The sequence below is a fragment of the Microtus oregoni genome, unplaced genomic scaffold (assembly GCF_018167655.1).
Source record: "Microtus oregoni isolate MIOR12 unplaced genomic scaffold, Mior012 000013F_ref0000133, whole genome shotgun sequence".
In the NCBI taxonomy this organism is placed as follows: Eukaryota; Metazoa; Chordata; class Mammalia; order Rodentia; family Cricetidae; genus Microtus; species Microtus oregoni.
The window spans coordinates 14,358,823-14,430,269 of NW_024543072.1; the positions used below are offsets into that span (position 1 = coordinate 14,358,823).

Consider the following 71,447-nt stretch of genomic DNA (forward strand, 5'->3'; position numbering starts at 1 on the left):
AGTAGAAAAACAGCCCAGCCTCTTCCAGGGCAGAGAGGACGGCGTTGGTGAGAGAAAAGAACGGGCAATGAAAAGCAGTACCGCCTTGGCAGTTCAAACAGGTCCCTTTGCTTTGAGTTAGACCAAAAGAGCGAGAGTATAGGGGATTCTATCGGAACGGAGTTGGAACGCAGAAAATCCCACGAGTGTTCCTGACTTGGACCCTCCTTCTCCACTAACATTCGAGTGTGAGCAGAGATATCCCCCGTACCCTTCTCCGTGGTGGGTCATTCGTCAGGTGGGATGAGGAGTAAGGCAAAGCTTGAGTGATGGCTTGAAACGAGGTTGCTTTCAAAGCTGCCCGCGGGATGCTGTCTGTGTCGGTCGAGAAAGGAGACCCTCTGCAAGCTCCCTGGAGCTCTCAGCATATCCAACACCCACCCACCCCTATCCCCCACCCCTCCACCCCAAGCAGGGCACCTATATCCCTTGGACCAGGCCCCCCTGATCAACTCTCGGCAAGGATGAGCACCAGGGAGGTGCTGAATCAGGACACCTGAGAAGTGCAGCAAGTTCTGGGTAAGTCTGACCAAAGGGCTTCATCTGAACTCTGCTGGGCCTTTGGCTGAGAGTGGGCACAGCGCATCCCAATGATACTTCTGAATCTTAGCTTTTCGAGATGCTTGGGAAAAGTCAGGTCCTACACGGAGTATGCAAGACGGGCGGGCTTGCTGGTGATTGCTCAGACTTAAAGGTTCCTGAAGCAGGTGTCATGCTGGTGTGCCGAGAAGACCTGATTCTCCCCGCATCTTGTCCACCATCTCCTCCCTAAGAGGCTCCTTCTGGCCTCTGCCTTCTCTGTTGTCACAGTTCATTCTATCAAACAACTTGCACTGGAGAGGAACAAAGAAGACGTGTAGGCCACATGCCTGCTGTGTGTGTGTGTGTGTGTGTGTGTGTGTGTGTATGTACATACTCTCAACTTTGTGTCTCATTTAGCCTGCACAGTGTTCCTGGTGTGATTGCTCATGCTTTACAGAGTAAAGTTTTAAAACCAAGAAAAAACTTACGTAAGCTCTCTTAGTATGGGCTTCTGTTGCTGTGAAGAGGCACCATGAACACAGCAACTCTTTTTTTTTTTTTACAAAAAAAGCAGAATTTATTATCACTGGTTGACAGAAACATGGATTTGCTGTTATATAAAGTTGCTCTATAACTGTGGCTATTTAACTTATTTATTAAATGAGAGGCAGATATTTTATAAAATATAATAACATGTGGCATGTTTTTCATGTATTACATTGCCATACAATGATTTTTATAAAGGAAAACATTTCAGTGGGGCTGGCTCACAGTTCAGAGAGTTAATCCATTGTCATCGTGGCATGAAGCATGGTGGCATGCAGACAGACATGGTGCTAGAGAAGGAGTCAAGAGTTCCTCATCTTGATTGGCAGGCAGCAGGAAGAGCAAGTGACGCTTGGCCTGACTTGAGCTTCTGAAACCTCAAAGCCCACCTCCAGTGACACACAGATCACATCTACTCCAACAAGGCCATACCTCCTACTAATGCCACTCTCTAGGAGCCTCTAGGGGCCATTGTCATTCAAACCACTGCATAGACTCACCTATCCAAAGAGGGGCAGAGGTTGGAGTCATATCTGGTTAGTGTTGGCTGTCAAGTTGAAACTCTCTACGATTTAGGTACATAGTCACAAAACTATTGAAACTTTAAACTTCGGGCCCTTTGATCACTCACCTGTTCTTCCAGAACTGTAATTTCATACTTACCGTATAGTCCTTTTCTTAAAGAGGCTTCCCTGTCCACAAATGTATAAGATCTGCGGGGGGAGGGGGTGCTGCCATTCATCTGCATTCACCCATGCCTTGGATTTCCAGGAATGGAAGACTTAATACTAAAATCAGGGAAGTCTCAGGTAGTGGGGAAGGGAGTACTTGAGAAGACTAGATGTGGCCCTGTCCTCAAAACACACAAATGCAGCAGCTCTCCCTAGTGGCTCTGGTTATGTCCCATAATCCTGGCCTTACAGTGTAGAGAGTCTACATGCTGCCTGGAGGCTGGTTTGGTGCCTCTGGGAAGGAAATCGCCTGTGTGGAACTCAGGAATTGATTGTTACATATACAGCTTCACATATACCACTTCGCCCAGCCCCCCAAATGCCCATAACCCCTACAGGGTGTCTCATGAGCCCCAAGACTCCTGGCACGCCCTTCTGCCCATTACCCCTGTGGGGTGACTCATGAGCTCCTAGCCTCCTTGTATATGCCCTTCCAAACTGGGCCATCTTTAATTCGGGTTCTCACAGCTCTTCTTCTGATGCATTTGCAGCAGCTGGCCCAGTTGTTGATAAGCAATACTTAGAATGTCAGCTCCCAACCTGGAATGAATGTGTGTTTCAGGTCACCCTGTCAACACGTCAACACAAGTTTCTACCTTTACCTTCATCTGATCTACTAAAGCAATGGTTCTCAAGCTTCCTAATGCTGGAGCCCTTTAATATGGTTCTTCACGCTGTGGTGATCACCCCGCCGCCATAACATTATTTTCATTTCCACTTCATAACTGTAATTTTTCTACTGCTGGGAATCATAAATATTTGAAGGCATAGATGTTTGCCAAAGGGGTCACAACCCACAGGTTGTAGTAGAGTGTGCAAAGACACAGTCTCTTTCCCTCATACATGTTCACACAGCTATCTCTAATCATATGAGTTCTATCCTATTTTAAGACCCATTTGTACACACTAAATCTGCATGTGAATTGCCTCATCTACATATGATCTTATCTATTTAATATGCATGCCCTCCCCCCCTGTGAACATACCAAAGGGAGATGGGCCAGGTTCCCCAGTCTCCCGCTAGTGCTGAGGAAGCAGCAGGTGCTCACTATGCTGCCAAGGCTTCTGGTTCTGATGACCACTGGCATGCAGAGAATCTGGAAGATGTGATGGTAATTTACAGTGTTTTACAAATGAGGTACTCGGGCTCTGAGAAGCCACCTGACCTCATCTAATAACACATAAATGTATGTGTGACAGAACCATTGCTGGATCCCCAAATCCGTCTCAGACATTCATGCTCTATCAACTGCACCAAGTATCCCAGCCCTTCAGGGACCATGGACTCCTTTAGTTGCCATGGAAATCATACACTTTCTCTAATAACCTTACTCTATCCTCTAAGCATGTCTAGATTCTTCAAGAAGCTAAGAAAGGCATCAATATGTGACTTGTAGAGTTACTGAAGCACGAATAATAAAAACCCGTATATTGGGATTCAAACTGAAGATCAGAAAAGCAAAGCAACCAACCACTTGAAAGTTCTTACCTCTACGAAATCTTCAGATTGAAATGAGAGCGAGTTCCTGTCTCATTCCACCTTATATTTTTTTTTTCTAGTGTTGGTATTAAAGGTGTGTGCCACCACTGCCCGGCTCTATGGCTAACTAGTGTGGCTGCCGGGATTAAATGTGTGTAACACCACTGCCTGGTAGTATAAATGACTAGTGAGGCTAGCTTTGTACTCTGATCTTTGAGCAAGATTTATTTGTTAGATCATAAGCAAAACATCACTATATCTTATTATTTTACAGTCACTTCTATATACTTGGTTTCCTGTCTGCTCTTTGTGAACAAAACTCTTCACTACTGGGAATGTTTAAAAGTCCATGGTGCTGATGCTGGAAGCCAGTGGAAGAGGAAGGAGATGCTTGGTCTGTGAGAATCAGTATCCACCTTCCGGGTTGATGGGCCTTGGTGAGGTCTGACAGTAAGCAAATTCCAGGTAGAAACTAGAGTAGACTCAGGATATCTTTTATTCCCTAGGCAAAGGATATACGGGAGGCAGAGGTGTGGGTGCCTTGGGGAGGAGCAGGTACTTGGTAGTTCCCTTTTGATTCCTATGACCTTGGCTGCTAAGCAGCACTGTAGTCCCTACTGTCCCCCTCCCCACAAAACTGCTCATTTCTCCAAGGACCAGCTGAGTCCTTCTGTAACTTATTCATGCTAACTGTCTTGTCCCCCTCCCCTCAGGGATACTGAGGCTTCTGTCGAGTGCTTTCCTCGTGTCCATTGTGAGAATGGGATGGGCTTGTCCTTGAACTCTTATCTTTCTTTCTCCTAGTAGAGCCAAGTAGGCGGATAAAGTCCTATGTGGGTTTCATTGTTTCTTTCAAGGGAGAATGGAGGGAATATAGGATGAGAAACAGAAGCTAACAGCCCTCCCATTGCCAAGAAGGTAGAGATTTCAGTCACGAGGAGCTCCTGAGAGGGTATGAAAGCACCGTGAATGGACTCTTAACTTGTCACCTCACGTTCTTCCTCTCAGATGTCAGAGGGCCTTGCTCTTTGAGTCTTGGGACCCAGTACCGCATCTGTTCTCCCTAGGAATAGGTAAGTGGAGCGGGGCAGGAGGGAAGGAGGAAGGGGACAGCTATGAAAGGGAGGTGGAAAGCTGGCCCATGACAAGACACAGGCTCTGTCCCCAGAGAAGCTCTGCCTATCAGACTCACACCTGATGGGCCTGGTGTTTTCACACAGGCCTGGCAGGAATACAGGAAAGGGGGTTTGTCACCTTACTGGGAGAATCCGCTTAGAAGGAGCTTTACTGAGACAAGCCTCTTAGACCTGAGCCACCTGTCTCCTTTGAGCTCTTTGCTCACTGTGGAGATAAACACTGCTCCAGGATGGGGCATTTGCTAGGTCTTTCTAAGCCTAGCACTTTGCAGGGACTCTACCCCTGGCTGCTTGCTCCTCTCATGTCTATTTTACAGAAAATTGGACTGTCAAGCCTACAGAGAAACCTGGCCAAAGACTGGGCTCTGTGTTTGAGCTACTGTCTCTTTCTTACTGTAAGACTGGTCTGTGATGGAGTAGCCACCAAGCTATTCCAGACACTTTCCTCTTAGCACAATGTTGTAGTTCAGGCCACATTACTTTTCCAGACAAGGATGCTCCACGCATAGTATGTATGCCAATTTATTATTTTTGATGCTCTCCTGATGATGAACATCAGGAAGTTACAGGAGTTGGTTCGGAGACCATTGGTTAAAGGCTAGGAATTTGGGACTGTCTGTGTGTGCCTGAGACGCTGTAATCCTGGCTGATCACATAGAGGTCTTGCTATTCTGTACTCTGGCCACCTTTGAAATCTCTAGAGTTGTAGCTCCCACAGGAGGAATCTTTGACTTTCACTTTGCAGGAGCCACGAAGACATGTGGGCTGAGCCTAGATCATGGTGACTCTGAAGGTTGGTGGTACCATTGGAACCAGAATGTAGAGAATTCTGGAATGTTCCTGGGTCTCTGAAGTGAAGTCTCCCAGTGTTACAATTCACTGGTGCCATGAAAATTGGCAGGGGACAAATCAAGTCTTCTGGTGTCTCCACAGCTGGGCATGAAGGTCATCAGGGGGCAGCTATGCTTCAGGTGCTCTATACCTGTGGGAGAGCACCGGGTACCACCCAGGACTTGGATGGTGGCTTGCTTTTGCAGAGTCTGCAGATCCTGGTGTAGTTTCCTGGTGATGAGAGACAGCCGACAAGAAGAAGGGGCATGGGAAGGCAAAGTGAAGTGGATAGGATAGGGTGAAGAGAAGAAGTCGTAGTTAAGGCGCATTCTTACACAAAAGAGTTTAAAGAAATCAAATAAGTGGATTTTACTGCCCTCTCTGGAATCTACAGAGCCCTTTCTAGCATTAATTAAAATAACATTGAACAAAAGTTATTTGAGTGAGAACTAAAAGGGTTATCAAGTAATGGCAGTGAGATTATTTTTCTTTGTGTTTCAGGTTTATTCCTATCTGCATTGTAGTACGAAGGTTAATGGCATGGACATTGAGGCTGAACTGCTTGGATTCAAAGCCTGAAATATTAACTAGCCTTCAGCTGACTAGACCTTCCACAAGTTTTCTGAAACTTCTTTGCTGTTTGGCCCCTCATTCATAAAAATATGAACCCTTAACAGTAGCGAATTATCAGGAGTCTTGCAAGAATCAGAAGTGTTAGTGGATGTAAATATTAGTGAAATCAAACTTTAAGTACCCTATTCATCCTCAACCTCATGCAATAAGCACAAATAAGATCCCAGGAGGCTATCACAAATATGCAAGTGAGCAAATGAATAAACAAATGAATATGATTGGCTATGATGAAAGACACACTCATCTGACATGCAAACTCACTGAAAACTATACTTACTGTTTTGGTTTCCCACGGTGAGGACAACTTCTTGCGTAGTCAAGGCTAATGAATAGAATTACAAGGATCAGGAAACTGTTTCCTCTAATTGGATCTCTTGGCAGTAGAATTGCCTGTTTTAGCCACCATCTCCTTCCTAGGGTTTATTGTTCTGGGTTTATTTATTGCATGTCCACCCTGATATTGCTATCTTAAGATCCTCAAGTGATCCCTCTTCCCCAGTGGATGACCTTTATCACCGCAGTTAAATCCCCTTTTTAAAGACAGAGACAGTTGCATGGCAGGCGGGGGTAGTGTGTGTGTGTGTGTGTGTGTGTGTGTGTGTATGTGTGTGTGTGTGTGTGTGTGAGAGAGAGAGAGAGAGAGAGAGAGAGAGAGAGAAAGAGAGAGAGAGAGAGAGGTCTTTAGAATCCTACCCCAAGTCTGCTCCTGTGGGTTAACTCATTTTGTTGAGCTTTGAAACAGGTAGTGTAGCACAAATCCTCAGGACCTGGGCTTGTCTTGGGTCCATATGGCCTCCCAGAAGCTGCCTCTGGTCACCTTGTGGCACGTAGAAGGCAGGTGGCCTAACAAAGGCTCTTAGATCCTAACTTTGATTTGGTGGGGTCTGAGAAGCTAAGCATCTGACTCCGGCCATTGTTTGAGCCCCTCAGCAGCCCACTGTATCGGTGTACTGATGGGCCATTCGAAAGTGCTGCCTGGACAGTGTTCCTATGTAGGCTGCTCTACAGTTTGCAAAACTGCTTTAGGGAAACTCTGTCTCATCTCCTTCTAGTAAGCTGGTAAATGCAGTCACATCTGCCAGACTGCCATTCATTTATCCTGCTAACTTTCAAAGCTGTTTGTGTTACTTCCACCCAGAATCCAAGCCTTGCACATCAGGGCTCAGGGCAAAGCAGAGCTCAGGTTTTTGGATGAGCAGTAGCCACTCTGAGTGCCTCTATTGTCTCAGCTGATGCAAATTTCCTTTCTCATAGAGAGTGGAAAGTTCTCTCAAGTCTATGAACCAGGCAGAGGAGACTAATCAACAGCAACACGGAACACCCTGAAATCCTGCTGTTGATTGCCCAACACCCTGACTCATCTCATTCTTTCTCTCTGGATCTTAGGGTCTGTTCTGGGAGATGCTGGGTGGAAGCAGCAAGCCTGGGCAACGTTCTCTGGGTTAGGTATTGGGTAATCAGCAGCAGTGAAGAGACAGGAGAAAAAAGAGAAGCTGGAGGGAGGAGAGGTATACACACACACACGGACATAGATGCATACACAAATACTACATACACAGCACCTATGTGTCATGCAACTTTATACACAAATATATACAACACTCATGGGCTCTGGGGTGGGTGCATCTACTCTGGAAGCCCAGCCTCTTCCATTGTGACAGCATGACACGTTTACAGGGTGTCATGGGCTTGCCCTGATGCTGTCTGCTCTATGGATACAACCCTACCAATTTCTCAACACCAGGCTGGATTCTGCAGCCAGTGTGGTGTGTGTAGGTTTGTGTGTGTAGTGTGTAATTACGTGGTGTGCATGTGTTTGAATGCATGTACTTGCATCTGTGTAGTTGTAGGTATGTGGGTATGTAGAATGCGTGTGACCCCCTTCTTCTCCCCAGTTTCTCTTTGCTCTTCTGCCTCTGTGTATCTGTACAGGGAGGGGCTAGAGGGGACGACAGGTTCTAGCAAGCCACCCTCAGTGGGGAGGTGGCACCTCTCTCCCCTCCATTTGCACCTTATTTCACAAACTCCCATGGGAAGCAGAGCTGCTGGCAACCAGTGCTCACCCTCCACCTTGCCTAGGCGGGTGCCTCACACTTAGTTATTCACGAGGAATGTGTGAGAGAAGTGGTTATTTTTACCCAGCCCTGACTGGGTGTGATGGCAGTGTGGAGGAGGGGCTCTCAGACTCTCACGGGTATGGAGGTTGGAACTATCCTGTCTTCCTTATTCTGTCTCCCTCTTTGTTCACATGAAGTCAGGAAGTCCCTGGAAGACACAGTCCTTGGAAGACAGGACTCTGAGTCTAGGTCATGGCCTTCAGGTGCTACTGCCTGCAGTAGCCTTGGACTCCCAAGAACTAGCACTTGTGGAGAGCTGAGACACGGGCCCTCCATTAAAGTTAGGCCATGTCTGATCTGGAGTTCTGAAGCCTTCCCACAGGCCTCTGCCTGCTCTCAGCTCTAAGACTCTCTGTACAAAAGTCACAAAGTTCCAGCCATGCTAACTACCCATCCTGGGCCAGCAACTCAAGAGTTTCAGCCTGCAGCTGGCCTAGAGTCACAGTACTGGGATTTGCGAGCTTAGAGGTCTGGACCTGGGCCTATCTTCATCACTACCCATTGTTATCTTTTTCGGGTCTGGGAGAGGGCAGTTTGGCTCTTCCAGGCCTCATACTGATCATGGCCATGCTGGTGTCAAACTGAGCCTCAGTGTGCCTGTCTACATCTCTGGGTGCTGTTTTTCTCCTGCCAAACTGGAGTTTTTTGCACCCCATATACTTCACACACTGACTGGAGACCCTCACGCAGGTCTACTGGAGGGCTATGGTTTGCAGATGGTCTGGGCACCCCCCCCCCCCGCGCCCATTCTGTAGTTTCCCCTGTCTCTGCTCTTTTTGCTTGCCGCTTCCTCTGTACCCTGTTCCTATTTTCTACCATCTGCTTTCAGGTTCCCAATCTTCCCCCCGAGGCCTCCCACCCAGGGATGGGTGCTTCCCCACCTCTCCTCTCTCCTTCTCTTTTTCTTCCAAATGGGGATTGAACTCAGGACCCTGAACTTTCTAGGCAAGCATTCCTCCACTGACTGAGCCATATCCCCGAGCTCTCGAGCCTTAAATTCATTGTGCAGCTGCTCTCAGGATTCATCATCATCTTTTGTTAGCTTCTCTAAATTCTGAGATTATTTGCTACCATGCCGGGTCCCTATACCATTCTTAAGAGTTTTTTCTTGACAGAAAGTGTTCAGTTGTAAATGGCCTAGTTGTTGCCTCTTCAGAAGACTCTAAACTCTGCATGACCGAGAATGAATGTAATTCCTCTGCGCTAGAATTTGACACAAGGCACTGGCTGGGGCTGATCACAGATCTGGCCTGTCCCATGACCACCCTAGAAATCTTCCCACTCCCAGCCCACACAGGATGACGTTACTTACCTTTCCGGTTTAGCTGTTTGGATCTAGGAAAAGGGTAGCAGCAGAGCCTGGATTTTGAGAACTTGGGGGGATGCCTCCTCCCTGAGAAGTAAAAGAATACAGATCTTCTAATTAGCAGGCCAGGACCACCGTCATTCCGATCTGTACGGGGATGACTTGAGAGGGCTTCCACTCACAAGATCCAGAGTTCAAGAACACTTGCTAAAAGCTGGGCAATGGTGGCTCACTCCCTTAGTCCCAGCACTGGGGAGGCAGAGATAGGCAGATTTCTGAGTTCGAGGCCATGCTGGTCTACAGAGTGAAAATAGTCAGGGCTTCCCAGAGAAACCCTGTGTTGAAAAATAAACTAACAAAGCAAAACAAACAAACAAGGACATTATTAAAAACAAGCAACCACTGTCCAAAACAAACAAAAACAGGATGAGGTCAGTTAGGTGAGGGAAGAAAGTAGTTGGAGGTTAAGGATGAGAAAAAGGCTCCAATACTCAGCTTTTAGAAGGAAGAAAACAGTAAGGTGATAGGAAGGGGACTTGGGTTTTAAGAGCTCTTACTACTCTTCTACAGGACCCAAATTTGGTTCCAAAAACTCATTTGAGTGACTTGCAACCACCTTTAACTCCAACAGCAGGGACTCCAGCACCCTCTGCTGGCCTGGAGGGCACCTGCACACGTGTGGCACATCCACACATAGGCATTTAAATCAAATACACCCTAAAGGCAGAGATAGAGATATTCATCTCTACAGGAACAGAAAGATCATGTATGTTTCCTGCATCGGAACACACAGCTACATCCCAAACTCATATCCCCCTATAATGCATAACCTCATTCCATCTGTCCATGGAGCTTTCCTTGCATATGGATTTGAGATACTCATTTACTTTGTCCCCAACACAACACAAGTGGCAACAGAGGTCGCCTGACTCCACAGTCAAGACTCAGGTAAGTGAACAGCTCTTTGAGAAGACTTCTGTTTGTTGGTAAGCACCCAGCTTCATATAGGTGTCAGGTAGTAATGCAAATTCAGCTCCTCTGCGTGTTTTCCTCAAGCAAAGGAACTATTTTCTTATTACTTTCAGAAGGGACAACTGGCTGTGGTGGCCTCTATCGACATACCAAACACATACCAGCCTCCAGGCTCTCTCAGTGTGTAACAACTACCGTGGTTCTTCTTGCCCTGCCCCCACCCTAAACAGGCTTCCCTCCCCCAGCTTCTCCATTTCACATAACCCTGCCAATTCAGCCAGACACTCTGTCTCTCCTTTGTCCTCTCTCTTGGCTTCCTTTGTCTTCCTCTCTCCCTCTCCCTTCTCTCCTCTTATGACCAGGTCAATTCTGCTGGCCGTATTCAGTTTGCTACTTCCTCTTTCTACTCTGGACTCTCCTAGATGCCTCTGGCTGCACTTACAATAAAAACTTTCCTTTCTACCATACCTTGGACCAGTTGTGTCCTCAGTTTATATGTGTTGTGTCAAAACTCCTTAATTTATACATCTCATGCCCAAACCCTTAGTTTACACAGTAGACAGACCCTCAGCATGCTTGGGAGTGTAGGATTGCACTTAGAAGCTATAAAGCCTGAAGTCCTCAAGCTACCTGTTGGCCACTGTGGTAAAGAAAATATCTGTGGAGTTCTTTCCAGGGTTCAGGACTGTCTGCTGGGACCTGATCCCCATTAGTTCCTGTTTGCAACCTTCCCAGACCATGGGATCACTACTCAGGGACTAGAGCCCAGAGGGCAGCCTTACCTTCTGAGGAGAGAATGCAGAACCAGAGAAGCAGCACGCAGAGCAGACTGGAAAGGGCTAGAAGTCTCATGGTGAAATAGCTGGAGTCTCACAGCTAGGGAGGGAGCAGCGCCACAGAAGGCCTCCTTTTGGCTGCAGAAGACATTTATAGAGTGACAGAGAGAGGCGTTCCCCCATAGGCAAGGCTTCCCTGCCCTAGAGGTCTCCTAAGTACAGTCAGCCCCTCCCAATAGGACAATAAACCAGCCCTTCAAGAAGCCAGAGAATTAGGTGACTAGTTGCAGGGACATGTCAATGTGTAGCCCTGAGGGCTGTAGTGATCTCAGTGGTTAGAGAAGGAAAAGCCACTGTCCAGGGTTGAACGTTAACTTTTAGAGTCAGCAATAACTCCATCAAATGAAGATCTTCCTGCTTTCTTGCAAATATGGCTGGGAAAGGGGCCATAAAACCACAGGCAAAGCCTTAGGGAGAGCCAAACAGTCTGGGTTTGAATCCTTTCTCTTCCACTTATCAGCAGTGTTATCTTGAACTTGCTGTCATTAAATGTCGCTGAGTCTGCTGTCCATATGCGTTGGATACAGAGATGCATGAGAAAATGCTCCAGAAGTCATCTGTACCAAGCTGGGCACTTGTGCCATTGTTAGATTGTGTGGTGGTCACAGCTAGCCCATGGTAGGCAACTGGCAAGGTTCGTAGATAAAAAGAGTGTTACACATTTGCCTGAGCAAGGCATTGGCATGGGGAGAATTTGATTGGAGGAATTAGGAAACGTGTCGCAGATACAGGATGCTAGGTCACCCATCCCTTAGACACAGGCCCTTTGCTGAGATGTGCTCTCAACCACTGTGCCTGGCCCTGGAGATGGCTGTGCAAAGAGGTGACTGTCACCCTACATCGTATCATGCCAAATGCCTATGAAAGACGTTGTCTAGTCATTTGCGGGAGGAAGAGGAGAAAGTCGTGCAGAGATGGAGTAGATAGGGTGGGGTAGAGCAGTGGCTGGTATGGCAGATCAGGTTGTGGTGAATGTCCTCGACCACAGGGGAGTTATATGGCATGGTGTCTTTTGGTTGGGTAGACAGATGACTTGACACCTAGGGCTCCTTTTTCTATTAGGAATGGTGTGTGGTCTCGAAGACACATGCCCAAGCCTAGGGAGTGAATGAAGTGCAGCTTCCCGTAGGGCAGGGCAAGCACAGGGCACCTTCAGCAATATTGTATGGGCACTTCAACAAGTGCCAGGCTCTGGTCTTGAGGGTAAGAGAAATCAGGAGATCTCCAGGCTATGAGAGATAGTTGGTGGGCAATTCCCATACACTCTGCTGGGTCTTTACCCAACTCTGGACAAACCCTGAACTCCTGAATCAGTTCCTGCTCCTCCTTCCAGACCCGGCTCAGGAATCTTCTCTCCCAGGCTTTCCCAGCGGCTCTGGTGATGATGGTGGCTGGTGTTGACTGCTAGCTCTCAGACTGAGGTCTGAGAGACAGACAGACGGCCTGAACCCACGGAGCCAAGGGAGAGCAGAGTAGACACTGCAGCTTTGTGGCATCTTTTGTGACTTGTGGGCATCTCTGAGCAGCTGAGGGTGGCAGAGAGCTCCGCCATGCCTTGGTTGCATTGAGAGTTGAAAGCACCTGGCCACCTGACCCTAGGTCAGGCTTTCATTCCAGCTGTGGTTGGATGATTAAGGCTTTGGCATGAAGAGGTTAAGTACAAGAGGAGAACTAACTACATTGCACACCCTCAGATCAACGAGACAGAGCACTGAGAAGCATGCCACGTCCTTCCAGCCAAGAGAGTACTAGGAACATATATGGGAGGGGCTCACCACATGGGTGGGCACAGGACAGCGGGTGACTCTGGCTTAAGAAGTGTGAAGTGTTGGAAGGTGGGCTAGCCTGTAGGAACTCCCTTCTGGAAACTATCAAGGTTTCTGGGAGCCTTAATGTGTCTGTCCCGCCTGTGTGAACACACATGAAACTTGAGATTGCCCTTATGGTGGGGTGACAGCTCTCATTTGTCTTGATAGGACATACTGCTAGTAATGAAGGAGTAGATAGCTCGTTCCTAACCTAGCAGGTCCCATAGGAGGGTGTCACATTCTATCTAGCTCCCCAGGATCCTGGTAGACAAGTCAGACATCGCCTGTTGATGGTGCCTGTCCCGTGGTACATTTAACCCTGGGGCTCTGTTTGTTGTGGGGATAGAGAAGCAGTTTAGGCTCGTGCTCAGAATGGTTTGATGAGAAAACAACATTCAGGGGACATTTGGACCAGTAGCCCATGCTTTTTTTAGGTGTGAAAGAACTTTCCTGTTAGCTCACCCACAGAAACTAGTTCAGGTTCCTGGTCTGTAGGACTGTACGTCATATTAGACCCGTCCTTACCTTTCTTCCAGCAAAGCTGCTCTTTCCTCTTAGTTATCACTTCTAGAAAATACTCACCCTTTTTCTAACAGTGGCTGCCCACCTCTTTCCTGGGCACCAGCTCTGGAGATGTTCCTGAACACAGACTGCGTAGTGATTAGGGGAGGGCTTCCTGGGTCTTCTGACCTATTAGGCCAGTCTCCCATCATCCTCCTGGGACTTCTCAGCACTCTACTATGAAACCAGAAACAGACTTTTGGTTCTTAGCATTGCCTGTTCCTAATGACAGGACAAAGTCACACGGGCAGTGTTCAGTTAAGGGAATTGCCTATCTTGGGAGCTTTGCGTGACCCCCCATACAACACACAATTCTCACATCTGCAGGTTTTCCTAGGGTCACAAGTTTCAGGGGAAGAATTGAGTCCTGTGTTGGGATTCTGCCTCCTTTTCAAATGCTCACAAAACCACATTGAGGCAAATTAAAATAGTACAGGGTATATAACATACACTCCAAGCTCAGCCCAAGGGACAACCATGCTTCCCAGATTTTCACTTTAAACATTTCAGAGATATAAAGGAAGAAACACCTCTGGCCTTTCAGACTGTTCAGAATCGCATGTCGAGCCAGGAGAGGCGAAAATGAACAGCATCTTAATGTTAATCTCAGGCGTATGCAATTTTAGTATGGAAGAAAAGAAATGCCCAGATTTGGATGATTTCCAACGACGACTTTGAAAACTTGGCAACCATCCTGAGAAGGCACATCTCTGAAGGCACACCTAAAACAAGGGGGATTTTATAAGGAAGACAAACATTTCAAATCATATTTGTCGTTTCTAAGAGCAGAGAGGACAAAGCCACCGGCAGGCTCCCCGCCCAGCTTGCTCACTCTTTGGCCTGAGTTCCATACCTCAGGCAGCACCTACCTCTTCTTTAGAGACCTCGTGGTTGACCAGAAATGACTCTCCCTCTTTGTGTGCTTGGCAAACCGCAGAGCAGCCACTAATGGAGGGTGACAAGAGGTTCCAGGCCCCAGCCTTTCCTCAGGGCTGCATGGGATTCACCCTCTGCTTGATCCTGGGGGATTGTAAAGTTTCACTTGGCCTTGCAGTGATGAGGGTCTCTCACTTGCAGCTAGGTTTGGCAGGTTCCCATGAGCTGTTGTTCTCCCGCAGAGTTCTAGTGTGCCTGCGCAGTGGGGAGGGAGCCCAGCAAGTTGGCATTGTTTACAGCTACCCTGAACTCTGTTTCCTCATAGGCCTTCATTCTATGCACTTGTTCTTGCCTGCTTGCGGACATTATGTTGCTAATAACAAGGCTATTGGATGTGGTGAGGTTGGGGTGCGGTCGTGGAGGTTCTCCCTCAGTTCCTACCCTTAACAAGGGCGTGGCTGGCCTCTGTTCTCACTGCTGTGGTGAAGCTTCAGATCATCTCTTGGTCCCCAGTTAGTTCTCCCACAGCCTCGATTCTGGGGCTACCCTGAGTTTCCATGGAGGCAGCAGCTGCTCAGGGGGTTTACTTCAATGACAGGTTAAGTTTCCTGAATGTTGTGTTCTCTACTAGCCCACAGGGGCTTTCAGGAAGACTTTCTTCTATTTTCTCTGCACTTCCATGGCCACTGCAGGTTGGTGTTGGAGCTTGGATGCCAGTCTGTGTGTGCTCGTGATGGAAACAGCCCACCTCCCGTTCACTGCTTTGCTCGAGTGTAACGGTTTTAGAGTTCATATATGAACTTTTTGTTTCTGTGCTCCGCTCCCCCCCCCCCCCGACAGGATTTCTCTGTGTAGCCTTGGCTGCCCTGGAACTTGCTCTGTAGGCTAGGCTGGACTCAAACTCACAGAGATCCACCTCTCAGCTCTGTGCCTCGTTTATTTCATTTAACACAATACCCAGGTTGTCGCTTATTGCAAATTTACCCTTTTCAGGGCTAGTAGGATTATGTTAGACATATATACCAGATGCCTTTTCTCTCCTCAGCCACTGATGGACACTCAGGTTGATTCTCTACCATGGCTATTGTGAACAGGGCTGTGAGGAATACAGGAGCACAAATACCTTTTCCACATACTGACTTCACTCTCTTAGGATATAGATCCGGAACTAAGGTGGCTAGCTCTTTCTTTTCCAATCACGACCTGTCTCCAGATGGTATCCAGGCACTGCCTGTGTTAAGACATCTGATGCTTTGGTAGGAACCTTCTCCCTAGGCATACACACACCTTGAATTTCAGGTCTTCCTTAGTAATAACAGGAGACAGACAACATTTGTACATGTGGATTTTTCGAGGTAGTTTCCATGTAGTCCTGGCCGTCTTGGAGGTTTCTGGACCAGGCTGGATCTCAGAGATCCGCTTGCCTCTGCCTCCAGAGTGCATGTGCCGCCACCGGCCATGAACACATGGACCGTGAAGGAGAAAGATGAGGACAAGCAGAGCCCATAACAGCTCTGGAAGGAAGAAGGGTATGGACAGAGCATGAGTGGCAAAGGTTTCTGCTTCGGGTTGAAGAACAGCAAGAAGGCTCAGGATGAATCCTGTTGGCATCTGTTCTGTCCCTTGCTACTCACCAGCAGCCTTCCCAGAAGAGGTATCTCCTTGCTTCCCTACCACTAGAAGCCCCAGAATAGGATAGAGACCTATGTGGAGCTGCTGGAGATGGGCCGTCCTGGGGTAAAGCCAGCTCGGCTGGAAGACTCAAGGTTGCAAAGCATGTTGGGCCACGGAGGAATCAAAAGCTTAAGGTCAGGGCCACAGAGGGTCTGACAGTTCCCCTAGGAGCTTCCTCAAGTGTTTCGATGGTTTCAGGGCCACCTCTCTATATGCATTCCATGTTTAAATATTACCCAGGGACTGGAGAGAAAAGTTCAGCAGTTACAGGCACTGGCTGCTTTTCCAGAGGACTCTTGGATTTGACTCTCTTACAAGTGTCTGTAACTCCAGTTCCAAGGAATCTGGCATCTGGCCAGAGAGGGCACCACACACATGCATGGTGCACACATATTCATGCAGGCACAACACTCATACACATAAAATACTAACCAGGGGAAGTTATAATATACTAAAATATACCAGACTACCCATTTTATTACCAAATTACTTTTTCCTTACTAATTTACCAGTGAGAAAACAAAAATCTCCTTTCTGTAGTTTGGTGTTTGTTATTTTGTGCCTAGCATGCAGCATGCATGAGCTGCGATGCCTTTGTGAAGATGGGAGGACAGCTCACCCAAGTTGGTTCTCACCTTCTACCACACGGGTCCTAGGAATCACACTCAGGTACCCTTACCTACCTAGTCATCTTGATGACCCCAACCCTCTTTCAGCTTTAGGAAGCATTATTCTACTTAAGAGTCAGCTGATTATACACAGGTTTTCAGACACCCACAGTGGCAGTACTTGACTTTGAGCACAGAGTCCTGCGGACTTTATAGCTTCCAACACAACACAGAATTTGATTGGGCCCTGCAGAGGAGTCAAGTTCTCTGCTACGTAGAATGCCACTCCCCACACCTGTTGCCTCTGGATACGAGGCCAGAATTTCTTCTTCCCAGAAATACCAACACTTCTCAGAACTCGTTAAAAATACTATGGATGATTTATTTTTTTTTTATTTTCTGGATAGTCTTGAGTCATCTAAGTGTTATTCCTTGTGCTCCAACTATTACTTAAGCATGTCTGACAGTTAACACCACCCTCGAGTTCACGAGTCACTCAGGTGTGCTGACATCTGAAGGGTGACTTGAGCTCTGAAGAAAGGGGTTGTCAAGACTTCCAAATTCTCTACCTCTAGGAATGAGGGCCTCTGCCCTAAGCACTGTGTGCTCCAAGATCAGCAAGGTCCAGGGCCGCCTTTGGACACTATCGGACTTCTCCTGGTTACTGGTGGTCAGTTGCAAGCTTTCAGACTGACATGCCTCTGGCCACTCATTCTGTTTCCACTTGGTGCCAAGAATTCCTTCAGGAACACCAAGTGTCACAGTCTTGAAAACAGACGACTCTCGATTTTCATTCACCATCTAGTCAGTCATTCTACATTGCCAAGATCTATCTAACATGATTTCAAAATATAACTGTGCTGACCTGTTCCTTCTTTCTTGTAATGCTCTCTGAAGCCCAACCTCCTTAAAAAAGACATATGGAGGGGCTGGAGAGATGGCTCTGCAGTTAAGAGCACTGTCTGCTCTTCCAGAGGTCCCAAATTCAATTCCCAGCAACCATATGGTGGCTCACAACCATCTATAATAGGATCTGATGTCTGGCTTGCAGGTATATATGCAGAGTATTCATTTATAAAATATAAATACATAATTAAACGTAAAAAGACATATGGGCACACATGCACAAGTTAGAGGGAGTCTGCACTCTCCCTCCACCATGTGGGTTCCCGAAGATCCAACTAAAGTCATCAGGCTTGTTGCCTGCTGAGCCATCTCACTAGCCTTATTGAAAATAACAGCACTAGTTGTTCTTCCAGAGATACTGAGTTCAGTTCCCAGCAACCTCAGGGTAGCTTACAACCATCTATAAAGAGATGGAGATCTGGTGCCCTCTTCTGGCATGCAGGCATAACACTGTATAAGTAAACAAACCTTAAGAAAATTGGTAAGGGTAATTATGGATGCTAAGTATCTCTGCAGTAGGATGAAAGTGCTGTTGGAACATATCAGGAATGATATAGGTGGGGTTATGGTATGTTCTATCTTTTGAGAAACCCCCAGGCTGATTTCCAGAGTGACTACTAGTTTACACTCAACAGGGTCCAAGGATTGATTCCCTTTTACCCATATCCTCGAAAGCATTTGCTGTCATAGCTTGACCTTGGCAGCTCTGAAGGAGCCCAACTCACAATAGGTAGGAAATGGCATCACCAAGATTTCTATCAACTGACAAATGACTAAGTAGTAATGAAAATTATTTTTCATAAATGGTCAGTGGAACTAAAAAAATAGAATGCTTCCCCAGGAAAAGTTAAGAGAAAAGCTACAGTTCCTTTTCTATGTGGACCCTAGCTTTCTGTTGTCTTATGTTTAACCTGAGATACATGTGCAAGTCAGGAAACTGGAAATGAGTCATTGGGACTGGATGCCTTAAGGGAGCGGCTAGTCAAATACAGGTAAAATAAAAGTAGAAGGGTTATTGGGAGAGGAAAGGTTCAAGCATAGAGGGGAAGGGGAATGAGGAAAACATGATGGGGAGAAAACTCAAAGAGAAGAGAACATGGGAAAGCTGTATGGAAACACAGGATCTTCTAGGCAAAGGGAAAAAAAAAGCCCTACTAGAGGGGACAGTAGAATACAGGGGGGAGAGGATCCTTAGAATTAAATGAAAATAGGGTGATGGGTGTAAGGAGAGGGTACGGGCTTGCCAGACAAAACTAAGGATACATGAAGTCTTATGGAAGTTGTAACCTATTATATATGAAAGGAATTGGAACAAACCTGAGTAGACAATGTTGCTCCCAGAAGGTATGTTTAAATGACAATCTCGGTGCCAAGAATGGGATCTTGACTTATTGGTCTGGTAGGCCCGAGGCAATCCAAATAGGCTATGCCATTGCTCCCTGTTGTCCACCATAACTTGATGGCAAAACACTATTGCTCAGGGCATTCAGAAACCAACTTTGAGATGGCCAGGCCACTGGCCATGCTGGCTAACTTACACAGTGCTAGGTGTTGAGTAGGCTACTGCTCTTATTTGATGCTGCACCCAAATGCTACAACACTGGCTTGTGGGCAACATGTGGCCACTGGTGCAGTGACAGGCATGAAGATTAGGAAGGTAACCAAGCGCTTTCAGATTGGATACGGTCTGTGCTCAGGAGGGATTTCCTATTTGGTATTATGAGAAGCTTTTAACCTGGGAGATCATAAGCCCTAAGAGACAAAATCTGTTTTGCTAAAATGTCATGTTAACTTCCATCCATATATATATACACACACACACACATATATACACATATATGTATATATATGCTAACACCCATAGCCTAACGTTGCTTTCAACTTTGGTTAGAAAAGCTGCGTTTTGCAGTGGGTCGTGGTTAATGCAGAGTCATAACTGGCTAAAGGACTGAGTATAAATGAGTATGTGCTCAGCTGTGGTTGAGTCCTCTATAGCAACCCTACTAGCTAAAGTGCAGGGAATTTCACTGCAAAGAAACGTAGGCAAGAGTGCTGTGTGATGTGAATGCTGTTCTGAAGATGGTTACCACACACAACAACTCACAGCATCTGTAGAGTCAGCGGTCAGCTGGTTAGAGTTCCAGATTGGAGGGACATCTGTGTTCCCATCCTCCTACAAGCTGTCTGTAGCTCATGGCAGCCGAGGGGGGTCACTCCCCATGTCCATGTGTGTATGGGTTATTAACAAAAAAACTGTCGGGCGGTGGTGGCACACACCTCTAATCCCAGCACTCGGGAGGCAGAGGCAGGTGGATCTCTGTGAGTTCGAGGCCAACCTGGTCTACAAGAGCTAGTTCCAGGACAGGCTCTAAAACTACAGTGAAACCTGTCTCAAAAAAACAAAAAACAAGCAAGCAAAAAAGAAAAGGGGGGGGGGAAGGGTGAGGAAGAGAGCACACAAGGGTGTGGGGCACTAGGGAGAAAAATGAGTGGGCAGTTATGATAAATGCATAAAAGTTTCAAATACTAAACAAAAATCCCCAAGCACAGAGCAGACAAACATCTTTGCCACTGACTATAACGAAATAAAGTATACACCACTTGGTAATTACATGCTTTCAAGTTTTGCCAAAATAAGTTACAAACCAAAACCCTTCTAAGCAAGCCAAATCAAAGGGCCTGTGATTTTTAATCCATCTACTTGTTATAATTTAAGATTTCAAATTACATTAAAGTTCCATTGTTGCCTAAAGCCCATCGTTTTACAGGTCAACTCTAATTCTGTGAGGAAAATACCTACGTGCCCACCCAGAATATAAGATCCAAGATACCAGGCTATTCCATTACCATTTCAGAAGCACTGCCTAACTAAGCACATTTTATAGAACTCACTTTACAGTTTTTATTGGCTCAGCAACGCTATAAAATACTATCGTTAAAATACAACCACCTGCGGCAGACAAAGTAACAGTGGGTAAAGGGTGCTTGCTATTGAGTCCAATGACGTGAGCTGAAACCTTGCAACCCACATGGCCGAGGGAAGAGAACCCTTCAAACTGTCCTGAATGTCACAGGTTCACAGGACACCATGACATGTGCGCATCCACATATGTAATAGAACCGTTGATCTTATTATTCTCTACCTGACGCTGCTGTTTAAACCATACTGCTGTTTTGTAAGTAGATAAAATGAAATATTAAAGTTTGAGCTCTAAACTACAACGGAAAACAATAGGTTATTTAAGATATCAACTTAAAATGACAATGAAACTTTATGAACACTAAAGAGAGTAAATTTTTTTTTTACTTAAGGGAAAAAACAAAAAAACAGCAGCAATAGCTAAAATTTATACAATGTCCAACCATTTCTGAGTTTAGCCTTAACCCCACAAGGTAGATGTCTCATTTTACAGAGGATAAAACTGAGTATGAGGAGGTTAGGTAATTTGTTCAGGGTCATATAAGAAATCAGGGAAAATCCGAGTTGACATTCAAATGGATGCAGGCCATCTAGCTGCAAGTCCCCTGCAGTGTGTACTACGGTGCAGCCAAAGCCCACGCTGCTTTCTTGCCCAGACCCCAGTGAGAAGGATGCTTCAGGGAGAAGAATGTACACAATCACCATCTGCTAGAACTTTTATTTTATAAATAAACATTCTGTGTACTTTAAAACGATTAGACTACTTATTTCTGGATGACTGTAATAAATATTTATCAAAAATAGCAATTGTGCATATAGTCCTACAGACCTCACTGAAGAACCTCCCACCCGTAACCACTGTATCAAAACCTTACAAAGGTCACTGGTGTCCGCGGAGAGAAAGTGATAAGGGAGGCGAAGAAAACACCTTCCCATTGCCTTCTTTTCAAATACTTCCCAAGGTCAACTAAGTTTGCTTTGTTTGTTCATGCTAACCTGAGAGATAACACAGGACACAACAATTTTAGAAGAAAAAAAGCTACTAATCTTAGCATAAGCCAGAAGGCTTTCCTGACAGTTATCAAGCGTGATGAGAAAAGCAAGCATGCTTACAGTCAGACCCAGAGAAAATACCAGCAAACTTCAAACACACCATGTATTTGAAAGCAGACAAATCCCATGCTTTGGAGAACATTATAGTGAACACAGTTATAAGGACATTTGTTTTAGAAGACTTCACAGTAAAACTCACATATACATAATTCCACCAGGGAGTCTATTCAGGATTAACCCTCTGAACTATCCTGACAATGAGTCGTCAACACCAGAGGGCCATTGATAAGCAGAGACACAAACAACTGTGTCTTTAGTCACAGCCCCATGAACTTGTTCCACATCTCAGATGTCTCTCTGGCATCTCTCACCCCAATCAGTGCTCTCCTAAGCATTTACAATGTGACTAAAGTGACTTTTTACCTCTGTCTGATCTTTATACCAAAACCTCACCACTCAGGATCTTAAATATTTTGCAAGCCCCCCAAAATATGAAGACAGATAAATTCACTAAATTTTACTTATCCAATAAATCAAAAAAAAAATTGAAATCTTGTAACACAAATTTTAGTTCCCACATTCATCAAAGCATTTTTAAGTTACTCAAACACAATAGTTGAAAGTGTATGCACTTATTTGGAAGACATCTATTGAATTTATTCTCTAAAAGAAAAAGCAAACCTGAAGGGTCACATTACTGAACACTTTACACCTGGTGACAGTTTATCTTCTACAAAGGAGTTTTGCTAGCGCAAACTGTAATGACTATCTGCTCCTATTAACAAGCATGAGTGAGCAGAGACACCAGAGGTGGTCACTTCATTTCTTTCTGTTGCTTCCAGTTGCTAGCATAGTTGCAACTCGCATAAATATATTTAATGTATCCATGTAGATTCTCAACATCCTAGAAAAGAAAATTATAGTAAGATGTGACTCTAATAATGATGACAATCTAATTCTTAGTACAAAAAAATGGAAATAATAATACTTATTATTCCTAGTGCTATTAAATAGAAACTAAAAATACAATGTTTAAATGCCAGTTAGGGTTCGAAACTAGATAATGCTCAGTTTTCCTTCTGGTAGAATCACCTTTTAAATGAAGAACATAATTTTTAAAAGTATTATGTATTCTTTGACATCCTGCTATGAGCATCAAACCTGGGTGTTAGACAACAGAAGAACTACAACAAATAAAAAAACCCACACCTTTAAAAAACTCGCAAGACACAGTCTGGCGTTTTCAAATAGAATATATCCTTTTCATCCCCTTTAAGAAAGCTGCTATAAAGCTCCAAGTGTTATAGCAACATTTTAAAAAAGCTATTACATTATTTTATATTTAGGTAAAGGAGAGCATCATCAAAATGTAAGAGACACTTTGAAACTTTACGCAGAATTCAAGAAAAGTGAAAACACTATTTTATATTATTGAATGTCAATTAAGATCGAATGTCTCTAAAACAAACACAAGGAAAAATGTTTTCAGAACTGGTTTCCCCTCCTTAAACATTCCAATTAATTACATGCATTCTAACAGACAGTACTTGTAACTGAAACCTAAAAGCAATGCTCACCTGCAATGCAATCAAGTTTTCTAAGTAGACAGCCCAAACTACACACCAACAGAAGCAGCAAAATTTAACCTGTTGCAAATCCCAGTACTGGTCCTGTGTGCCCTTATTTGGAAATATAACCTTCAAAGATATAATTACGCGGGCAGTGGTGGCGTACACCTTTAATCTCAGCACTGGTGAGGCAGAGGCAGGCAGAACAGAGCCAGTTGCAGAACAGCAAGAGGGGTTACACAGAGAAACTCTGTCTTAAAGAACAAACCAAACCAAAACAAACCAATAAAGATACAATTACAATGTAAGTTAAAATGAGGCCACACCGGAAAAGTGTATGTCTGTTGGCCTTTGCTGTCCTCTAAATCAGGCTGGCCTCCAACTCTGAGCAATCTGCCTGGCTCTGTCTCCCAGGCCCAACCTGAAGATAATAAATTTTAGGCCACCTATCTTATACTTCTTTGCTATGGTGGTACCCTGTGAAACTAATACACATGGAACCAAACAGCCATACCTATGTAATATAGGAGTAACAGTAAGGTTTACTTACGAATTGATGGGATCATACTTTTGAACTCCATACATTGGTGTTAGTTCTGCACGTTTGATTACTTTCTGAGTATCATATAGAAGGAACATACTGAAAAGAACTAATCCACCATACATTGCCACTGAATACAGAGTGGCACCAGCCACTGTGGTAGGGGGAAGAAACATAGATCCTAAAACAAAGGAAAAATAGAACGTATTATATATATAGCTTGCAACTATACTTGCAGTTTCTATTATTTAAAACTACGTTGGTAAATCTGATATGAAATCTCATGGTTCATCATTTTCTAATGGGTTACTTACCAACATTAGAACAATTTACAAGTCAGCTTAATCATTTCAGAGGTACTTAATAAAACGAATACTTAAGCATAAGCCAAGATTTTATGATGTCAAGTAATCAAACCCAATCATTTTAGCCTATCGTTTAAACAACTTTCAAAAATTAATCTTAATGCTTCCGGATACTCGAACCCTTCAAAGGGCAGCAGCTTACCCAGTGAAGACACAAAGACAACGCCTAGGCCCACTCCCAGGGGTGCTCCCATGTTCAGAAACTTCTCACTGGGTGCGCACATGGCCACAGTCGAGAGGCCGCCCACAATACCAGCAGTGTACCATGCAGCTCTCAGGAGAAGAGGCCCCCCCAAGATCGTCAGAGGAGCCACCACTGCACCCATCACACCTGGGGAGAGAGCAAGGTCTTGTGAGATATCTACCAAATGACCACCAGAGAACAAATGTCACTGTCAAGCTTCTCGTAACACTGTACCCTATGTTAAACAATGTTGATATAGTAAATTTCACACTTAGGTAGTCATACCCTACAATCCAAACTATACAGTCAATATCTGAGTCTATAAAACTGTTTATCACATCAACATGAAATCCCAATTCATATACAAACAGGAGCATTCATTTTTAGTAACTTTTAAAAGTCTGTGTAGGTCATTATTTCTAACAGAGACCACACTAGATTTAAAAATAGCAGAAGAACTGACCCAACAGAAGGTCAAACCTACTGATGCCCAAAGGGAAGAAAGTAAACTGGAAGGGAAGTGTGTGATGGAACTCAGAAACGCAGAGGCTTCCCAGGCAGGCACTGGATTTGCCTCACCTAATAAGAAGCAGTCTCATTTCAGTTCATAAAAACAAACCTCAGTTGTCAAAATTTAAAAAAAAACACCTTCCTTAAGAATTATAGGGGAAAGCTGGGTGGTGGTGGCACACGCCTTTAATCCCAGCACTTGGGAGGCAGAGATAGGCAGATCTCTGTGAGTTCAAGACCTGTCTGGTCTACAGAGCGAGAACCAGGACAGGCTCCAAAGCTAGAGAAACCTTGTCTCAAAAAACCAAAAACAAACAAAAAATTATGGGGAAGGTGGGCATAGTGGCACATGCCTTTAATCCCAGTACTAGGAAGAGGCAGGTGGATCTTTGAGTTCAAGGCCAGTCTGGTCTACACAGAACAGTCAGAACTACACAGTGAGACCTTGTCTTGAAATAAAACAAAACAATAAAACATTATAGAAATATGTTATTGTCAATCACCAAACAGGAGGGCGAACAAGGAGATTTCAGGACACGAAATTATGTAAATAGAGAAATAATGTAGCTGCTTACTTTAGTTTTCATGGTGTTAGGGATAAAGCCAGGGCCTTGCGAACACCTAATACCACTGAGCTACATACCTTGCATCTGTCTTTTGAGATAGCATCTCACTATGTTACTTAGGCCATCTTTAAACCTATAATCTCCATGACTCAGCTTCCTGAGTAGGTTTGATTACAGGCCTGTACCACCAGAACTGGTGTAGCACAATTAATAAAAAGAGACAGATATTAGGGTTCAACTTGAAGACCAGAAAAGCAAAACAGATAGTCACTGGCTCTTACCTCTACCTCAGTCGGAAATGCTGATCCTGCTTACAGGAATCCTCAGAATGAGGCTATGCCTGAGAGCTGTCTCCTCTCATCTTATATTCTTCTCTAGGGCTAGAATTAAAGGGGTACACCAGTACCGCCACATACTAGTGTAGCTACTAGGATTAAAGGTGTGTGCCACCACTGCCTGGTCTGTATGGCTTATCAGTGAGGCTGTTTTACTCTCTGATCTTCAGGAAAGCTTTATTTTTAATAAATAAAATATCATTACAACCTGGCTCCTGTTTTAAATTGCTATAGCATAAGCATATGTACATAGTGTGTGTATGGGCACATGGTATGCAACACTGTGGAGGTCAGAGGACCACTCTGTAAAGTTAGTTCTCTTCTGTCTTTATGTGGGGACCCCAGGGATTGCACACTGCTTACCAGGCTTATACAGCAAATGCCTTCTATCTGCTGAGCACCTTGCTGGCTCTCAGCTCTTTTCTTATACATAGTTATCTCAGAGCATAACCTCAGAGCTATCTTAATACCAATACTTTTAAAGCAAAGGCCTGGCAACAACGACTGTATGAAATTCTATTTTCTAAAAACAAGGTTTACCAACTCATTTACAACTGAAGAATTGTTTAAAAAGGCCACTATTTAAGTCAGGTGTGTCAAGAGACCAAAAGTAGGAAGACAACAAGCTGCAGGTCAGTTTGGCATGCAAATCAAGACCCTGTCTTAACAGGAACGTAAATAATATTCAAGAGAGTCCAATAAGAATTTGAAACAGAACATACCAGAATGAAGCATCCAAGCCAGATGCTTTGGCCCTGGGCTCTGATCATATGGTATTGACTGTACCAGCATTCCAGCTCCAATCATGGCTGCAAAGGTTGCACCAATTGTCTGGAAGACACACATAAAAAAAAAAAATACAAAACAAACAGATCCTTAAAGCAGAAGCCCACAGATTCAAGTATGATTAATCACTATGAAGAAACTGAATGCTGTTTTTCTCTAGTACACTTTGGTTTCTGGTTCATTCAGCTTTAGTAAGATCAATTTATCAAGAGTGCCCTCTACTGCCACAGACATAATTTTCAACCTGATGTAAAGCATAGAAAAATAAAACCAGCTGTTTCTGTGGAGGATAAGAAAAACCAGTGCTGAAAAACATACTGGATTCTACCGCATTGTTTCTAATGGAGAAACAATTACTATAAATTGTTCTACAAATCCTTTGTTCCTGTAAATTTCTAGCTGTTTATCTCAACTGTGTATTTTTCTTTAAAAATCCTCATTTTTTTGCTTTTACTTTTCCACATTCTACATTTTAGTGATACTGAACTGGTAGAACTGAAAAAATGCTTCCAAGTTCATATTTCCTTAATGTTTACTGTGCCTTTAGAGAGAATGGTGGTGCACAGGTAGATCTTTGAATTCAAGTCTATGTACTAAGCGCTAGGACAGCCACGGCTAACGAAGAAGCCTGTTCTCAAGAAAGCCAATGCCTTGTCTACTGAGTTCTAGAACAGTCAGGGGTGATAGAAGACCCTGTCTCAAACTAAAACAAAAGGCAAAACACCAAACCAACCCAACAAACAAAAAGTGTACTGGCAGGGCAGTGAGATGGATCAGCAGGTTAAGTTACTAGCTGAGCCCCAAATCGAAGCCTGAGGATCTGAGTAACACCCTCAGAATCCACAAAGATGTGTGTGAGAGAGAACCAATTACACAAAGGTCCTCTGACCTCTAGATGCACAACACACACACCCCTTCCTTGCTACCTGAGTGACTTACTAGTATGCACTTTTCCCAATAGTGGCAGACGTCTCTCTTGTTCCAAAGGCACTTGAGAAAAACTATGCTTTCCTATCTGTACCACCTCCAAAAGGCTTTCTCCCTCCTTTCTGAAACATCTTCCTAACTTTCTCAACTATTTCTCTTAAATATTCTTAGTAGCAGAAGACAGTGACATTTTGCTGCAGAGGGTATGGTCTAAACACATAGCTTCTTTGGCATTGTATATTTACCCAGTAAGTATGGTCCCTATACTACCACAGCAAGTTCTCTTGGAATACAGAATGTAGGAAATATCATGGATTAAAAACTTACAGCTCTGGCTTCCCAACTATGGGAAACAGCTGTGTTTAATTCCCATCTCCTGCCTTGCCCGGTCCCACAGACACAGCTGGTGCACCTGCTTTGTGTCGCCCACATTAGTAGTTGTTTTTGAGACAGGGCTTCTCTGTGTAGCCTGGGCTGTCCTTGAACTCACTTGGTAGACCAGGCAGGTCTTGAACTCACAGAGATCCATCCATTGCCTCTGCCTCCCAAGTGCTAAAATTAAGGACATGCGCCACCACTGCCCAGTCCACATTCGTTCTACCACTTGAACAGAAGTGTTTTCTGCCATCTAGTCTGTACAGTGGTCTCTGTTAGGTACTTTGCCTCAGCTTGGAAAAAAAAGATAGCACCTTTCTCACCATGTCCTTTCCCACTTGAGATTTCACTGGATGGGACTGTAAAACACTTTTCCCAATAGGGTCTTCCTAGCTTTCCTAGCTCTTCTCCTTTGTTCTGCTGGACTGGCCTCGTCCTCTTCTGAAAGAAAGCATGTTACCTAGCAGAAGAACTAAGTCTTGGGGGCTGAAAAGATGGCCGCTCTTCCAGAGGATCCAGGTTCAATTCCCAGCACCCACATGGCGGAACACAACTGTCTATAACCCGAGTTCCATGAGACCCAGCATACATACACATGCAGGCAAAACACCAATGCACATAAATAAAAAACAAAAAAGAACCAAGTCTTTCACAAAACTGCCCTGATGGTCCAAGACTGTCTTTCAGCTAACTTTTTACTTCACTTTCAACTTTCTATTTCTTATCGTATATCCCATATGATACATACACCTTAGATCCCCCCCCCCCCCACCACATAACAGGAACAGAACCCATACCTGAAAGCATACAGTGTTAGCAAGCAAAACAGCAAGTGCTTAAGAAATATTCATTCACTTTGTTGGGTGGTGGTGGCACATACCTTTGATCCTAGTACTTGGGAGGTAGAGGCAGGTGGATCTCTGAGTTTGAGGCCAGCCTGGTCTACAGAGCAGGTTCCGGGACAGCCAAGGCTACATAGAGAAACCCTGTCTCAAAACAAAACAAAACAAACAAAACCAAAAGAAGAAGGAAATATGCACTGAACAAAGTGCCCATATTCAGGCAGGCAGCTCAGGCGGGGCAGCAGTGCCATGTTAACTAACTTCCTCTAACACTGCAGAAAGCTTCATCAGCAAGATGGATCTGCATTTACTTTACTTATTTGTTTGTTTTTTCAAGACAAACCTGCCTGCTTCTGCCTCCCAAGTGCTAGGATTAAAGGCATCACCAGGCACATTTACTTTATTTTTAGCAAGGGAGTACAAAATAGAAGTTGTTTGCTATCAGTTTCTAAGTTCAGTTTTTGACCCCTTCGATCCAATTAAAACACATATTTGATAAAGAGTAATACAATATTCTTCCATTTAATGTCCTCTCCCTTTCCTACAATATATATTTTAGCAAATCATTTTTCTTCCCTGTATTAAGAACTGAACTTACAGTTCAACAGATTCTAGGCAATTTCCTTACCATTGAAATATTAATGGCTCTACTCCATGAAATCTGATCTTTACATCAAAAAGCAACAAAATCATCACCTAGCACCACCTTCCCAATAGAAATAGCAAGTAGCTAACTTACCACCCAAGAGCCTCTCATCATGAAGTTCATGAGAGCAGGTGTTCTGGCTACTGCCATGGCAGACAAAGCTGTTAAGCCAATACTTCCTGTTAAGTACATGTAAGTAGAATGAATTCTATCCTTCACATACTGAGGCCAAATTCTGTAAGAAACAGGACAAGGTAAAAATTCTGATTAAATCATTTGTTAGATACAAAAGACTCTGGAATAAATCACTTTAATGTTCCCAATCTAATTGTGATAGAAATAATAACTATAATTATTGTTTTTGGTTTTTCAAGAGTTCCTCTGTGTAGCCCTGACTATCCTCGAACTGGCTCTGTAGACCACACACCAGGCTGTCCTAGACTCTACCTCCTAAGTGTTAGGATTAAAGGTGTGCATGACCACACCCAGCTATGATATAAATAATTATGTACATCTTGGAACTATATTAGATGAAATGACAGAAACATACATTTGATCCACATATAAAGCAACACATTTTCTCCTTGTCTGAATACATAACCTTGATTACAAATGATTATTTAGGCTTGAATAAGTCTGTGACAAATGAACAAAAGAGACTATTTATATTCATGCATATTCACAAATGAAAACCAGATAAGGCATTCCAAAAGTGACTAGAGACTCAAGAGTAGGAAGAACGAGAACCTTTATTTGAAGGATTTTGGTTGCTTGGGGACAATTTACTTACACAGCCTTTTCGATGGCTCCAATCTCATTAGACATTCCTAAGCCATAGTAGCACAGCGCTCCAAGACCAACAGCTGCTCCTCCAGCAACAAACCACCTTCCCATCTGATCAACTGCAAGCACAGCAACAAACACAGGCTAGGGTCAGCACATCTCAACTAAACTAAAGTGCTGGGGTAATTATTCAAAATATCCAGGAGGGGATCAGATCATAACTGTTTCTTCACAGGAGTCTCATGGGGGACACAGAATTCTCAACATTAGGCCAGAAGGAAAGGATATTCCAGAAACAAATGTACAACAATGACCTCAAAGAATAAAAAAGCATTTGGGTACAGACGCATACATAGCTGTTAAAGCACGTGGGAGCTGAGACAAATCATGAGTACATGACCAGCAGGGTTTACATAGCAAGAACATACCCCAGATGAGTAAATGTTGAAAAAATAAAGAAAATGGTATCAGTCATTTTACACTGTGTCTAAAGTATTAACCCAGGTGAAGTTTATGTGAGCCTAGAGAATCAAAAGAGAAAAATGCTATTAATATATATGTACCCAAAAAGGGGAGAGATGCTCTTGCTTTAGAATAATGAAAATTTTTTTAGCAGCTCTCAGGCAGGTGCTCATATCTTGCTCCTTTCAATTTGTTCACTAAGAACATTCCTGGAAAATCCTGATTTGTTCTCTGTGGTCAAGTCTCTATCAAAAAGGAACGCTTTCCATGATACTGATTAGGACTCCTCAACTATAATAAAGTGACATTTCCAACACTGGTAAGTAGCAGTGCTTTTGTTTAAATAGTTTAGGGAAGATTAACAATCTGCTTTCAGACATTTTAAAGTTAAAATCTAAGCGATGAATCAAAATGACTTCATTAAGATAATGCCTTACTAGCGGCCGCAGATATGGCTCTTGAGTTAAGAGCCCTTTGCTGCTCCTCTTTCAGAGGACCCGAGTTCAGTTCCAAGCACCCACTTCCAGAGGCATATAATCACCCAACTCTAGTCCCAGGGGATAAAATATCTTCTTCTGGCCTCTGTGGGCATCAACACACACCTGGTGGATACTCACGCATACAGACACAGGAATAAATATAAATTTTAAAAGCTTCATGTTAAATACTGAACTTCCACCTACTTTTAAAGATTTTTTCCATTGATGGTTCCAAAGCTGCCTCTTTCAATTCTTGGCCAGTTTTCCCACGGTGGATCCTAACTCTTGTCTTGGCAGCGTATTCCTGACATATACAAAAAAGACACGTACCACTCAGATCAACAGCATGTCAAAAAAACAGAGGTTCTTTTTACACTAATATAGAATCAGTATAAAAGTAAGAAAAAAAAAAAAGAAAGAAAGAAAGAAGAAAAAGCTGGGTGGTAGTGGTACACACTTTAAATTCCAGCACTGGGGAGGCAGATCTCTGTGAGTTTGAGACCAGCCCGGCCTAGAGTTAGTTCCAGGGCAGGCTCCAAAGTTATGGAGAAACTCTGTCTCACTTGCGCCCCCAACCTCCCCCAAAGTTTAACTAAGATTAGATGTAGCTTGACCTGTGCTCCATCTTTGAAATGATTATACAATTTTCCCCAGGTAGTCAAAGTTGAACCTGAAGCCTCAGGAACAGTAGGAAAGCACTCAGTCATTTAGCTGGGTCTTTACCAGTGGTGGACAAGTTACTGTAAGAGGAAAGTATGCCCTTCTAATTACTGCAGATCTCTTTAGTCATTTAGCTGGGTCTTTACCAGCGGTGGACAAGTTATTGGAAGAGGAAAGTATGCCCTTCTAACTACTGAAGATTCTCTTCAGCTAGTTCACACTTTAAAACATGCATCTATACTCATTTAAATACTACAAGACAGATGTTGGCTTGCAATCTCAGCACCTGTGAGCAAACGGGAGGTGAAATCACTATTTTGAGATCAGCTAATTCTATAGATTGAGACCCTGTCTCCAAGGAAAACACCTGTTGCCAAAGGAAATAGGCCTTTCTCGATAATCTGACAGATTTTTATCCTTATCTAAGCAAAAGCTGTAGTACCATCTTTAGTAACTAATCAGCTGGACCAACTGGTAATATCTCTGGGTTCTTTAGCATTTGACTGCAGCTCCCATATACAATCCTTTTCTTGTACCATGTAACTTAATTCCCCAATGTTTACTCTCAGTTTTCTGAGTGAGAAACTTCAAGACATAAGGTGTAAAAATAAAATCTCTCTTTCATTTGTGATAAGGAGACTGGTATGATAGGGACTGATAGGGAGAAAGTTCAATGGAAACTCAACTGTTGGTTTATTTGGTAAGTCACTAAACAGAGAAAGCTATGTACAATCAGAGAATCTCACAGACAACCCACTGATTAACCACCACCACCAAAACAAAACAGAAAATCCTAAAACAAAACAAACAAACAAAAAAACCAGAATGGGGTGGAAACCCATATTGAAAAAACATTCTTTACCCTGGTGGGTGTTAAGAGCCATTGATTCTTCGTGATGGAATTCTTTATGAGTGGGGAGGTCTTGGTGAAAGTGGGCTGGAAAACCCTGGAAGGCAGTGTCCGGAGACACACAAGCCTTGCAGCCAGCATGGTGGGTGATACACCGGTTCACTAAGCAGATCTGAAATGCTAATTAAAAAGCAAAAATGTATGTTAACTGAGAAAGGAACAGAATAGTCAAAGAACAGAAGAAACCAATTAAGGTTCTGCAGGAAAAAAAAAATCACAACAGTGGCCTCATTAATTCTTAATGTTGAATCCTCCCCTTGCCTCTTCTAACTCCAGAAATCCAGTTATAGTATAAATTATATATAATATATAATAGCATATACTATATTGCATATATTTTTTATTATTATATATTATTATATATACCCAATAATATAAATCCCAGTTTGACCAGATATATATAATACAGAAGGAGTGTTATTACGTTAGCACAATTACAAATTCTAGCATTTACAGTCACAGTATTAACTGGTATTTATACCACCGCTTAATGAGTTAAAAGAATCTGTGAAACTTTTCAGCACAGGAAAAACATTTCCAAGGAAAAGATGAATTGGAGGTCAAACTATACAAGACTAAAAGTCATCAACAGAAGCCAGGCCATGTGAATGTCTAGTAAATACGTCAACTATTAAAATACGACAGACACCTTCAAAGCAAGTTAATTTATTCCACTAATACGTAGCCTTCGATCAAAATGAACACAATACCCGTGAGTCCTTCCACAGGAACTCTGAAGAGCACAGAACTCTAGGCATCTGACCTTGCGGGAGGGGAAAAAAAAACCCAAGAGTCCTTCGGGTACTTTCACGCCATTACATCATCTCAACCTGTCGCTTCCTCCAGCCTGCAGCCTACTGACCGGGCCGGGCCACAGACCCAAGTCTGAGTAGCCTCAAGTTGCATAAGCGCCCAAGGCGGTGATCTGCCATACATTTAGGTGAAACCGGCCCCTAGGCTAGTTCTGCACCAACTCCTGCCGGCCCTTCTTAAGGCTTCCTTGCGCACCGATGCTCGAGCTCCTGGTCCTTCCCCCTCACCGCCAGCCCGCAGCCTCCGTGTCCACGGAGCGCCCCACCGCACCCGCAGCCGGGCCACCAGGTCCCCGAGGGGCTGACTCAGCATCCTGCTGCCCAGGAAGAGGTACCGCGAGGGGCAGTGGCGTCTCCCTGCCCCGCCCGCAGTGGCCGGCCTAGACCCCGCCGTGACGGAGCCCGTCTGGGGGACGGGGATTCTCAGGCCACGCGGGGCAGTACCTCAGCTCCGGTCCCCTCTACCACGGGGGCTCCCCTCCGGGTCAGCCAACCTGAGAGCGCGCGACCTCCCTCTGCCCGTTCCTCCGCGGCTGCGCGACTCACTGCGTCACGCAATATCCGGACAAAAGGTAAATAGTAGAAACAGCCAATCAGAGAACAGACCTCTGCCGGAAGGGCGGGTTCAGTGGGGGAGACGGGGGCTAGGCTTGGGGACCGGACCAATGGAGATTTGTGGTCGGAAACGTCACAGTCGGTGCTCATTTTGGGTGTGGGCCGCGAAGCCGAGGCGACCATTTTAGCGCTGGGCAGCGGAGTTCTTCGTTTCTTGCGTAGCTTTTCCTTGGCAGCGGGCACTTGTTAAGAAATGAGAGACCAGGCGGTGGCGGGGAAGAGACAGAAATCTTTAATAAATAAATTAATTAATTAAAAAAATGAGAGACGGGAGGTGGTGGCGCACTGCTTTAATCCCAGAGCTGGGGGGGGGGGGGGTAAAGGCAAACTCCGTGAGTTCAAGGCCAGCTTAGAATTACTTTCGTTTTTTTTTGGATCTAGGTTTCACAATGAATTTTCACATATAAGTTGAACTTTAATTCTGTTTAAGAGTCATCATAAAACACGTTTTACGCCGAGAACGTAAAGTTTGGGTTAATCGTATGGTCGTGGTGGCTGGAACGATGTTTACCAACCCTAAGAGGTACAATTCAGTCAAACTTTCGTTAATTTCTTAATGTTTACCACTGCTGGGTACCGTGGGGCTGTAGGTAGGCAGGATGTCTTGAGCTATGTGATATGTACTTGATACCCTCTCCTTTTAATTCATTGTGTGAACTTTAAGGGATTTGACACTGGTTTTGTGAGTTTTTGCATGTGTAAATTTACCTCGAATTACTTCTGAGGAAGAGGAGCGAAAAAACCTTGTGTATTTATGGGATGAAAGGATTCATCTGAACATTTTAAGTGTTTTACTATTGTTATTAAAATACATGCACTATGTATAAATATATTAGTAAATAAAATTTTCTTGAGAGTTTTAGTATATTGACTTTGTGGTTTGGCAAGAAAATAATGGCAGTGGTATACATAGCGAGTTACAGAACAGCCAGAGCTGTACAGAGACCCAGCTTCGAAAGAAAAGAAATCCTGTCTTGAAAAACCATAAATACATACATACATACATACATACATACATACGTACATACTACATACCAAGGAAACGTCCTCTCCTGATACGCTCCTTATCCTGGTTTAGTTTTAGGCACACCCTTTCCACAAAAACAAACTGCCTTACTGAACCAGTTTCACTTTGTTCATGCGTTCCTAACTGTAACACTGAAAATATTCTGGGTTTGATTCTATCAATAGTATATGGAGAAATAAGTCTTGAACTGGAGAGATGGCTCAGGTGTTACAGAATAGGCTCACAACAAAAAATATAAGAGAAATAGCTCTACTCCCCACTGAAGCATTGCAGTAGCCTTCACAAAAACCCTTAGTAAGAGGAAGAATAGCTTGTGTTCTGTTACACAAGTATAGCCTGAAGCTTGGGAAAAAAGACAAAACATAAAAACAACAACAACAAAATGATATTAAAAGGTTACAAGGACAATAGCAAAAAACAAAAACTAGAAAAAAAACTGACTAGATTTCACCAACCAGCAATAGCCGGCTCAAGAAGCAGGTTGGCTGTAATCAATAATTGCCACATTTGTTAAGTATGTTTTTATGACAATCATAAGGCGTGCTTTTCAATTGTGGCACTATATCCTCTTTCAATGGGAAGGTGGTGGCCTTTTAACTCCCCCAAATTCTAGAATACTGCCGGAACTTGGTATGAACAAAAGTCTTACCCAGTGGTGTGGTAAGCTATTAAAGTATTTGCCTGAAGGTTTTAAAAAGAATGCCAGTGTTTTCATGATTAAAAGATTTATAAGGTGGGAAGATAAAAAGATTTGAATACTTTTTTAAAATTTTATTTACTTATTGTGTACATAGTGTTCCCACCTGCGTGTATGTCTAGATGCCAGAAGAAAGCACCATATCTCATTACAGATGGTTGGGAGCCATCATGTGGTTTCTGGGAATTGAACTCTGGACCTCTGGAAGAGCAGCCAGTGCTCTTAACCTCTGAATCATCTCTCCAGCCCCTTGAATTCTTTATGATAAAACTTTACACTATTTGACAGAAAAGACTAATTAATAGTTCTTATACTATCTTTAGTCCCTAGTAAACAGTATTTACTGGATGTTCATTCTGAACCAAGCAATAGGGATGATTAGTACCTGAACCATGGATGATACTGTTGCTTTTAGGCATTTCCTTTCTGGTGGAGTCAGAAAACAAAATCATAATGTTAGGTGGTAATAAGGACTACAAAGAAGGGTAAAGCCCTAGAGGTCTTGTACTTTAGGATAATTAACAACATTTAAAATTTATGGCCCTTTATTATCTCCTAAGCAATTGTTTATTGTGATTTATGATCATCTCACCAGGTGAATCTTGACAGACATAATGATTTGCTCATTATAAGGGTAATAAAACAGTCTGACGGCATCAGAGTTCCTGTGTCTTTACTCTGCAAATGGTGAGAAAACTCTAGCGGAAACTATCACCAAAGACATTGACTATAGGGAACATAGATGGAGGATGAGCAATTTAAACTTCATGTTGTCACACACAGGATCGCTGTGTAACTCCTACAATTGAAAGTCTTTTCCCTACATCTACAGTATCTGAAATAAACAAAGTCTAAAAGCCAGTGACTCGGGGTTCCTATTAATTAATTAAGCCTTAGTCTTTGTAGAGACAGTAAGTTTTTGTTCCCTCTCTATTTTTCTTTCTTACATTTGAGGCTTGTCATATTAGATATTTTGAAACATGGAATCACTTGCTCATATAATAAGATATGCTCTTGTCTGCCAGTGTAGGTGGAGGAGAGATTGAGGGTTTAGATGGAGAGAGAGATAGAAAAGACAAAAAAAGAAAAAAAAAAAAACCCAAAACCTGGGCAACATGCTGAAAGCTGCTTTAAAAACACATTATGTAATGTTATCAATAATACAGAAAGTAGGCAAAAAAGTAACAGTTCTATAATAGCCACTAATGGTTGGTTTTTGTGGGGGTAGACATCCCTATTATTGTGGTCACTTTATTTGTTCTATTGTATACTTTTCTGAGATAGCCCGAGAGGCTTGTCTGTCCCCTGTAGAGCACACATTAGAAAGAGTTTAAATAGCTTAATTGGATTTAACAAAGGACAGAGCTTTTCTAAGTGAGTATGGAAAAGGGCAAAGTTATCAGGGGTTTTCATGAGAGAGATTATAATGTACTATGGGTTTGGCTTGGGTCAAGATGAAGGCTGAGAAGGAAGGGAAACTGTAGGGAATAGATTAGAGGACTTTGAAATTATATGTTTCTAAAGCTAAGTGTGGTGGTATACTTTTAAATCTTAGGTGTTTGGAGGGCAGAGGCTAGTAACACAGATAATCACGTCAGGCCCCTGAGCGGGCCAGCTTAACTGACTGTGTACTGACCCGCGCATGCGCGCAGGAAAGATGTAGCCTGCCAGGTCCCCAAGGGCAGGCCAGTGCAGGTGCCTGAATGGTAGCGTCCAGATTGACCTGGATCATGAGAGGAGAGGAGTGAAGGGGAGAGCGAGAGAGGGAAGAGGAGAGAGTGTAATAGATGAAGAGAGGTCGAGGAGTGGAGCCAAGAGCATGCATTGCCAAAATGACTGGGTTTTATAGGAAAAGGGAAGCTGGGGAAAAGGAATCGAAGCTTGGGGTAGAAAGGTTTAGGGTAGAGGGGTGGGAGTTGGGGATGACGAGTGCGGAGGAGACAGGACTTTGTAACCAGTACTTTGCTGGGAGCCTGGCAGCCAGCATCCACTCTGATAGGTACCTCAGTCATTTGTCCCAGGTTTCTTTGAGACTTAACAGATGCCCCACAAAACAACAAGAGTAGTGAAAGGTACCCAAGCTGGGGATTTCAATGAAATGAAGTTGTTATGAGAAGCAAAGTATATCTGAAGTTGGTATTTTAGAGGAAATAATTCTCGGTTATGAGAGTGACCTGAGGGTATGTGACTTGGAGAGCTCCGTATTGGATGAATGATGAATCAGAGAATGGTGACAACAGGTAGGTGTCGCAGGCACCGTTGTGACGTCTCGGAAATGTCCACGTTGCTACGCCCAGAACCTGCAAGTATTTACTTACTTACAGGCACATGTGATTATGTAGGAAGTCATTGCATGTCCGTATGTCCATCCTGGATTGTCTGGAAAAAGTTGGGTAACTTAAGACATGGAGGTGTGTGTATGTGTGTGTAAATTTTTTTCATTTCAGAGCACAGTTGTTCCAAGCAGGATTCCTTCTCTCCTCTGTATGACAGGAAACTGGTCCCACAGACTGCCTTTCCAGGCTCCTGTTCTCCTGGCTGCTGCTTAGGTTCAAACACTGGGAAGGCAGAAAGAATCTGGTCGTTCCCATGCCTTTAGTGGGATTTAAACATCCTGGTGTCTTTTCTGTTGTTCTGTTTCTTGTAAATGACCTGGTTCAGGTGGGGGATGTAGTATCCCCTGTAGAAATATACTCTAGGTTCTAGATTTCTAAAGTCTAGAAGGATGCAAAAAGAGTTTGAGAGAAAAGGGTATGCCTAGTCTTGATGGGCAGGAGGGAGGGGTTCAATCCACCGAGGCAGTGCAAATCTAGGAGAGAAGTCACATGGCGAGTCAGAGGCCTATGCACCCTATCTTGTAACAGCAAGTAGGCTCTAAACAGAAACTTAAAACCTGTTTCCATAATAAAAGTCATGGAAGATCACAAGTCATTATGATTTAAATTTGAAGAAAAGAAAAAATGTCATGACTTTTAAAACCAAGTGATGGAGCGTTCCAGAACCCATTTCACTCAGAGGGAAGGATCTTCCTCTTCTTCATGGTCCAGGAACTGACACTGGAGTGGTAAGAAGAGAAACATAATCCTCCCTTTGTACTTAACCTTGTGGTAAAAATTAGTGACATGTTCACATAAATATTGTTTATCGGGCTTTAGCTTTTAAAATTAACTGAGTGTGAAGAACAGAAGTCTTGATTTGGGTTGCCACAGAGACTGTTGTCAACAGCCTTTGTGCTGCAGAAGGAAAGTGAGGGTGTAGAAAGTCAAGGGTGGAGAGTGGAAGGGAGGGAGGGCTAGGGCACAATGCTCTTCACTTTGTGAAGGGAAGAAAGAACCCAGTAGTAACGTTGACGGAGAAAGAACACTACTGTGTTATTCAAGACTTGAGGTAGCAGGAGTAGAGTTCAAAACAGCACTTTGTTGGCCCACACTTGGCAGTGCTTGTAGCCACTGTGAGTTCTAGATAAGACCTGCAGTCAGAACAGCAGGAAGAGCTAGCTAGGGTGGAGATAAGGGTTCAGACAGCCTGTTTCCAGCTACTGCCTATATTTTTTTTCCAATTGTTGCTTTAAACATCAAGGAATTTCTGAATATAGTGAAATAACACTTGCATTCCTGGTCTCTGGGAAATTCACCTATATTTTCTCCATTTTTTTTGAGAAAGTTTTGCTTTTCCTCATATAGGAGATAGATGAAGTCCAAATCCTCGTATTAACAGAGGCAATATAGAATAGTGATTAGGAGCAAGCCTCAAAATTCTTCGTGGTGAGATGCTAGAGAAAGGATGAAACTTGGATGTGTTTCTGTTTTTTATCCACAAAACTGAGCCATTAAGCCTTGTGGTGATTCTCCAATGGCCATTCTGAGGATGACATGGGTCAGTCTATGGGAACCATATAGGTCAGTGTTCAGCACCCTGCAAGCACTACCTGGTACTTTTTTTTTTAAAATGTTGTTGCAGTCCAAGATTGTTTATAATCTGGTGGCAGGACAGCTCCCCAAGTACATCTGTCCTTCCTTGAACTGTTTGCTTTTCTTTACACACAGACTATTTTCCCACGTTGTCTCTTCCCATCACAACCAAACTCCTTCAGAGTCCAGCTCCCATGTGACTTCTCCATGTAGCTTCTGATTCTGATACTGGAGGTACCCCTAACCTCCTCTCCACAGCACACCTTCTGGTACCAAAAGAATCTCCTCACTTCATATTATTGTTAAAAGTGAAACCATAGACTTTAAATTCAACAAAGTTTAACTAACACTGAATGGTTCATAAGTCAGGCAAGACTCCCAGGCAGAATGAGTTTTAAGTCACTGTGGGCTGCCATGTGGTGGGGCAACATTTATAGACAAAGGGAAGTGACAGGAGAAACAGAACTGAGGGCTGAAGATGGTGGGATGGGGGTGTTATTCTTTTTTAAAAAATGCTGCAAGATCCCCACGGCAGTAGGCAATCATCCGAGTCACAGCACCAATAATATTCTTTTTTAAAAATGCTGCAAGATCCCCGAGGCAGTAGGCAGCAGAAATGCTGTAGGTCCCAAATGATGGTAGCGGGCCATGTGGTGGCAGGCAGCAGGCTCTGGGAGCAGCCAGTCCCAGGCAGAAATGGCTGCTGGTCCCAGAGCGGTGGTCTGAGCAGTGGTGGTGGCGGGCCAGGTGGTGGCGGGCCATGTGGCGGCAGACAGCAGGCCCTGGGAGTAGCCAGTCCCAGGCAGAGACAGCTGCTGGTCTCAGAGCAGTGGTGGCGGGCCATGTGGCAGCAGGCAGTGGGCCCCAGGCAGAGATGGCTGCTGATTCCCTGAGCAATGGCTGGTCCCAGGCAGGGAGACACATGGCAGGCGGGCAGAAGACAGAAACATGGATTGACACGACATTCAGGGTGAGGTTGAATGTTTATTCAGGGGGTTATGGAGGAGGAAGGGTGAAGGGGGGGACAGAGAGAGAGGGAGAGAGAGAGAGAGGGAGAGAGAGAGAAGAGGAGAAAGAGACAGAGAAGGGGGGAAGCAGAAAAGTGGGGAGAGAGGCAGAAGCGAAGCTGCCTCTCTGAGAGGAAGATGGAAAAGAGAGAGAGCTCAGGCCGGAAGCTGAAGATCAGCCTGCCTCAGCGGATGGGGAGGGGAATGGGTGTGGCTTGTCTCTTAAAGGGACCAAAACCATAACAGGGGGGGAAACTGACCACTGCCTTCTTTGATCTGGTTTGTCCCAGAGTCCTTGACTGCCTGTGACTCACACCTAGTCTCCTACACTTGTTCCTGGGGTAAGACACGTGCTGTTGATAAATTGTGCTGCAGTTTGCACCTGCAAGGAGCCTCTAGGCTAACCTTAACACCGGGACAGTTCCAACATTGTATTCTACTGGTTGTGGACGAGGCACAGGTTTTTCCACTCAGGTCCTGCGTTCCTGGAGGAAGGAGTATTTTGCTTTCAAGTAGTTGGCAGAAAGTAGGTATTTATTCCTCCAATATTTAAAAATGTAAACTAACGAATTCATGAAGAAACACACAAACAAGAAAATTTGGTAATATCCCTTCCCTGACAAATCAGGAAGCTTTCTTGTTTTTTTTTTTTTTTTCCTTGTAACTGGGTAAGACTTAGAAGCGGTCTTGATAATAAATCATTGTTTCCATTTCCTGTAAATCTCTTGCAACTTATAGCTGAGGCTCATTAAACTCTTTTTCCTTTGTGTACTGAAAAAAGACCAGAATTTCCCTCCAAAATACTGACTCACCTCTCTGTGACATTTGAACCAGTTAAGTTACTACCTGGAGCTTATTTGTGGAAGGCAGGCATTTTGCCTCCTGTTCCTATAGGTGGCGCTAGCTGAGCATGTTAAAATCACAAAGAGGCCTGAAAACTGACCCTGTTTGGAAAACAAATGAATGTCCATTTGCTTTACACCCGTTCTCTCCATCAGGCCTTTTGCTTCATTGTATTCATTTTCCTCATAGAGAATATTGCTAAGCACTGTTCTAGAAATGCTGTACTAACATGGGCCATTAAAACCAGATCTCCCAGCTTGGTGCTGGAGCAGGGTTTTAATCCTAGCACTTGGGCAGCAGAGGCAGGCAGATCTGTGGGTTCAAGGCCAACCTGGTATACAGAACAAGTACCAAAACAGCTAGGGCTACACAGAGAAACCCTCTCTTAAAAACACCAAACCAAAACAAAATACAAGAATAAAATCAGGTTTGCCAGCAAGAGACTATCTCCAGCGTCCTTTGTAATTCCACTTTAAAGAAACCTAAACATTATATAAATCACTCACAGTATCTATAGTGATTCCAAATCTATTACGCTGTAGGATTAGTTAAAAGATGTAATGTCCTAATCACACCTGGTTAAACACAAAATGCTAATTATTAATATAATGGAGCTATGCTTATTTCAGAATTTCATATTTTAATTTTTGTGTTTAACCTCCCTGAAGCTTTTTTTTATTATACCTGGCATTGCCTCATTTTAATTTTCAATATTATTTTTGTGTTTTGAGTGTAAGCTTTTGATATTATTATGCTTGGGGCAATATTTTATGTTCAGCAAACAATTTATAGAAAGATTGAAAGTAAGGATCCTGAGCTTTGCCTTTGAGTCCAATGTGAAAAAACCCAGCAGTGAGGTGGGGAGGCAGGGAAGCGCTTGCTTCACAATTGTGAGGACAGATCTGATGACCAGAGCCCTTCCAAAAAGCCAGCCAGCTCCGGGGCTGGGGAGATGACTCAGTGGGTAAGAGCTCTTGTTGCTTCTTCAGAGGACCTGAGTTCTGTTCCCAACACCCATTCCAGGTGGTTCACACCAGTCTATAACTCCAACTCCAGGAGACCCAGTGTCCTCTTCTGACCTCTGAAGGCACCCACATGTAACCCCATGCACGTACACACATGTGTACACACACACACATGCACTATACTAATAAATAAGCTCATTGAGACAGGAAATAAGCCAGTAGTCTCTGTTCCTCTTTTAAAAATATACTCATTCCCTGGGGTTCTCAGCACACACATATACTTGCATGCACACATTCATGTACATGCATCATCTATATGAAAGAAGTGATCAAAGAATCATTTTGAATATATACAAGTAGAGGACACACGACATTGACTACTTTGGAAGCTGGATAACACTTCTGCGAGCAGGGGAAATGTACAAGGAAATGGAAGCTCTCTGCTTGGAGTTCTGTGCTTGGGAAGGGTTCTGGTTTTGCTCTCTTGCAGTTCTTGATAATTTAATATTTTTCCTTTTTGTGTCTGGCCTTACAAAATATGCGTCTGGTCCTGTTTTGGGGCTTATTGACTTTAAAAATAAGTTGCAGGGTCAAACTAGGGAATTTAATAGATGCCATTCCCTGTGTGATTGTCTATAGGGTTTTGAGATTGTATAAAATGGGGATGCAATAAAACTTTCCAACAATGACCTTTGTACAGGGTCGCTGCCAGTGGATCGTGGAGCAGCTTTCTCTGCAGAGACTCGGGGAAGGCAGCTCAAAATGCATCACTAGCTTTGCACACCAAATTTCAATGTGCACACTCAGCATGCTCAAGCCGAAGACTTTTTCTTAACTAGTTCTGACATTATTCCAGAACTACACTTATTACTTCTCCTTGTATTCATTTCTTGAGGAGATGTCATACAGAACGCATTTTCTGGAAGGTGGAATACATTTCCTTCCAGTTCTAAGCTAAGGCAATGAGTAAAGATAGAATTAAATCACCTATGTATTTATCCAGGTGCAAGGGCAAAGACCTAGCATTGCATTAATAACTCGACTGGATGTTGAAATTTGGGGCCGAGATGTATAACTATGTTCCCAGCATCCTTTGCACAGAGGCTATTATCAGCTGGTCCCATGTCTGTGCTCATCAGCAGAAAATACACGGGTCTGTGCTCATTACATATCTCCTTGGAGTGAGCCTGCTTTCAAGTTTTAAAATTAGATCTGAGGAGAATTATCTGAGCCTGTGTTGGCTTTGCTTCCTGCTGTGTATCCTAAGTGCCCATCCTGGTGGACTGTACAGCGTTCTAGGTACTAATTTGTTGTAGTTATTTAATGTTATCACTTAACTAGCTAGAACCTTTGCTTCAGAACTTTTAAAAAATTATTGATTTATTTGTATTTTTTGTACATTGGAGTTTTGCCTGTGTGCGGGTGTCAGATCCCCTGGAGCTATAGACAGTTGTGAGCTGCCTTGTGGGTGTTGGAAGTTGAACTCAGGTGTTCTGCAAGAGCAGTCAGTGCTCTGAACCACTGAGCTGCCTCTCTAGCCTTTGTCCCCAAATTTATAATACACATTTTTTTTTTTTTTTTTTTTTTTTTTTTTTTTTTTTTTTGGATTTTTCGAGACAGGGTTTCTCCGTAGCTTTTGGTTCCTGTCCTGGAACTAGCTCTTGTAGACCAGGCTGGCCTCGAACTCACAGAGATCCGCCTGCCTCCGCCTCCCGAGTGCTGGGATTAAAGGCGTGCGCCACCACCGCCCGGCTATAATACACATTTTAACAGGGGCTCTTGGAGACAAAACTTATGGCACCATAGATGTGGCTCAGCAAGTGTTCTAAGAACGTGCCTGGATACTTAATGTGATGGAATTCTTTTTTTTTTTCTGTCTTACAAACTTTATTAGTGCTGGGAAAGGAGGACAGGCAGCTCCGGTCTCTCCCTACATTACTGCTTGCCGTTGCCATTGATGGGACGGTTCAAATGGTCAGGGGAGGACAGGAAGGCCTTGATCTTGGGCCGGGCACTGAGGCGTGCCACATAGGCACTGAGCAGGGGGAAGTTGTCCAGGCAGCCAGGGGCCAGGACCTGGTGGATCAGCAGCAGATCTAGCAAGTTGTAATCGGCGAAGGAGATCTGGTCACCCACGATGAAGGCTTTGCCTCCTTGGTTCTGGGACAGCAGGGTCTCGAAAGGTTTCAGGTGTCCAGGCAGGGCCTTCAAATAGTCATCCTTCCCTTCCTCATATTTGGTGTAGATGAGGGTGATGTATTTCAGGCGAAGGTCTTCCACCCCATCATTCACCATATCCACCAGGGCAGCCTCCTTCTGATCTTTTCCATAAAGCCCAAGGGATCGGCCCAAGTGCCTCAAGATGGCATTAGATTGGTACAGGGTAAGGTCTCCATCCTGAAACTTGGGGAGCTGCCCATACAGACAGGTGGACTTGAGCAAGCCTTTCATCCAAGTATCTATGGACACCACCTCCTCCTTCCAGCTCTGGTCCTGGTCAGCCAGTAGTATGCGCATGGCCTCACAGCGCCCTCGAACTGGGAAGTAGACAATGGTGTACGGCGGCATGGCTGCTGCGTAGACGGAGGCACGAATTCCGAGCTGCGTAGACGGTAACGGATCTTGGGTGTGGACGCCCTGTAATGGAATTCTTGAGTTTCGAGTAAAACAGAATGATGTTTAGATTCAAATCCTTTTGTGTGGCAGTATTTATGTTCTACCCTTCTACTTTGGGAAGTAGACAAGCAGCTCCCATTTTAATAGGCTCAAATCCTCCAGCAAGGAAGAGAATTATTTACTCGATTGTGAACAATTTCTGGGGGAGAGTCAATCATGAGCCTCCTGTGTGACTGGTTGGACTCTATCATAGCAATTTTGTGTCTGGTCCTGGCTCTGAATTGCAGGGTATTTCGCTGAACTCTCCAGCACCCTGGGAAGAAAAGCTTTCTATGGGATTACAGTCCTTGCTGGTCCTTCAATTGCTTGTCTGCTCCTCTGGCTTCTAACAGCTCTTTTTCTCACTTGAGGAAGAAGTTTTCTCTTCTAATACTTCAAGGGTCTATTAAAAGAAAATAAAGAAGTCAACTTCTTTTCTGCCTCTATAAGTAAGAAAGAGAGGAGAAAATAAGGTTGATTCATTTGACACTCCTCATTTCTTTTCAAAAGGTTTATTTATATTTATGAATGTTTGCCTGCCTGTATATATGTACATCATGAGCATGCAGCATCTGCAGGGGTCAGGAGTGGGTATCAGAATCTCTAGAACTTGAGTTAAAGATGGTTGTAAGCTGCCATGTGTGTGTTCAGAACCAAATTGGATACTCTGTAAGAGCAGTCAATGACTTCCCCACCGAGCTGTCTCTCCAGCCTGTCTATCGGGCCGCCTCTCCAACTTGTATGCGTTTCTCTTGTCCGAGAACTCTTAGTTATTGTATCTGTGTGCTATTCATTTGCCCTTTACTGAAGCATCAGCTTATAAAGCTTTCAAGAAAGAACCTGGGAACCCAAAAGTCAATAGTACTCAAAGAATTGTCCACACTTATATAGAGAGAAGTGAACCAGTCTCAGTCAACGCAAATGAGCAGGGTTAACATTTGTCTGGAAAGAAAAGTTATTTCAACTGTTTGTCAAGGTAGAAGTCTCTAAGCCATTTTATTTGCCATCTTCACAGATACCAAAGTCACTCACCTGTTGGGAATATTTTCAAACAAATTTATTCTCCCGTGGGAAATTATATAAAATTTAGGATGATACATTTTAACACCTGAATATTAATGCAACCTTTCCTAACTGCTGGCATAGAGAGAGAGAATAAGCCAAGGGAAGATGTGTCTTATGGTTAAGGTGATGGACACTGGCATCCAGAGTTATAGAAAAGTCAACTCTCTGGGAATATTTTAAGGAGTTGGGTAAGGCTGTGTCATGTATGCACCCACAGTTTTCTAACAGTGATGTACATTGTGTGTGTGTGTGTGTGTGTGTGTGTGTGCGTGTGTGTGTCAGAATTTAAGCAACGAGACAAGGAAGAGCAGGACTATGCACTTTGTGAATGTGCAGATGGGTGCCCATCATGGAAACTGACTATAGTGCTCACATTTGAGATGAATCAGTTCAGAGGGCCAAATTCTGTTTTGTGACCTATACTACTGTAGGGTATTACAGTCTGCTAGATATTTTATTTAAGAACTTTTTTGTTCTTTGTTTTTGTTTTGGCATTGTCTTACTATGTAGTTATGGCTAGCCTATGTATGGTCACAGTATAGATTAGGATAACCTTTAATTCACAGAGATCTGCCAGCTTCTATCTCTCAAGTGCTGAGGTTAAAGGCATAAACTGTCAGGCCCAGACAGAAGTTTTGATTAAGATATTGGTAAAACAGACTAGTTGGTTTATAGACTAGGTTTACTTATCTATGACATGTCATATGTTGAATGTCAAAATCATCACATAAGAGTCCAGTGGATTTGAAAATCACAGTGCTTGGATTTTTAGTCCTATATTTGCTGTTGGATAATGCTTTTGTACACGGTAGAAATTTGTCACTTGTATTGATTTAATAAAATGCTAATTGACCAGTAGCCAAGTGGGCAGTAAAGTTGGGGCAACCAGGCTAAGATAATTCTAGGAACAGGAAAGGCAAAGATGTAATCATCAGCCAGATGCAGAGGAAACAAGATGAGAATGCCTCCCTGAGAAAAGGTACCAAGCCATGTGGCTACGCATAGACAAGAATTATAGATTAATTGAAGTTGAAAGAGCTAGTTAATAATAAACCTGAGCTAATATGCCAAACATTTTATAATTAATATAAGCCTCAGTGTGTTTCTTTGGGACTGAACAGCTGCAGGACCAGGCAGGAGAGAAGTTTCTCTCTACATATGTTAACTAATGAAAAATTAGGAAACTGATTACGGACTCTCTTTCTCTTTCTCTGTGGTTGTGTGTGTGTGGGGGCATGCCTAAAGATGAAACAGTGGGACTTTTAGGATGGTTGAATAAAGGTGCTTGTGGACCAAATCTGATGACCTGAGTTTCATCTCAGGACATACACGGTGGAAGGAGAGAGCTGACTCTCATAAGTTGTCTTTTGATCTGCACACATGCACCATGACATGCCTTCTACAAGTAAATGTTAAAAAAAAAGGTGGTGGAGGCAACAATGTACTATGCTGTAAATTTTTTAAGACTAGCTCTCAGGCGTGCACATACACTTAGTTAGGGTGATTTTCTCTTCCCTGGATCCTGTCTATATTTGTTAATTGGAGTTCTTATAAGGAAGAATCACTAAATAGTTTTGAGGATGGACAGGATTGCCCTGATGCTGATATGGATGATAGACTGAAAGGAAGTCGGGCAGATAGTAGAGAGACTGCAATAGTGGAGATTACAAGGGCTTGAACCTTGGTGGGACAATAAAGATACAGGCAGTCAATATGAGAAACAGTTAAAAGGTAGAGTCAAGAGAATTTGATGGTCACATTAAGAAAGATGCTATCGAGATTTCTGAATAAGTTTTTTTTTTTTTTTTTTTTGCTAAAATAAATTTACTTGTGGATATGCAAGTTTGAGGAGACCATGGGACATACAGGGAAGGTTGTCTAAGAAACTGACCATATGAAAAGTCTTGAAGAGAGGCCTGGTATAAAATTACAGATCTTTAAATTATTAATTCATAAATTGGAGCTGGACTCATGGAAATGAATGGCACTGCTCAGGAAAATTTGTAGTGAGAGAAGTCCTAGCAAGGTAAGGGAAGCCAACACTCAAAGACAAGGAGAGGGCAAGTCATTCAGTGAGAGAATGGAAGAAGTGTCTGTGAAGTACAGACTACACACTGGCACCCAGAGTTTCAGAAAAGTCTACATGGAAAAAGCCAGCAGGTAGTATTGCTGCTGTGAGCTTTCTGTGGTCATATTAGATCAGGTGCTTCCCCTTTCAAGAAGTTGGAATCCTCAGATATGTTGCTTTTAAATTGTGAACAGTTTCAAGAGGACAGTCAATCACCAGGGTGAGTGTGGTTTGCTGTGACTCCTTCTGCTCTGGTAACTTTGTCTGTAAGCCGCAGACTGTCTGTCATGCCGTGCTCTCCTGTAGGGATAAGAGGAGAGATGGTGTGGAATAAGATGGAAAAGAGATGGGATGCTATGGGAGGTGACCTTTTAAGAGATCGTTATTCCATCCCCTCTCAGTTCATACACAGACAGAGACTATGGGTGTAGGTACCATATTTATATTTCAGACCCTAGCAGGGCTAACGCTCTAGACGGCTCCTTACCCGGCTGTCAGTGCATGTGTGCACTTGTCTGGTCCCAAATCACTTCCAGGCACTTTATTTCAGTGCTACATCTCAACTTAGCTTCTTTGGCTGGAATGCTTGGCCAAAGGCTCCGTGTGTGTGTGTGTGTGTGTGTGTGTGTGTGTGTGTGGTGAAGAGGTCAATTCATTCCGCGTGACCAGGCAAAGCAGGAAGTTCAGGACGGGGCCTCACAAACACTTCATCATCAGTCGAATGGAGAGCAAAGTGAAAGGAGAGAGGATAGCTCAGCTCAAATCTATCCCCATGAGGGGAAGGGCAATCCAAAACACATGCCCTGCTCAGGGAGAAGCAAGGATATTGCCAGTGTGTAATGTTTCTCCATGTGGAGGTCAGATTTGTGCTTCCTTTATTCTACCCAGAGAAAAATGTTTGCTTCTAGACTATCATCTGAGCTTGAGGAATTAAACCTGGGTTGTAAACTGAGCTAAAAGCCCAAGATATTCTGAAAGTGGAGTTTTGATTTGTAAATTTTTACTTGTAAGGGGTTTCTTTTCATTATAAAGCAATAATTACAAATAAATAATTTGTAAATAATTTTGCAGAAATTAGAAAACAAATATCTCTAGTCTTATTAACATAGCTACTATCCTCTTTTAATATTCTCCCATATATTTCTTTATGCATTAATATTTTTACATAATTGCAATTATGTGGGCTATATTGATTCATTCTTGGCCTTTTCATTTGACTCATAAGAATTATTTTAAATTGTGATGTAGTGTTTGTAATATTTCTTTTAAATGACTGAATGACACTCCATGACATGAATATGCAATACGTTAATTAAACATTTCTATATTATAGGACATTTAGTTTGCCTCTGGTTTATCACTATAATAAATAAGGCTGTATTGGAAAATACAGCCAAAATGTTACTTGCTGTACCCTTCCCCTTATGCTTTGAATTTTGAGGGCTTTTTTTTTTTTTTGAGGCAGGATCTTGGTCTAGAGCACAGGCTTGCTGGAATAGATAGATATCTCCCACTGGCCTCAGACTTACTGTTCTCCTGTCTCTGCCTCTCAAGTGTTGGGAAGACAGAAACACACCAACTGACCAGGCTTATTTTCATTGAACAATCCTCTACCTTTTGTAGTATCACACCAAGAAAGATCAGTATTTTAAGAGCAGGTTATAGACCAAAGAGCTCCATGTACAGGCTCCGAGAAGGAATACTTAGGCAAGCTTCAAGTCACCAAGGGGACAGAGCAAGGATGCTAGGGGAAATTAAAGTTCTGAGCAGCTGTGCCAAATATGAAAGAGTCCGAATACTACCAAGATGACCATAAGCATTCACATGAGAAGCTCATTCCACTCACTTCTCACCAACATAAAACCACAAGCCATGGAACTGGAGAGATGGCTCAGAGGTTAAGAGCACTGGTTGCTCTTCCAGAGGTCCTGAGTTCAATTCCTGGCAACCATACGGTGGCTCACAACCATCTATGAGATCTGGTGCCCTGTTCTGGCATGCAGGTATACATTGAGGCAGAACATAATAAATAAATCTTAAAAAAAATCACAAGGCATACAAAAACAGGGAAAATACATGGTCTGAAAACATCACCATCAGAAGCATATTTTGACATAAAGCAGATTTTGGAATTATTAAATAGAACATTTCAAATGACTATCATTATATGGTTTAAAAATTTTACTGTATTTTATGTGTGTTTGTGTGTACATGGGAGTTGGTTCTCTCCTTTCACATGTGGGTCCCAGGGATCAAAATAAAGTTCTCAGGCTGGGCAGCAAATGCCCTTACCACTGAGCAATCTGACCAGTTCCAAAGCTAAAAGCTGTCATATAAAAAGTATAACATGCAAGAACATATCAGAATATAACCAAGCTGGAAAGACTAAGAGTCAAAGGAGTTGTGAGAAATTAAAAACACTGTACTGTTGCATGAGTTTTAATTGGTCTTATTAATAAAAACCTGGATCAAGATAATTGGGGCAAATGCTCAAAGTTCAGAGACACAAAGGAGCAAGCCAGAACCAACTCTTACCATGCTAACGCCTCAGCCAAAAAGGGGCCAACCTCATGTCTCCTCCCGCCTTATACTCCCCTTTCTGCCCAGCCATATCACTTTTCTTTCTGTCTGTGCAGACCTCCAGACCTCTATGGTTAACTAGTGGCTGGCTCTGCCCTCAGATCTTCAGGCAAGTTTTATTTGTTAGAGTACAAACAAGATATCACCACACTATACAATAAATTAAGGATGTTTTTGATGAACTCCTGAGAATGGACAAAACTAAAGAATTGGTAAACATAGTATTTGTCAGTTCAACTTCCCAAATAGTTGGGGTCTCTGTGTAGCCCTGGCTGCCCGGGTGTAGACCAGACTGGTATTGAATTTAGAAAATTTAGTGTTGGGATGAAAAGTGTGTACCACTACCACCTAAGGAGAAAACTATTTCAAAATTGAAACAAACAAGAGGACACTTGAGCTGGCATCCTGACTATCAACTGTTCTCACCCTGCCCCTACTCTAAACTTCTCCAGTTCTTGGGCTCTCCTTCTCCCAGCTTCTCATTCCTATATAACCCTGAATTTTGGCCATGCTCTCTCTGGGCTCTTGGTCCTCTTTCCCAGTCTCCTTTGCTTCCTTTCCCTTCTCTTCCTCTTTCCTCTCCTAACTGCTCTTTCTCTCATGGCCTGGTTCAGCCTGTTGGCTATGCTGAGTCTACTACTTTCTTTTTCTGCTCTGGACTCGTCTTAGATGCCTCTGGCTATACTCTCTCCTATACCTACAATAAAAACTTCTTCACAACTGGGTAGTGGTGACACATGCCTTTAATTGAAGCACTCAGGAGGCAGAGGCAGGCATATCTCTGAGTTTGAGGCCAGCCTGCCTGGTGTACTTTTGGCATACTGTTAGTCAACAAGATCATCTAGCACCAACAACGGTAGCTTCCCCCATAAAGGCCTACAACTTCCCTAGTAATGGGAAATTTGATCAGGTTTACAAAACCAACCATGTAATCCCTCCTGGGAGCAGGCTTCAAATCCAAACAGGAAGTGGTTGTTTATCCCCTTAACTGTGATGCCACTATTTCACCAATGTGCACATCTTGCCAGAAAGGTTGGCATTGTAGCATCCAAAGTCTGGTGATGATAAGACCAGTGATGTTTTTTCTCCCTCAACAGCTAGAAAAGTATTTTTTGAAAATTAGTATATATTCATTGTACTGAATAATGGGTTTTTACTGTGACATTTTCATATGTGTATATTAATATTGTGTATTTTGCTTATTTTCATGTATATTTAAGCCCTAAGTCTGCAGGCAAGAAAAAACATGCAGTATTTACTGTTTTGAACCTGATTTATTTTACAGAACACGATGATCTCTGGTTCCACCCATTCTCTTGCAAATGAAATCACTTCATTTATCTTTATGCAAATCCCTTTGTTCTCTTTGTCTTGCTAATTAAGTTTTAAGTTAACAGCTATTTTATTCTCAGTGAACAAAGAGAGCTGTTTCCAGTAATAATAGTGACATTTATTAGGTGATTATTAACATATAACTATAACCATTGCATGTATTAGGTAATTACTACCAAATAGACAATTTAGGTGACAGTTGTAGAGAGAAAAATGGGGCTGCTATGCTTTCGGATGCCTGGGTCACATGTGGAGGAGGGGCGCTGTGTTGTTTGAGCATAGGTTCAGAATGGTTATGAATGTACAGTCATCCCTAACCTTGGGGAATTGGCCCCACTTCTAACCCTACTCCCTACAGATTCAATTCCATTCTATGAAGTAGTACAGTATTAGTACATAACTTATAAACATTTTCCCTGTACTTCCACCACCTGTAGATTACTTACAACACCTACCACAATGTAAATGCTATGGACAGTTGTCAATTGTGTTGTTTGGGGAATAATAATAAGGAAAACCTCTGTATGTGTTCAATATAGATGCACTCTTAATCTACCTAGTGATATTTGACCCATAGTTGGTTGATGCTATGGACATGAAACCCAAACATATGGGGGTTTGACTGTATGTGGTCTACATTTAGAGCAGGGCTTCTTAAATGTTTTCTGCTTTTAATTCCTTTTTGACTGAGAAATTTTTTATATGACCCTGGGTGTATAGGTATATTAAATAGGTATATAAATCAGGTACTTACTCATGATAAATCACTGAAATTATTTAAAAATAAATTTCAATTTATATTAGAATACCCTTTACTAAATATGAAAGCAAGTTTGCATAATATTGAGTTGATGTATTTGTTTATTTTTACATAAGAATTAAATCTTGGCTGCACATTTGAAACTGTAGGATGTGGAAGCTTCTGCATTTTTCAGAGCTGATCGTATTTGGGTTTTGTAATTTTCAGCATTGAAAGTACCACTTCCCATAAGTACATAGTTAAATGGCAGAAATATATGAAGGACCACTTCAGATATTGTTAAAAATTTGTCTTAATCCCAAGACAAAATTCATTTAACTATTTATTTATTTATTTATTTATTTATTTGATTTTCTCGAGACGGAGTTTCTCTGTGTAGACCCAGCTGTCCTGGAACTCACTCCTGCCTCTGCCTCCTGAGTACTGAGGTTAAAAATGTGTGCCACTACTGCCCAGATATTTAATAATTTTTTCTTATGAAACTCACATCAGCAGCTCAAACTGTAAATTTTTGAATTGAAAATAATTCGTTTCATACAATGTATTCTGATCATGGGCTCCCCTCCCCCAAATACTCCTAGATCCTCTCCTCCTCCCCACTCATTCACGTCTATGCCTTCTTTTTCTCTTTCTTTGGAAAATAGGCAAAAAAAAAAAAAAGCCAAACAAACCAGAATAAACGGCAACAGCAACAAAGAAAAAGTGCTAGAAACACACACACGATCCCATAAAAACACAAAGTCGGAAAGCATAGCACGTATAGGACGAGGAAGGCAGAAAATGCCCAAACAGCAATATGAGACAGACATTTCCACAAAGACCATTGCGTTCCTTTTGTGTTGGCCACCTACTGCTAGGCCTACCCCTAAGTGTGGTTTATATTCCCAGTGAGACTCCACTGGGGGAAAGCCAATTCTTCCTTTGTGAGTGGTTGTCAGAGATAGTTTTTGGTTGGGTATGAGAGCTTGTGTCTCCTTTCCTCTCTCAGCACTGGCAGCCCTCTGGCTTGTGCCTGCGTGCTCAAACAGCAAATTTTAAACTCAATCCATCTAGCACAACACAACCAGAGACCCACTAATATGATCCTTAGATCCTGTGATTGCTATTCTTGGTTGTCAACCTAACTACATCTGGAAATCCCTACAATTCAAAAATGGAGGGCATACATGTGAGGAAGTTTTCGATTAATTTAAAGTGGGGCGATCTACTCCTAATCTGAATCTTTGATTCAGGAAGACACAAGTCTTTAATTCTGATCTTGAAGCACGAAGACACACCTTTAATCTGGATTAAACTTCCTACTAGAAGTTTATGAGGTCATGGATGAAGGGAGCTTTTGCTCTGTGACTGCTTGCTCTCACCTTGCTAGCAAGTTCATTTCTTCACTGGCCTTAGAGTCTCCTACTTAGGGATCCCTGCATATACTGAACAGCTGAGACATCCAGCCTCAAGGACTGAGCAGCTACTGGATTCTTGGACTTTTTGCTCATAGGCAGCTACTGATGGATTAGCTCGACTGCAGCCTTAAGTCATTCTAATAAATCTTGTACACACACACACACAATATGTACACACACATATATAATATGCACACACATACTTATCTATTCATTCTGTAAATTCTATTACTCTAGAGAACCCTGACTAATATAGATGCTGAGGAGTCATTACAGAAAAATATTAAGCATCTTTATTTTCCTTAACTAAGCTATTACGTTTCTATTAAGAGCAGAAAACTTTGTAAAACACTGCAGTTTGTGAGAGACAACAGTGTCAAATATGAACTGAGGTGCTGTTTGGCAAGTGCCAAGTGCACATGTGTGAGCCGTACCAGCGCAACCACATTTGGGATAGGAGAGCACCACCCAGGACACCTTGGAGTCTTCCTATGTTTGATCATCACGCATTCAGAAGCCTTTTCTGATTGTTTTATTTGTTGCCACTGTCCACTTTCACTTATGTGACCCCCACGTGAAAGTACCAACCCAGGACAGTAGCCAGAGATTATTTAAAGGTATCATTGGGCTCCAGGAGTTCCCTGGTAGAGCATCTGTTCAGTATGTGCAAGTCCCCACCGGCAAATCCTGAATGTAACTTATACTCGAAGAAAGAAGATAAAATTAGTTCATCTACCATGATCAATTAAAACCAGAGAAGAACAAGTAGAGGTAGTGTATTACAGTTGTAGACATGGTAGCTATTAACCCAATTGCAGTTGGTATGCTTGGCTGTCCACTTGACTACATCTGGTATAAACTAAAACCCAAATGGCTGGGTTTTCATTAAAGCATTTGAGGTGGAAAGATCCACCTTTAATCTGGGCCACACCTTCTGCTGGTAGCTTATATACAGAATAGGGAAGAAGGAAGCTTACCTCTGCCTGCTTACTCTTGCTCTCCCTGGCAAGCCCATTCCTCCACTGGCCTACTTCTTCAGGATTGCAGGGTATACTGAAGACCAGCTGAGACACTCAGCCTTGTGCACTGAACAACTACTGGATTCTTGGATTTTCTGTTGGTAGACAGCCATTGTTGGGCTAGCTGGAACACAGTCTGTAAGTCATTCTAATAAATCCCCTTTCTGTATTCATTCTATAAGTCCTGTACTTCTAGAGAACCATGAACAACACACCAGCAAATATTTCAAATACAGGTGATTTTAGTATATTAAAAGAAGGCAGGCTTTCAGAGTGGAGTGTAAAGTAAGAAATAAGATTCAAATATATGCTGTTCATAAGTAATTCATTTTTATTAAATCACGGGTTCAAAGTAAAGGCATAAAAATTAGTATTAAATAGTTGTTGTAAACATATTTTCAGGGGCCAGGGACTATGCCAAAAATGTGTGTATGGAAAGAACAATCTGATCTGTGCAAACCTGAGGATCTGAGTCTGAGCCTTTGAACTCCTGGGAAGCTGAGGAGAGGGCCAACTCCCGCAGTTCCCCTCTACTGTCTACACACATGTGGTGGTGTGCCTCTTTCAACACCTAACTTTATAATACAATAATAACAAATACAAAATAAATAAAAGGACAAACCTGACAAGCCGCTCTGACAGTGTGTTTCACACTGTGCTTATGGCTTCCAGTTGATGCTCATGCTCATTCAGGTTTGGGCATCTGTACTGTTAAGGATGCTTGTGTGGGTTTGGTCGTGGGTCCCATTCTGGACATTTTCAGGGTATTTGCTTTCATACATATATCCCTTGGTACTGCTGATAACATAAAGATGCATTTACTTTCCTAGTCCAAGTACAACTTCTATGTCTTATTATCTCCAAATCCCTAAAACCCCATTTCTTATATTTTTGGTTATGAGCCTAGCCATCTCTCCAGTCCTAAAACTCCATTTCTTAAAGGTTGATCCAGGGGCAGAAACTTCATTGTCAGTTAGGGTTTATTACCCATGGTCACTGAAGCACAACTCAGACTTGCTTGTCAGTCTGCATTTTAACATGATCCCCTATATTTAGTGAATCGAACAATCAGGTAATGAACTCACTCATTAAACAGCAAGCATTGCAGAGTGTGGTGGAACATGCCTGTAATTGCAACACTCTGAAGGCAGAGGCTGGAGGATTGCTGCAAGTGGACTCCAGCCATGTGAGTCATGGACTAGTCAGGACTACATACTGAGAGCCTTTTCAAAAAAACTAAACAACCCCCCCCCCCCCGCAATCTCAAGGAGATTTGGAGACAAAATAAAAAAATCCACCCTCCTCACAAGTAAATCCCATTCACTTTTTTTTTTTTTCTTCGAGACAGGGTTTCTCCGTAGCTTTTTGGTTCCTGTCCTGGAACTAGCTCTTGTAGACCAGGCTGGCCTCGAACTCACAGAGATCCATCTGCCTCTGCCTCCCGAGTGCTGGGATTAAAGGCGTGCGCCACCATCGCCCGGCCACTTTTATTTTTATCAAGAGCGTTCTAGATGGCGATCAGGACCACGGTGGGGGGGGGGGTTGCGATACCGCTTGGGAAAGAACATTTCCTTCTGAAAGAAGAAGGAAGCAGCCAGAGTGGAGAGATGGCTGGGAGGCTTGGAAGGGTTTGCCGTTTAAGTTTGTGTCCTGGGATTTCACAGAAGATTCGAGCATGAAGTCTGTGTGCAGCAGACAAGACCGACAGGATCAATGCCCAAGATGGCACCAGGGCTGCTGCTCATTAGTTCTGCGCTTGCTTAATCTGCACAAAACCCCGGGTGACATTCCTGACGTCACAAAAAACAACCCCCAAACTGAGAACAGCGACTTGAGTTGAGCACAGAGTGACATGAGCCAGCCTGCTGTGCAATGTCCTTACTCCGAGTACGGCTTGGTGGGAATTCTAGGATTTTAGCTGCTGGGGTGGGGGTTCATTTCAGACCAGAGGGACAGGAATGGCTTCCAGATAAAGCCAGTGTTCTCACAGACACACCTAAGGTATAACTAGGAATTCCAAGAAAGAGTGAGTCTGGGAGGGTCTAGGGAAAAACGAAAGAATTTAAAAGCATTTTTATTTTTATTTATGTCTTTATATTATAATGTGCATGTGTCCACAGAGGCCAAAAGAGGCTGTCAGATCCCTTGGAGTTAGAGTTACAGATGTTTGGAGACACCTATCTTCATGAAGGGTTACCAACTCCTCATGATAAAAAAGCAAGCATTCTTAACTGCCCGGCCATCTTTCTAGCCCTGACAAATGAATTATTTCTGTTCATGTCCCCACTAGCTTCTATAGGATGTGAAGGGCAGGGAAGCTCCTATTCTCTTTCAAGAACAGCTTTGGGTTCTATTTCTGATCATTGTTTTCTAATTCTTGGTTACCCTAGAAAAGTGTTTAGAATATTTTTTTGAAAGACTGGTGTAGAAGGAGCTGTGGACTGCGTTCCACCGCCCAGCTCCCACATGGCTAGCTTTATACCCGGAAATAATTACACGGAAACTGTATTCTTTTGAACACTGCCTGGCCCATTAGCTCTAGCCTCTTATTGGCTAACTCTCACGTCTCGATTAACCCATTTTAATAATTTGTGTAGCCCCACGAGGTGTGGCTTACCAGGAAAGATCTTAACCTGCGTCTGTGTCAGGTGGGAGAATCATGGCGACTGCCTGACTTGGCTTTTTTTCTCCCAGAATTCTGTTCTGTCTACTCAGCCTACCTAAATTCTGCCCTATCAGGCCAAGCAGTTTTCTTTATTAATTAACCAATGAAAGCAACAGATAGACAAATGACACTCCCACATTAGACTGGGGTGTAGCTCAATGTGTGTTTGCTTAGTACACATAAGGCCCTGGTATCCTTGTACAACACAACACAGCCAACCAAGCCCCGAAGCCCAGGAAAGGATGGTATTGTAGAACAGGGGCCTCCCAGGGAAGGACCACACTGTAGAATAGGGGTCTCCCTTTGCACCCCCAGTCAGTCATTTCTCTCTCCTCCTGATTGTCTTTATTTGGAAAATATGAATCTCTTTGAAATGGATCATTGGGGTCGGCATATTTATTAAGTCATCTGCACCTCCATGATTTACCGTTCTTGATAATAGAGCTTGTACTCAGTTGACCTCCAGACTACCATGATTCTCAGCTTTATCTCCTCCTTTACAAGTTTCCCCCTAAGAACACTGTATTTGCTCTTCAAGACTTTGGATGTGTACTTTATTTCCTCTGTGGAAGGACCCAGGTAAAGTTTAAATTACAGTTAATTGATAGAGGCCAAAGAAGAAGATAGAAAAATTTAATTAGTTTTCGTGCAAAGTAATGTGTATTAATCTGACTTTCTACACTAGAGATTAACATATCTTAACTTAAGGTGCACACGGAATGTTCTGTTTAAATACACAGGGTCTGAGTTCATTCTCTCAGCTTATTTTCTGTCTAGACAGCGAAGAGAATCAAATCCCTTTTAAATTATAAAATTGTTCCGTGATTAGATATCATGCCCATCTCCCGAGGTATGCGGGGCACTTCATAAATTGTTAAAGCCTGTTAAAGCTTGATTTTATTCGGGACGCACAGAGCAGCTGCCTCTGGTGGCTTCTGCTACAGTCATCAGCCCACCTGTTTCTAGGGCTGGGTGGGGTGAGTTCTCATGCAGACCCCCCCCCCCAAAGTGTTTAAGCACTTAGAAGTCAGGTCTTTCTGCCTGAGCTATTTCTCAAGTGCCTGGAGCTCAGTCTACAGGTATCAAATGAGAAAAAATTGTGAGGCATCAGTGGCCTCCTTGCTGTCAACAGCCAGCTGGGACAGGGGATCTAGACATGGGGCAAGAAATGGAATGAGGATTCTTTGTTTCTGCATGGCTCCTTTCTATAGTTTGGATATTATTTGTGTCCCCTAAGAGTTCACGTGTTTGGACTTTCAGCACCTGGAGTGTGGTTGAGAGATAGCAAACTTTTTAAAAAGTGGGCCCTGGTCTCAGAAAGGTAAGTTTTTATTTTGAGACCCTCAGTTGGTTTCTCATGAGATCAAGTTATGAGAGCAAACACAATCCTCAAACTGCCCTGGCTCCCTGTCTCAGCATGTGATGGGTTTCATATATATTGCCACGGACAAAGCCTTTATTGTGGGTTTATGTGGTCATTAGGGTTATCTGGTCTTTGACATTCGTTATCGAGAACGGTGGTAGAAACAGCCCTCCTTAAATAGCGTTGCCAAGCCGCAGGTATTTCCTTACGGCAAGAAAAACTGGAATAAGACTTTCTCCTACCTGGCGGAAGTTTAAACACTTAGTTCCAGTGCCTACAATCTCACTCCTCTCCAGCCTCACTCTGTTGTTTCACTCTAGCTTCCTGGGATCATTTCTGAAACAACTCTTTGAGCCCATGTCTTTGTGTCAGTCCTTACTTGGGGACAGCTCAAGCGAAGACAAGCGGATTGCTAATTTGTTACAGGTTGATCTTTAACAAAAGCTCACAATTGGTTAGCTCTTGCCTGTGACTATTGCGTGAACACCCTAGAAAGCCTCCCACATGCTGGGCAAGGATTTTGGGTATTGAATGGAACGCACAGAGTCTCTGTCCTCATGAATCCTCCACACGTCTCACCTACACCTTCCCATACCCTCCTGTGGGCTACATGCATTGCTACACTCATGCAATGCAATGCACCGCTTCATGAATGTAACATAAAACGGGATTTTTTTTCTTCCTAAGCATAGCTGAGTGTTTCCTTTTAGGGGCTCGATGGATAAGAACACTTGAAGCTCTTCTTGAGGACTCAACTTTGGTTACAAATACCCAAATCAGACAATTCACAGCTGCCTATAACTCCAATGCTAGGGGTTACTGCCTTCTGAAGGTATCTGCACACACATACACATATGGTATGCACATACGAGAGAGAGAGAGAGAGAGAGAGAGAGAGAGAGAGAGAGAGAGAGAGAAAGAGAGAAGAGGAGGAGGGAAGGGGAGGGAGTGAGGAAAGAAGCAAAAGAGAGGCAGAGAGAGAGAGAGAGAGGAAGAGGAAGAGGAGGAAGAGGAGGGGGAGGAGGAGGAGGGAAGATTGGTCCTTATGTGCAGCCCTGGCTGTCCTAGAGCTTACTCTGTAGACCATGCTGGCCTTGAACTCACAGAGATCCATCTGTATCTGCCTTCTGACTGCTGGGATTAAAGGTGAATGCCACCATACCTAGCATAAATACTTTTTAAAACTAGACCACTGTTTATTATTAAAAAAATACCACCCAAGGACAATGGCTAAAGCATCTTTTCATGCCTTGACTGTGTGTTGGTGATGCCTTGTGGACATTAGGAACCTGATGGGTTCCTGCAGCCAGAGATTTTGAATCGGTGGAATTGGCCTGGGATCTGAGGATTAATAACCTCCAGGTAACACGCTCTCCTCCCTCCCTCCCTCCTTCCTTCCCTCCCTCCCTCCTTCCCTCCCTCCCTCCCTCCCTCCCTGTCTCCCTCCCTCCTTCCCTCCCTTCCTCCCTCCCTCTCTTCCTCCCTTCCTCCCTCCCTCTCTTCCTCCTTCCCTCCCTGACTTCCTTCTTTCTTTTTTTTCTTTTGACAAAGTCTCTCTATGTAGCCCTGGCTGTCCTAGAACTGACTATGAAGACCAGGCTGACCTTGAACTCACAGAGATCTGCCTGGCCTTGCCTCTTGAGTACTGGAATTAAAGGCATGCACCACTCTCCCTGGGCTCCAGGTAACTTTAATGTGCAGTCAGGATTGAGTTCTTTGCTCCTAGGGTCTGGAGGGGAGAGTGGAAGCAGCCTGTCCCCCCTTGTCATGACTTACCTATGTAAGACTGAAGCCCATTTCTTCTATAGTACTCACCACTATGATTCTTCGTTGTTGTCTCTAAATTTAGTAGGGGCAGGAACCAACCATCAGGCCAGTGACATCTAACAGCACCCATAAAAGGATACTTCTTTAACCCTAAGCTGTGGCCTGATAGTTCTATGGTAAGCCTCTGTTTCTAATTGCATCTGATTTTAGTGGCCCTAAATTCTGTGGTCTGTGGACACTGCCAAGCCTGTTCTTTCAGGGTTCAGACACTGGACAGTGGCCAGTCCAAGACCCTTCCTGATAATCCTGCTAGTAGCCCCAGTGTTCAAACAGACACCAATGTATGTGATGTAAATCTCCTTCTAAGTCCTAGTTTTAAGTTATTTACTTCTTTTCTCTTTCTCTCTTTATTTCTCTCTGTGTGTCTCTGTCTCTATCGCTGTCTTTCTGTCTCTCTCTCTGTCTCTCTCTGTCTCTGTCTCTCTCTCTCTGTCTCTCTCTCTGTCTGTCTCTCTGTCTCTCTCTCTCTGTCTCTCTCTCTCTCTCTCTCTGTCTCTCTCTCTCTGTCTCTGTCTCTCTCTCTGTGTGTGTGTGTGTGTGTGTGTGTGTGTTCCAATGCCACAGTATGAACGTGGAAGTCAGAGGACAATTTGTTGGGGGTGGCCACATTTTTCCTTCCACCTTGTGGATCTTGGGGATCAAACTCAGATTTGTGTCAGCTTTGTGATAAGTATCTGTAGCCACTGTGCCATCTTGCCGGCCTCAGCCCTAAGACCGCTTCACCCTGCAAGGTTTATACCGGATTGTCTTGTGAATTTCTCTATTCAGCTTCAGAGATGCAGCTGCTTGGTTCAGGCAAGAGCTAGCTCTTTCCAAAAGCTCCCAGGTGCTGTTTGTTTTTGGCCATCAGCTTGAAAACCAGTTGTAGGAGTGAAAGACAATCGTTCCCACAAAGCCTCTCACTTTTTTTTTCTTTTTAAATTCTGCCATAGGAGAGAAAGGCACGGAGGTGGCTTGAATGTGTTAGAGCATGGCTTCTTATTTAGATGTGTGGGCAGGGGAGACCTTTGGAATGGTTGGGTCACACATGTTCTGCCTTCATGATTAACTACGTCATGCCTTAATGAGTCAGTGGATTTATGGTTGTCTAAGAGGTGGCCCGGTTAAGAAGTCAAGTTCTTTGTGGTGTATCTGCTGTATGCTGATCTTTGCCCTGTAATGATGTGTCAGAGAGCCCGTGTCACATGCTGGACTTTTGCTCCTTGACCTCCCAGTCTGCAGCATTATGAGCAAACTTCATCTTTGTGAATTGCTTAGTTGCTAGTCCTGTGTTGAAGCAACGTCAAAGTGACTGAGGTTCAGACACTAGAGTGCCAGACCCACGGCTGCCAACAGCCAACAGCTTATAGAACTGAAAGCTCAGCCCTGCCTCTCTCTCGTCTTTGTTTTTCTCTTGAGGGTGAGTGGATATGAAGTGTTGCTGGTGTTCCTTCTTGATGTATCAGTTTCCGAAGAACAATGTTTGCTTTTATATTTAACAAATATGATTTTCAACAGAAAATAATATAAAATGTAGGCAAGTCGAAAAACAACCACAAGGAAATTTCTGCTGTGACAGCTTCTGTGAGTTCCACCATTTGCCTGCAATTAGTGGGAATGTAAGCCTTGATTCTATTTATTGCCTTTGGTCGCTACATTGAGAAAATTCTAGAAGACAGAATTTATAGTACATATAAATTTACATCATCCCTAGTGCTGGGAGATGCTCAGACTACCTTTTTATATTGTTATATTTTGTAGTAAGCATACAAACTAGTAGAGGCTTCTTACCATATCCTTACTTTTGGTTAACTCACTTGCTTCCTCTCTCCTCCCTAAGCCCCTATTGCATTTCAGCTTTTCACCCTGAGAAATCCAACCCTCTCGTCTCATGTAACCTAATAGAAAGTTTTACCATACTCTCTACTTAAGAAAAAAAATGTAGGGAGCTGGCCTGGTGGTGCACACCTTTAATCCCAGCACTTGTGAGACAGAGGCATGCAGATTCCTAAGAGTTCAAAGTCACTCTGGTCTACAAATTGAGTTCCAGGACAGCTAGGGATGTTACACAGAGAAACCTTGTCTCAAAAACCAAACCAAACCAACTAAAACCCAAACATGAAATTTAGAGTCAGGCAGAAGCCTGGTACAGGGGAATCTCCTAGGTGTCTATGGTGACACCAGCTTAGATTTCACAGAAGCTGTCGCAGGAGAAATTTCCTCTTTTAGTCTGGTCACCCTGCATACCTCCCGCCTGGCTATCAGCGTTTTATTAAACCAATATGAGTGACAAATCTTTACAGTGTGTAAGAGCTTTATCCAACAGCAGATAGATACAAAGAAATGGTAAAAGTTCAAGGTGATGGATATACCCACTACCTTAATCTAATCATTACTCACTGCACTAGGTACCGCTGTGTTTTGTGGTATCCTCTTAAAGATATCCAGATGTGTGTCAATGTTTAAATGCAAATATAAATAAATGAGTTTAAGGTTATATATATATATATATGTCTTCTCCTTCTTCATCTTCCCTTTCCCACTGTAAAGGTATAAATGACATATAGATTTTATTTCCCATGAAATAATATCATAAACCAATCAAAAATAAATATAACTTCTCTGTAAGGTACTTATTGATCCAAGGAACTTGAAAATACACTTTCCCCTTTTGTTCAGCCTTACTTCTGTACCCACTGAGTTGTTCATTACATCACAACCCACATATCTACACACATCTACCTGTACACTGTCCACACACCTTTGAAATTGACTCGACCTTTTTTCCCTCTTGCAGTCCTAAGATTTGAACCCAGAAGCCTGTACATGCTAGGCAAGTGCTCTACTACTGAGTAACAGCCCAATAGCAGAGATTCTTGTTATTATTACATTATTTACTTAGAGGAAGAAACACCCACAATGTAGAGCTCAGAGGATAACCTGAAGCAGTCAGAAAACTTGGAGAAGTCAGCTCTCTCCTTCCACTATATGGGTCCCAGGGGTCCAATTTAAACACTTAGGCTTGGTGGCAATGCTTTCACTCACCAAGCCATCTTATTGGTCCCCAACAGTGGAGAAGTGCAAGCCATTACCAAGGAGCAGAGAACAGAGAGTGAGAGCTGGCAGATGAGAAGTGTTGTGAAATGCTAAAGCTGCTGGACAGACATGCTGCTGACATCCCATCTTAGCAGTTGTGTTTACCTCAAGACAGTAGAAATTATAGCATGGATAGAAGGGGGGACCCTGAAACTCTACCCCACTGGAGGAGCTATTGGTAGTTGACAGCTGCTGAGACAGGGTCACTTTCTTTTGCTGATGTGGCCCATAGTAGGTTGCCCATTGTTGTAAGGCCACTTGTTTGTTTCCCAGCTGCCTAGACTTTAGAAATAACCATACAGAAACTGTATTAATTAAATGACCCCTTAACCAATTAATTAAGCATATTGCTAGCTAGCTCTTACATCTAGAATTAACCCAACTCCACTATTTTATATTTTACTATGAAGCTCGTGGCCTACCAGCAAGGTATCAATGTCTCTATCACTGGCAGCAGATCCATGGCTTCTCTCTCTATCCCTGCCTCCTTTCTCCCAGCATTCAGTTTAGTTTTCTCTGCATAGCTCTGCTCTACCCTATCAGGCCAAGCCAGTTTCTTTATTAACCAATGGTATTCACATCATACAGTGGGGAATCCCACATTAGCCCATGCTCTGGTGGATGGCCCAACATTTGTGGGCATGTAGGCAGCACTAATGTGACTCAGGCTTATTAACAATAGTAAAAAAGGACATGAAGATGGGAGGCAGATGGGGTAGGGAGTGGTGGAAAAAGGTGGTGCTAGATGGAAGTGAAGTGAAGAGCTGTTGAGGAACTCCTGCCATCTATATCTGATCTCTCTCTCTTGTGTATATGTATGTATGTGTGTGTGTGTGTGTATGTCTGTATGAGTGTGCACATTGGTGAATTGGTTAGACTGGGTAGCTGGCAAACATCAGAGCTCTTCTTGTTCCCACACCTCCAGAACTGGAAATAATGGGGGGCACCACAGAGCCTGACTTTCAGACACAGGTTCTCGGAATCAAACTCATGGTTGTATGGAAAGCACTTTATTGACTGAAAGTCAACGTACTTCTGTAATTTTCGACAAAGGATCTCCCTATGCAGGCTGTTGACTGAAGTTTTCTGTTTCACCCAGTCCTGTAGCCATTCAGCCCCAAAGAAATACACAGAGGTCGACATTAGTTATAAACTGATTGGCCCATTAGCTCAGGTTTTTATTAACTAATTCTTATATCTTAAATTGGCCCTTTATTCTTGTTAGCCACGTGGCTTGGTACCTTTTTTGGTGAGGCAGTCACATCTTGCTTGCTTTGTGTCTGGATCACGACTGTAGACTGCAGAATCCTCTCCCCAGAATTCTCCTGCTCTCATTGCCCTGCCTATGCTACTGGCCAATCAGCATTTTATTAAAAATCATACAAATGACAGGATAAAAGACCATTTGTCCCACAGCATGTTTGCCTTAAATTTGTTGATGACTATTTTAGACTTGAATTTCTTCTGCCCCAGCCTCCAGAAAGCTGGCAATACAGGTGTGCGGCTACCACACTCTCCTCCCCATATTGTTGTTGTTGCTTTGTCACTGCCCATCAGCAAGGGAATTACCAGTACTAGGGAGCCAGGGAGTTGGGAGAGGAGAACTCTGTCCATTTGGTGTATGGGACAGGAGACAGGAATTTACTCTTCCACTATCTTGAAGTCATTTTCAAAACATGAAAACTACCCATATCTGAGCAGACAAAATAGGAGATAAAGCAAAAATTGCAATGTGTCATACAACCATCAAATGAGTAGTCATTTGTCAAAATTGCCATTTATAGCTCCTAATTGCTTTTGATTTATAGCCTAGTATTCTTCTATACCTTTGTAAAAATGTTTTGGTAGTTAGCAAGCTTTGATTTAAAGTGATATTATTTCCACCCGTGTGGAGGCTATATCCTTCTTGGGAGGCTTGTTAGCAATTACATATGTAAATATATGCACATTTTCTTTTGATACATTCTCTTGGGAAAAATTACACCACAAAATTATTAATGTACATGAAAACAACAGTTAAATTTCCCAGAGGATAAATGGGGCATAGAATATCTTTACATATTTAAAGGCATCCACCAATATCACTGGAAGGAGGCATGGATGGGGAAAGAATATTAAAATAATAATTTTCTCTATTAAGCTTTTTAGGAAATGTGATCAGTTAGTATTCTTACATTATACTAGAAGAATAACAAGGAGGTGTGTTTTAGACTCCCCAACAGTATGCTAGAGACAAGTCTGTTCTGTCTGTTGCGATGTTTATGTAACATACATTTCTTTGTGTGAAGAGGGATGCATAACTTTTCTTTGTTTTATTGTTTTGAATCAAATATTCATCCTTTATTTTAATTCCCCCATCCTCCTCCTCTTCCTCCTCCTCCTCTTCTTCATCTTCTGTTTTTTTTTTTTGAGATAGGGTTTCTCTGTGTATCTCTGTCTGTCTTAGAACTTTCTCTGTAGACCAGGTTGGCACTAAACTCAGAGATCTGCTTGCCTCTGCCCCCCACCCCCCAGGTGCTGGCATTCAAGGCATGTGCCACCACAAAACTCCTTATTTTCTTACACTGTTTTACCTCTTTCTTCTCATCACTAGACATCATGAGTGATAATCACACTCTAGTCCTGCCTTCCTCCTTTTACCCACACTCTTCTTTTTTCTTGACATAGGTTGTGGAGTGTAGTTCAGACTGGGTTCTCCATCCTTCTGTCTTAACCTCCTGAGTTCTGAGATTATAGGTATGTGCCATTGTATCTGATTTACAATCAAACCTTGAAATACCAATCATTACTGGGATGAAAATTATAAAATTTCATCAGTTCATCAAATATCTTTGAACCTGTTGCTTCAGGTTCAACCTGAAGATCAGAAAGTCAAAACAGCCAACCACTGACTGTTACCTCTAACTCTACCCTACTTCCACAAATCCTCAGAATGAGACTGAGTGTGAGACCTGTCTCCTCCCATTTTATATTCCTCTCTAGTGCTGGGATTAAAGGCGTGCACCACAACTACCAAGCCTCTGTGGCTAACTAGTGTGGCTGCTGGGATTAAAGGTGTGTGCCACCACTGCCTGGCCTGCATGGCTGACTAGTGTGACTGCTTTGCATTGACCTCAGGCTAGCTATATTTATTAAAGCACAAATAACATACCACTTTATATCCCCTTTTTGTCTAAAATAAAAGAAAGGCTACAACTAATATGAGAAAACTATAAACAATAAGTACAATGACTACATTGTCGCGCCCCACCTCGTCCATCAAGGAAAACGCAACACCCGGAGCTCTTCTTGCAGCAGTTTTCAGGACTTTATTTACAGCAATCTATCTCCTTCTCTCTCTCTCCCCTCTCTCTCTCCTTCTTTTTCTCTTTCTCTTTCCTCTCTCTCTTTTCTCTCCTCTTTCTCTCCTTCCTCTCTCTCCTCTCTCTTCTCTCTCCTTGCCTCTCTCCTTTCTCTCCTCTTTCTCTCCTTCCCCTCTCTCCTCTCTCTTCTCTCTCCTTCCCTCTCTCCTTTCTCTCCTCTTTCTCTCCTTCCTCTATCCCCGGGCAAACCTCTCCCAGCCCTTAAGTAGGCACGGGCTGCCAATCCCGGATTGCCAGGTGGGCATTGCCCATAGGCCCACACATATGCAGGCAGCTGATGATCGTTGCGTGATCAGGCATAGGTCAGACCTTAGCCATCTCAGGAGTTGATTATACATCTCCATCAGGTGTGACACCACGCAGCTCGCTACACTATATAAAATATATACAGGCATTAAGTACATCAACACTGTCTAGTTCATTTGCATTTGACAAATTCAGAGAAAATACTCTACCTATCCTATTTTGTTGAGTTCAAAGTCTTGTACCTAATTTATTTTTTATTGTAACTTGTTTTTTCTGCACCTGGTAAACAAGGAAAACTATTACTATATAGTTTTCAACTAGAAACTCAAGAGGAAATATTACCTGAGTAAGCAGGAAGTGTGAGCAAGTGAATTCCAAAATTGTGAAAAATGGCAAAAACAGCTTGCTACCTGGAGAGTCAACCAAAGTTCCTCTGTAACATTGGGGCCTCAATCTTTGGCCTACAGGCCTAGAGTATCTGATAGACTTATCTATGGAGCAGGGTTTTTGAAGGACTGTCCCACCTTGTCTGGCAAGGTATGGCAGTCACTCTCTTTTGTGTCCTGCTTGTTCCATTAAGACTGCATACTGTCAGCAGTTGTGGCAAAGGCACTTTCTTGACTAGTGACCTACTTTTGCCACAAAAAACCCAAACTCCATGTGGAGTTTCTTTGATGCTCATCATCTTTTCTGAAGTAGATTGGTACTGCCAAGAGCAGATATGTTTCATTGTCAAAAAAAAAGGGGGGGAGAGGGGGAGGAAAAAGAACCAGTGTTATTAAAGCATCTTAAATGCTATATTCTGATCTCTGAATATTCAATCTCTGAGATGTTTGAAGATTACCTGTTTATTTAAAATATATCTCTGTTTGACCTTGAAAACAAATCTAATGTGACTACAAGTTATATTGTAATAGGTAGCTAATGACTAACCTGCATTTTCTTATTATCCTAAATAGTTGGTAATAATAACTTTTAAGGACTAGAATTTTGCATTGCATTGTTAAATGAGCTGTATAGGTACAATACCTTGAACAAAATTAGAAACACATGTTTTAATTAAATGAATCTCAAATTTGTCTCAATACACAAAATTTGTATACAATATACAATAGTCCAATTAGATGTAAAACATTTAAAACTAGTAGTAGCTTTTTAAAAGTAGATTCAATAATCTACCTTTTAATCTTATCATATCATTATCCTCCCTTTTTTCTTTTCGGAGTAGATTCAATAATCTACCTGTTTATCCTATCACATTTATATTCCTTTTTTCTCTTTTCAAAACAAGAACCTTGAATCTAATTTCCTTTATTTATCTTTTCTTCCTGAGCATTACCAATAACGTGTTGTAACCAACCCCCTAAACAATGATAAATATCCATAATCCATTGAATGACCCAAACTGCCCACTCCACCTCTTGGGAATGTGGGTAGCATATTCTTAAATTTACTTTCTGATGTCTGGGGGTTATGGTGTCTTTCAGGCATCCTAAAAAGAAAAATCTGGGTTAATTTTCAAGTCCTGGAAGAGGTAGCTGTATCATTTATTGTCCAATCTCTGCATAATGGGAAAGTGCAGGGCTTTGCTCAAGTCCTGACTAGAGTAGTCTGTAAGACTGGGTCATCTGAACTAGCTACCTTGAAATTGTTCTGAGCCACTTGTAGTCCAAAGCCAATCTTTAGGTGGCATTTTTCAGTTTAGTGGTGTTATCCAAATAATATACCACTATAGGAACTCCTTGGCAAGGTACCGAGACTGGAACCGATACAGGAGGAAGGATGCAGGAAAGACTGAATATAGAAGATCTTAGAGTTTAGGGAAGAGATAAAATCCACAATAATTATTCTTCCTGGAGAGATCAAGGAAGGCTTGCTGGGCTGGAAAGCTCTGCTGTTGAAGTTTCAATAGCATAAAGGATCCTTATTCAGTTTAGAACCGTCTAGGTGGAGTATCACAGGTAAGAAAGCAAGCCATTGACACAATAAAAAAAAACTTGTTGCATGCTACTACATGCTTTGTGTTTGTTAAGTTTTTAGTAGGTAATGATGCTTGTCCAAAAATGTTAGCTTTAGAAGCATGGGTCTAATAAAAAATCCATCGGCATAGAATTTACTTCAGTTTTGCTGAAAGTTCCCAGGAAAGCCAGTAGGTAGCAGAGGTGAGAGAAGGATTTGGTTCCTGTTTTTCTACAGTATCATTTTTATTGCACTAAATGCAATGATGTGCTTTGATTTTCCTAAGCTGTTTACATGTTGTAATGGCCTTAATTATTCTCGCCCCTTTATCTGTTTGGATAGCACGGAAGCTGCAACTCTAATTCTGTACAGGTTCACATCACTTGGAAGGTTGCTGCTCCAGAGGGAAATGGGAGGCACTAGCAGCTTCCTTTTATGTTCTTGATATTTCCAAATGTCTCCAGTGGTGCACATTTGCTTGAAGGAGGAAGTTTAAAACAGAGCAGAGTATCTTCGGCAGCAGGAGTGTATGTCAGCTCTCAGAATCCGTCTTAGTCTCTTGGCATTTCCTGGAGAGCTCTGCAAATCATTCACAGTGACTAGACATGAAAGGGCCTTCCACACTCGGTGTGCTTCTGTTTCCCCAAGTGTGTTGCACAGAGCAGTGGCATGGGAGATGATTGTAAATAGATCAAGATTGAATCCTTTGTTTTTATTATAGGAGATGGATATGATAGTGAATGTCTGAAATTCTGGCACTTGAGAGGTAGAGGCAGGAGGATCAGGAGTTCAAGACCAGTTTACCTACATGAGACCATGTCTCAATAAGTAAAGAACAAACCCGTTTCTTAAACACCTTTAAAAAAACGGGCAGAAGAGATGGCTCAGTGATTAAGAGGACTTGGTTTTTCAAGACAAAGTTTCTCTGTGTAGCCCTGGTTGTTTTGGAACTCACTCTGTAGACCAGGCTGGCCTCAAACTCTGCCTCCCTCTGCCTTCCAAGTGCTGGGATTAAAGACCTACATTATGGCCACTGCAAGAGCATTTACTGTAATAGAAGACCTCTTAGTTGGTTAAGTGCTCAAAAGTTAGTTAACACCCACCATTAACTCCAGTTCCTAGAATCTAATGCCATCTTCTGGCCTTTGAGGGCACTACATACATGTGGTCCACAGACATACATGCAGACAAAACACCTATATTGATAAAAATAAATCTTTAAAAACTATTAAAATTATTTATCCTATGTGCTTTATGCTGTGGGATAATGCACTTGTACTCCGTAAAAATTTGTCACTTATATTCGTTTAATAAAATGCTGATTGGCCAGTAGCCAGGCAAAAAGTATAGGCTGAGTGACCAGACCAGGAGAATTCTGGGAAGAGGAAGGCTCAGTCTGGACTCACCAGCCAGATGCAGAGGAAGCAAGATGAGAATGCCTTACTGATAAAAGGTGCTAAGCCACATGGATAAATATAGACAAGAACTCTGGGTTAATGTAAGTTGTAAGAGTTAGTTAGATAATAAGCCTGAGCTAATAGGCTAAGCAGTTTATAATTAATATAATCCTCTGTGTGTTTCTTTGGGCTATGGGACTGGGTGGGACAGAAACTTTCCTCTAGAGTTTTATGTATTTATTGATGTATGTATTTATTTTTTGTGCGCATGTGTGCAGTCCACTACATGCATGTGGAGGTCAGAGA

General features: G+C 43.0%; 3 protein-coding genes across 5 annotated transcripts; all 3 read right to left on the minus strand.

Moving 5' to 3' along the window:
• Positions 1-4,960: 4,960 nt before the first annotated feature.
• Positions 4,961-11,278, minus strand: CUNH10orf99 (chromosome unknown C10orf99 homolog). Its single transcript, XM_041662756.1, has 4 exons — positions 11,096-11,278; positions 9,348-9,428; positions 6,196-6,240; positions 4,961-5,516 (listed from the first exon to the last, which is right to left on the minus strand). The coding sequence occupies exons 1-4, from the start codon at positions 11,163-11,165 to the stop codon at positions 5,431-5,433; spliced, it is 282 nt and encodes a 93-aa protein (XP_041518690.1). The 5' UTR covers positions 11,166-11,278; the 3' UTR covers positions 4,961-5,430.
• A 9,590-nt stretch (positions 11,279-20,868) lies between these two features.
• On the minus strand, positions 20,869-33,873 carry Ghitm (growth hormone inducible transmembrane protein). Of its 3 annotated transcripts, none has more exons than XM_041662727.1 (9): positions 33,801-33,873; positions 32,447-32,614; positions 31,129-31,228; positions 29,991-30,102; positions 29,294-29,435; positions 26,347-26,455; positions 24,172-24,360; positions 23,674-23,845; positions 20,869-22,459 (listed from the first exon to the last, which is right to left on the minus strand). In XM_041662727.1, exons 2-9 carry the CDS (start codon positions 32,573-32,575, stop codon positions 22,375-22,377), a joined length of 1,038 nt encoding a protein of 345 aa, XP_041518661.1. In that variant the 5' UTR covers positions 32,576-32,614; positions 33,801-33,873; the 3' UTR covers positions 20,869-22,374. The 3 variants fall into 3 exon arrangements, with proteins under 3 accessions (XP_041518661.1, XP_041518662.1, XP_041518660.1); XM_041662728.1 differs by having other exon boundaries at positions 33,751-33,865; XM_041662726.1 differs by lacking the exon at positions 33,801-33,873 and adding an exon at positions 33,503-33,522.
• A 10,401-nt stretch (positions 33,874-44,274) lies between these two features.
• On the minus strand, positions 44,275-45,002 carry LOC121455227 (glutathione S-transferase P-like). Its single transcript, XM_041662848.1, has one exon. It carries the CDS (start codon positions 44,937-44,939, stop codon positions 44,307-44,309), a length of 633 nt encoding a protein of 210 aa, XP_041518782.1. The 5' UTR covers positions 44,940-45,002; the 3' UTR covers positions 44,275-44,306.
• Between the last annotated feature and the right edge of the window lie 26,445 nt (positions 45,003-71,447).

Excerpts from the sequence above, each read along its gene's own strand:
- Ghitm (XM_041662727.1), bottom strand. The coding sequence starts at position 32,575 with ATGCTGGCTGCAAGGCTTGTGTGTCTCCGGACACTGCCTTCCAGGGTT. Across the intron at positions 31,229-32,446 it reads GGCTCTTAACACCCACCAGG|GAATACGCTGCCAAGACAAG; the intron begins GTAAAGAATGTT and ends TGTATATGTCAG. Across the intron at positions 23,846-24,171 it reads TGTCTTTGTGTCTTCACTGG|GATCTATGTTTCTTCCCCCT; the intron begins GTAAGCTGCTGC and ends CCTTTGTTTTAG.
- LOC121455227 (XM_041662848.1), bottom strand. The coding sequence starts at position 44,939 with ATGCCGCCGTACACCATTGTCTACTTCCCAGTTCGAGGGCGCTGTGAG.
- CUNH10orf99 (XM_041662756.1), bottom strand. The coding sequence starts at position 11,165 with ATGAGACTTCTAGCCCTTTCCAGTCTGCTCTGCGTGCTGCTTCTCTGG. Across the intron at positions 9,429-11,095 it reads CTGCATTCTCTCCTCAGAAG|GGAGGAGGCATCCCCCCAAG; the intron begins GTAAGGCTGCCC and ends TTTACTTCTCAG. Across the intron at positions 5,517-6,195 it reads CACCGTGGGAAACCAAAACA|GAAACTACACCAGGATCTGC; the intron begins GTAAGTATAGTT and ends TCTCATCACCAG.